Genomic DNA, 58,784 nt, shown 5'->3' on the forward strand with positions numbered 1-58,784 from the left:
TAAATTGGTTTGCTTCTGCAAATGGAAGCAAGGAGGACTTTCTGGTACCCAGGAGATTTTTCTAAAGTGCCTCTTAATACTTCCATGTCCAACTGTAAAGGTTCAATGGAAAACCACAAGAATCAGAAAAGGGCAGGATGATTGAGGATTCAGACCTTTCAAAAAGGAAGGTTTGAAGCACTCTACCAGGCAAAGAACCCAGAGCAGCTGATTCTGACTGGGAAAGGGAAATATAGAGGTAGTTGGAGGTGGAAGCTATAGATATCAACCATAACTTTGTGACCATTACAAAACCAAGAACTGTAATAGCTCTGCATATTTTCTCTTTGCTTGCAAGCATGTGTTTATTTTTATTTTCTACTTTGCCATTCTCCCTATTTTTATTATACAGGTTGCTGAAGGTCAACTTTACAATTCAGTCTTAACAGAAAATTAGGTGGCATGATGACTGAATTGAGGAGTAATTAATACAGCCAGCAATGAATCCAATGACTGTTGAAACTTTGTGTCTTATTTTGGGGAACAGCAAGAGCTTCAGTTATCAGGATAACCGTATCTTGCTAGACCAAAATACAGTTAGTTGCTCTGTTGTGCAGGAGTTCAAACACGTGTAGAAAGGTGCGTATGGAAGCTGAGCAGTCAAAGGGGCTGACTGAACCCCCTTGTCAATTTATCACTTCTCAGCTCCAAACTCATCCTTCAGTATCTACTCTGTGATAACAGATTGAACAATAAGCATTTATCCTTTAAAATGAGAATAAGTAGAGGACATTGGAGGGGCACTGCAGGAGGAAAGGAATTTCTCATCCTAGTGTTGGTGTGCTCATTTTTTTTTCTTTTTTGCTCCCACACAAGGTTAGTGGTGTATGCATCTGGTGGTGTTTTGCTCCGGCTGCACACAGAATGTACAGTCCACCTTGCAGTCCCAGCCTAGGAAGCCTGGTGACCACCTTGCTGCAGCCCTCTTGAGATGCACCCCACATGCTCCTGGCCTTGTACCTGTAGCAGTGCCCTGACTCCCTCTGTATGCCCACCTGTCAATCTCAGCTTTCCTTTCTCCTAAAGGTTGGCTTCTGAGGTCCTTCCAATGTGTATAAGTTCTGCCCCAGTTTCACACCTGCAGAAATGTCCTAACTCTCTCTGCAATCTGCTCACTAGCCTTGGCTTGCCTGTGTCCCAGAGGACCGTTTCCTGTTTATCAGACAATTCTAAACCAGCTCTGGCCCGAGGCACGCCAGCAAACTTCCACATCATCCAGTGTCGTGCAGCCACAACTTCTCCAATAAAGTCTGAACACCAGAGGGGGACTCTCTTCCAACTTTGTCCTGCTTTGGCTACTCACCCTCAGCCCTAGAATAGTTTAGATTCTCTAAACATATTTATATTGTTCTATCACAGCATCATAATCCTTTAAACTTAGCCTATTTAAATTACGGTGTGTTCTGTCTCCTGGTTGGACCTAGATTGACAGATGTAATTGACTTGATTGTTAAGTTTGGGATAGGGAAGTGAGCGTGAGTAGCACTTTCTTTCCCTCCTCTCTCTTTGGAAATAAGCTGCTTACAGAGAAAATGCATTCTGCCCCATTCCTCCTTGCTGTAACTTTAACAAGATCAGGCCATATAATAGTCTTAGTTCAGTGTTGTCTGTGGTTAGATGGGTATATGATTCTGGGGCTTGGTATAAGGGAACCTACTTTTACACCTATATAAGCCTCATTATCTAATTTTAGCTTTATCATTAATAAATGCAATATCCCATGCTCCCTCTTCCACATCTTGTCTATGTCTGGATTGGCTTGGAACCTGGGTGGGAAAGAGATCAATGTGAATCACTTAACAAAAACAGCTTGCAGCTTTTCCTTTTGTTATGTTCAATGTGAACTGGTTTTATAATTTCCTAGCCTTACAGTGGTACAAGTCCAATATCATAATATTGAAATTTAATACTAAACACAATTCTGGAATATTAGATCTCAGAAAATCTACCAGGGAGAACTTACAAATCATCCAACTTTTGTACAGTTGGACCTTCCACCATAAGCATATTTTATTTTTCTATAAATCTTCTACCTTTGTGCCTTTCATGAGCTGAATAATCTCTTTAACTTATATAAATATCAAACAATGTTTTCCTATAAAACTGAACACATTTTAAAGAAATTATGTGACCACACAATGGCCCCAAAGTGCTCAATTTTCATAAAGGTGACTTCGATTTCCACAGAAACAAGAGTCCACCTAGATCAAAACAGCTGATGGGGAAGTGACATACAGAATTCAGGGTATAACAGATTCTGTGTCATCCGCGAAGTTTTCACTTGCAGCAAGTGATAGAAAAACCAAACTGAGACTAGCTTTAAAAATACAGGAAGTCGGCCGGGCACAGTGACTCACACCTGCAATCCTAGCACTTTGGGAGGCTGAGGTGGGCAGATAACTTGAGGTCAGGAGTTCGAGACCAGCCTGGTCAACATGGTGAAACCCTGTTTTTACTAAAAATATAATAACTAGCAAGGTGTGCTGGTACACGCCTGTAGTCCCAGGTACTTGGGAGGCTGAGACAGGAGAATTGCTTGAACCTGGGAGGCTGCGGTTGCAGTGAGCTGAGATCATGCCACTGCACTCCCACCTTGGCGACAGAGCGATACTCCATCTCAAAAACAAACAAGCAAGCAAGCAAACAAACAAACAAACAAACAAAAAACCCCCAGGAAATCTACTGGGTCACCCAGCTGAAAACTCCAGAAGTACATGCTGCTAGGGGTAAGGGTTGATCCAGAATCCCATGCAACACAACAAAGTACCTAGTTCGTTTCTTTCAATTTCTTATTGTTACTTCCTTGGTGCTGACTCCATTTTGGACAAACTAACTCTGCTTAATCTATGATTCTAAATTGGCTTTGAGAAGCTCTAAAAATTAGCTCTAAGTTCTTTCACCTTGAGTATAGTGACATAAATTCTGTCTTTGTTGTTTCATGAATGAGGAGGTTCCTCTGTCACCCCTAATGAGGATTCATGAAACAGTAAAGAGAGAATTTATGTAATCAGGGGGAAAATGTCTTTAAGAGTCACTGATCAGACCAGCTTAAGTAACTATGTCAATTCCAAACCACTCGTTATGAATAGAGATGGCACATTCAGGTCGGCTCTGTTTATTAGGGCCTATCTCTGGCGCAGGTGAGGCTGATCCCATCTAAATCACAAAACTGAAAATGGAGGGAGGGGGTAGGTTCCAAAAAGAAATTCAGGGTCCAGGTGAGGTAGCTCATGCCTGTAGTCTCAGCTATGAGGTGGGAAGATCCCTTGAGTCCAGGAGTTTGAGCCTGCAGTGAGCTATGATCACGTGATCACGTCACTACACTCCAAACTGGGTGACAGAGCGAGACCCCGTCTCAAAAAATAAACAACAACAAAAAAAGAACTTTAGACTACTACTCCAAGAAGGAAGAAGAGACGGATGCTGTGCAGCCAATTAACAGGTATTCATTACAGGTACTTCCAGAGTCTTTCTCCTATTTAGGCCTTTAGAATGAAATTTAAGACTTTAACCCCAAACCTCACATAGTTTCTGCATGTTACCTAACACATCTTTTGAAAACAGGCATAACGGTAACTAAATCATGTCATAGGATTTTCTTCCTATAAGCTATTTTACAATAGCTAAAGAGACCTTGTTATAAAAATGGTAATAATACATACTTTATCTGGAGGATTTTATATTAAGTGTCCACATTCAAAAGAAAATATTAACTCTGATGACTCATAAACTCCAACATACTTTTTAGTTGATATCCCTCTTTTAGTGTGTTTAGAAGACATGACTTTCTAAATATTGTCAGACTACAAAAGCACGTATTGAAATATGATAGTCTTCTTTTCACAAGGCATAGTACCCATCATTGTCCATTGTCTTTGATTACATTCTCTGGTGCACAGCTCCAGCAAGTTGGTTTTTTTTTTTTGTTTGTTTGAAACGGAGTCTCGCTTTGTCGCCAGGTTGTACGGTGGCGTGATCTCAGCTCACTGCAACCTCTGACTCCCTGGTTCAAGCTATTCTCCTGCCTCAGCCTCCAGAGCAGCTGGGATTACAAGCACGCACCACCACGCCCAGCTAATTGTTGTATTTTTAGTAAGTTTCACCATGTTGGCCAGGATGGTCTCGATCTCCTGATCTCGTGACCCGCCCGCCTCAGCCTCCCAAAGTGCTGGGATTATAGGCGTGAGCCACCGTGCCCATCCCCTTAGCCTGTATCTTTATCTTCAAGGGTTCTCCCTACAGCCATGTTCTGGTTTTCCCTTTGCCAACCTCTCCTACCTATACTCCTTCGTAGAACTGCAGTACCTTTACAAGCTAAAGTTCTTTACCTTCCTTTCATCTGCCAAAATCCAGGAAAGAAGAGCCCATAGTGAAATAAATACTTACAGTCACCCCACCCCCTAAGTTGCTTGCAATGTGTCATCAGCCTCTATAATTCAAATCTGCTTTATCAGTGGCATCAATCTTCATCCTACTGAAATATCTATTGGTTGACTAACACCTTCTGTTTTGAATTTGTTCCTCCTGTCTGACCAGTCTTCCTCTGTCACCCCTAAGCAGTAGCCATGTCTCTCTGTTCTAATTACTCTTACTTCTCTTTTACCCAATAAAGCCCACATAGGTTGTCAGGCTCTGAGAGTTCTCATGTCCTGGTCTCAATCTTCCATCTTTCTCTTCCTTTTCCTTTTATTATCACATTAATTGACAACTCACTGTTCAAGGCAGGTCACCTGTGCTTTCCTTTTTCCATGGTTCCCTCTGGAATCTTCATTCAATGCCCAGCTTAAATGTTTCCCCCTCCATGAACCCTGCTCTAGTTCCCCCAAGCTATAAATCACCACTTCAGACTCCATCGACCAGGTCCAAGCTGCCACCTGCTCATGACTCGACATTTGTAAAAGCTTCCCAACTAGTATTCCTGCTTTTTTGCCTTTCTCCTGTTTCCTCTATACAATCACCAGAATGATCTCTCAATCAAAACTCTTCACCATGGCCTACAAGGCCTGGTCTCTGCTAACATTTATTGGCCCAGGCACACTAAGCGCCTTTTAAAAATTCATTAATTTAATCCTCTCAATAATCCTACGGCTATGTACTTTTAATATCCTCATTTGCAGTAGATGCTGTTGGTGACTTACCCAGACCCCTTTCACAGGACTGGTGCACCCATACCCTAGCTGCTGTAGGTGTTGGCTGGTAAGAACTGACACCTCCACCCTTATCTGGAGGATTGCCCTTGGCTGAGGAGAGGTAACAGTCACTCCTCCATCCTTTCTCCCTGTAGCCAGTGGTCCGTGACAGCCTGATGTGGGAACCTAATGGCTCAGCCCCTTCAACTCTGGGCAGGACAACGCTGGGCCCAATTCATTCAGCAGAGTGCCCTATGAGTCAGGGTGAGGCTGCACTACTCCTGAAACTCTTCTTCCCCGGCCTTACCCTGCTTGCTTTACTCCATTACAGATTTCTCCTGAAAGTGCTCCCTCAATCACTTGCCCAAGAATCCCCATCTCCGGCATTGTTACAGAGGAAGTGATCTAAGACACCATTTTACAGATCAGGAAACCTAAGACAAAGAGGGCTGAAGTGATCTGCCTAAGGTCAAACAGAAAATGGGAAAGCTGAATTTTGAAGCCAGAGGGCCTGGCTGTCCCACCTGAGCTCTTTCCCACCATACTGCAGTGGCCACTTCTCCAACCTCCTCTCTCTCCTCACCCATCCCCTCTAGCCAACTTAATTCCTCCCTCAGGCCCTTTTTACTTCCTGTCCTCTCTGCCTAGAATGTGTTTCCTCTCACTGTGGCTCGCTTCCTCACTTCTTTCAAAATGTTCCAAATACTATCTCAGAGACCTTTCCTGACCCCAACCATACTACCTAAGATAGCAACACTATTCCCCCGTTCTGCTGTAGTTTTATTTATAGCATTAAATACCTGAAATTACATTATGCATATATTTCCTTTTCTGTCACTTACACCAAGATGAAAATTCCCTGAGGGCAGGAATATTGTCTGGCTTATTTATTGCTATATCCTCAGTGCTTGGTGACGTACCTGCCAAAGAGCAGGAGTTGAGTGACTATTTGTTGTTGAATGACTGAAATTGAGTTCTCTTCTGTCAGAACTCTTACCAGGCTTTGTGAGATATTCCTTACGAGTTCTTAATCTATAGCTGTAATTATTTAATGCATATTTATCTATCACACAAGCTTGTATGCTCTCAGAGGACAAGAATTATGTTTTATTCATTTGGGAGTACATAGGCGGTATTTAAACAATGGTGCTATCTTAAACACCAAATATCAACTGCAGTTCACTTTTTCCGTGTGGGGACTAATATCAAGATTTCATATGAATTATAGTATAATCCAGAAGTATGAAAAAATACATCATATTTAACTTATAAAGCATTCATCTGCATGTTATAAGATATTACAGTAAATACAATTAGGTACTTACCATTTTATCTTTACTTTAAAAACAATGCCTTTTCCAAAATATAAAAAAAAGACCTATTTTTAAAGAACTATTTAAAGATGGCTTTGAAAACAACACTTTTATTTACAACAAATAGATGGTAGTGCAACAGCACTCGTGGATGTTTACGATAAATAAAAATACTAGTATTCTGGCATCCTTTGGGTACAGGCCCTTTTATATTTATAGATGTCTACAATGACTCATAAAAGTAAAATCAATAAAGGCTATTAATTTGTATTTCAACCTGAATTTGAGAAACCAATGAAGATTAATCATTTATTTGGGATCTAGATCCATATATCTGAAAACTGAAGTATAAAGTTTCTCATTTCCATTTACCTTGTCAACAAACATATCCCAAACATTTCAGCATCTGTAAAAGGTGATCTATTTAGCATCTGTAATAAGTGATTTATAGTTATATATGCTAAATAAAGGTTGACACAGCTGGATCCTAGAAGCTCAGATTTTATAAATTTAAAATAGATTAAGTATTTATGCCAAAAAACAAGAACTGGATCTAGGATTTTATTTTAAATTATGGAAGTCTCTGGGGAAAAAAAATAGCAATGGAATGACAATAGATGTCAGATATTTCTCTGAGAAGTATATAGTTTCTCAATTTTCGCTAGGTAGTGCATCCCAACTGAATTAAAACTAAAGCATATTTACAGTGCATTTTTTCTCACTAAAATTTCCCAATTCTAAAATGGTCTGGCCAGGCGCAGTGGCTCACGCCTGTAATCCCAGCACTTTGGGAGGCCAAGGCAGGCGGATCACAAGGTCAGGAGATTGAGACCATCCTGGCTAACATGGTGAAACCCCATTTCTACTCAAAATATAAAAAAAAGTTAGCCAGGCGTGGTGGCAGGTGCCTGTAGTCCCAGCTACTCAGGAGGCTGAGGCAGGAGAATGGCGTGAACCCGGGAGGTGGAGGTTGCAGTGAGCTGAGATCACGCCACTGCACTCCAGCCTGGGCGACAAAGCAAGACTCCATCTCAAAAAATAAATAAATAAAAAAATAAAATAAAATGGTCTGGATTTGGTCAACACCTTATTCAGTAAATCCTTAATTTACCTTGAGACATACAAAGACATTCTTTTAAAGAGCTATTTTCTTGGTATTGCACAAAGGTTAATTTTAAAGCAATCCAGGCAAGTAAGCTCACAAAAAGAAGTACATTCATCTAATCCATTTAGCAAATGTTGCAAATCAGCTTCCACCAATAAAACGTAGAAATCTGTGAAACTCTATCCTTCGTGTCAGTTTTAACATTGTGTTGATGGCAGCCATTTCAGGCAGAGGTAGCCAAGTTCCATATATATGGGGAAGGCAAAAAGCAAGAAAAACATTGCAGGAGACTTAGCAGTTCTCTGGCTTCTAATGACTATAGAGCAATTTCGAATATGAGCCATGTTTCTATGCAGAATTCTTCTTTTATGCCTTAAACACAAAAGAGCTTGTTGCTGCCTTGGGCAGATATACTGGAATTGTCCTCTTTGAGCTTACTTTCTCTTTTCTCTAAGGTCAAGTAAAAAATGTGAGACGTTTTCATATACCACAAAGGTAATACAGCAGGCTGGAGTCACTCTAATCAAATTAGGAGCAATTCCCTTGTAAAATCCACCGACGCCTTCTTTCCTTTAGAGGGAAAAATAGATAATGCTTAATTTTGTATAGAGCTAGCTTGAAAACACGGAAGTTCTAACTGACACAAGGCATGGAGCAAGCAGCAGTCAAACCTTACTCTGATTTAAGTTCATGTTTTCAATGTCCTAAAGTAATGTAGTTTATAAGCCATCTGTAGGGATTTACATTCCTTTTATGGATGGACTGAGTAAGAGAGGGTAGGGACACCTCAAAACTGAACTAAAAAGTGCTTTCAATTAGCTATCTTTCAAATGCTTTTAAATGTATGTACAAGCAGGAGTTTTAATTGACCTAATGTAGGCATTAAAAAACCTCATAGCTTGGATAAATGCTAGCCAACATTAAATACAGCACATACAAATATAAAACTTTATTTCCTTAATGCCAATAATATGGAATACGGCCTAGAAATTTGTCACTTAGGTGCTCATTAAATATTTCTTGAATTGAATTAAATTTAAACATCCTAAATGTTCTCCTCTGTTCCTTTAGAATTAAAGGGAAATATGGTGATGTCTGCCTATAATAATTTAACTAGTCTCATACTGAAGAACAAACATCTCTTTCATATATGGAAACAAGTATTTGCAAAAGTTATGGTGCCAGTAGCAGGTGTGGAGCCTTCTTGAATGTATTAAGCTAGTCTTATGACTTCTTATATTCAATACCATTCAGATATTTTATAACACCTAAATTTTATTTTCCAAAACATTTTCACACATTTAATTTGATTCTTATAACAACCTATTAGTTAGAAAGTCTTACTTTACAAATGAAGAAATTAAGTCTCAGAGAGATTAAGGCCATGGTCACATACGTAATAACTGGGAAAGCAGGGACCACCAATCATGTTTTCACCACAGCAAACTGGCCTTTGCTATAAAACTAGTATCAACAGGATGGTCTAAGATATGCAAGGTACCTTGTCAAAGCAATTTTTGATATAGCACGTGCTCTCACCTCCATGTCTTTGTGATTACATCTATTACACCACTGTAAAACATGTGTTGATCCTGAAGACGAGCTCTTACGACTTGATATGGGTATGTTGCTGCGACAGCAAATATTTTGGATAGTGCTGCAACAGATATATATTCTACTGTGCTCTAAAATGGCAATACAAAACAGTTTTTTCTTTAGACAGGATTTCTTTAAAAATACAGAAGTAAAAATTATATACAAAAAACATTTAAATGGATCTTTAAGGGATTCTATTTTTGACATTTGTGTGGCTTCAGCCTATAAATATTTAACTATAAATTAAATCAGTGGCAGAGCCAGTACTCATCATCATAGCACTACCACCAAAGTAAGCATGACAAAAATTTCTACCTATTAAATACCCATAAAAGGAAATGATATCATTTTTACAAGAATAATCTTACCAACTGGGCTTCTGGTAATCTATTGATATGCTGGTTGTACTTCAACTTCAGCAATTCATATGCCATAAACTGAAGGGCACCATGCGATGTTCCAAACAGCCCAGGAACAAATCCCTACAAGGGAATGATTTTTAAAAAGCAAAACAACATACGTTTGAAGAACAATATATTTAAGTAAAATACTTTCTCTTCTCTCTCATTACAGCACTTTAAGCAAATTCATTTAATTTTGCACAAATCACATTTTTAAAATATGGGGTTAAAAACTTGTAATATAAAGACATGGGTAGTATTCTCTTCTACTTTATTTTTAAAGGTTTGGATGTTCACATATTAGTTTTTCTTTAAACAGTATACATATAAAGAAGACCCACACTGTCAAGACTTGAGGTGTGAGTGGGAAACTAAATTCTGGAAAGTTAAGAAACTAAAGGTAATGGTAAATCAATGAACTGAGCATAGGTATTCTGAAAGAATAAGGCAGAAAGTGACGAAAAAACATAAAAATAATATATTTATAAAATTCTTGCTTATAGGTCAGTAAAATCATATCAGCCTTAAAATGATTTTAAAAGCTATTACTCAATTCTTGAAAAACAAACTGAAATTCAATGTGTCTAATTTTGATTTTAACCTATGTATGCCTAAAAATTTCTTTATGGGGATAAGCAATAGATGGGAATAGAAGGCAGAAAAGGGGAAAATAAAAAGGAGTTATAAAATCAGAAAACAGATCTGACACTAGGAAAAAAATTTTTAAAATATTACAACAGGCAAAAGGCTGGGTTTGATTTGTTTCGTTATTTTTAAATTTATGTAAGATTTGAGATGAATAAAAAAACTCAATAAAATAAGATCCTGTTAGAACTGCTAATGTCTTCTCCAGACTACATTATCCCAGGTCCCCAAGAGACCACAGCTTCCAAGGAATGGAGTAAGGAATAAGTGACCTGGTTGTATAACTTATCAAATAGAAACTTGACAAAGTTTTAGACAGATCTCATGCCCACCAATGTCATGATGATACATCCTATGTTAATGGGGACAAACAGCTTAAAGTACAATTTCAGTATTATTAACTATATTTCAGTTTTCATTAAATTGTTTTTTGCCTAAGTGTGGCTTCTTTTTAGGACTTACTATAGGTCATTCAGAACTAAGACAACAGAGCCAACGGAAATTCAAATTTTTCAGTTATTTAAAATATATTGATAATTTGTTACCTTATATAATCCACGCACACCTTCATACTTATATATTTTCACAAGTGTATCAAACATTCCTTTATATTGTCGGTGTGGGGAGTTAACAACAGCATCATACTGTAACATAAGGCGAGTTTTTGTTACCCATAATGGGTTTGTAATGCAGAGGGTCATGGCTCCTAAAATGAGATTTCAATAAGATTATTCAGCATACAGATACTTTCGCACTTATGACAACCCAAATTAGAAACAGTACATTTATGTAAAAAAAAAAAAAAAAAAAAAGATAATGCACAGGACCATATCTGAAACTGTGAAATGTAGTTTCTGAGGCACAGTCTTAGGGTCAAAAGGTAGACATTGTTTTTGGTAGTCATAAAAAGTTCCTCATGCAGTTAGCTAGAGGTAAATTAAAAGGGAGATGGAAATGTGAAATGCTTTCTCTTTGAAGTGTAAGGATAGCAAAAATGTCTTGACTCCTAAACAACGTGGCCTGGTGCAGAGAACAGATGGTAAGCAGATACAGACCTTAGGTGTAGCACATGGTATAATCCCAGAGGGGTTGAAGATAGGCGAAAAGAACCAGGAATCTGGCACCCCAATAATCTGTGCATGTGACACATATATCTACCCCAACTTTATCACAATCTTCCTCAAATCCAAAGTAACTACTACCCCTCAAAAATTAAATAATTATGTAATACAGTAAGTCACATTTTACATCCTTTATAGAGTGACAATTTTATTAAAAAATTCATCTGGTTAAGTTTCTCATTTGCCAGGTTTCCTAAGTAGTCCTTTATTCAACAAATATTTGGTCCTGTTATGACTCAGGTTTTTGCTAGTGGCTATGTGTTCAAAAATGATTAAGTTAGGTTTTGACTAATCAACATTAAGAAATCAAGGTATTAAAGTAGGAGTTACAAAGACTTACGGCTCTTACTGTTTTTTCCTTCTGGATAGTATACATAAGTGAGGCGATTAAACAAGGCTACTAAATTGTATAATTTGAAAATTAAAATTATACTTTAAAGAAACACTATACCAAATCATTTTAAACCATTAGGGATTCATAACTTTTCTAAACTTTACCACTTTGTCATGAGTAAAATTCTTGAAATCTGCACAGAGTAATCATAATAATTTCTGCTAAGAAATTCCATATAACAGCCAGGCGTGGTGGCTCATGCCTGTAATCCCAGCACTTTGGGAGGCAGAGGCAGGTGGATCAAGAGGTCAAGAGATCGAGACAATTCTGGCCAACATGGTGAAACCCCATCTCTACTAAAAATACAAAAAATTAGCTGGGCGTGGTGGCACGTGTCTGTAGTCCCAGCTACTCAGGAGGCTGAGGCAGGATTATCGCTTGAAACCCGAAGGCAGAGGTTGCAGTGAGCCGAGATAGCGCCACCGCACTCCAGCCTGGGCGACAAGAGCGAAACTCCGCCTCAAAAAAAAAAACCAAAAACCGAAAAACAAACAAACAAAAAAAACAGAAATTCCATGTAACTGATTTAATACAGTTAGATGGGCATATTTAAACTCAGGTGTTCAAAGAAAAGAAATCAAAAACCAAAACTGAAAATTAAGTTTGGAAGGTGACATTTTTATATTTCACACATTGCCTTACCAGCTTCAGCAGCTGAGACAAGGTATTCTGTTGCCTCTAAACGTTCAGCTCTTCCTTCTGTTTTATATGACTTGATGGCATTGTAACTAAAAGAATTAAATGTGAGCAGTTTAATTTGAATAGGTGTCATTAAGTCTGTTTTAAAGTGTATGTAAGTCAACAGCAGTACCCCAAAAGCACAAGTCAATGCATAATGCAACCACAAAATGAGACCTTTTTCAAGAATGAATTTGCTGGAAGTGGTTTGCTGCAAGATTATACCACCCCTCCCTCTCAAATGAATACGGCTAGCAATACAAATGTAAAATATTTTAATCAGACACTCATCAATTAACTTCAAAAGACAAGGAAACTGGGAGGAGGGGAGAGTACAGTAGTGGTACACAGACTGGCCATAAAAGACAAAAGGGACCAAAGAAGGGGTACCTAACAAATATATACTGAGCACCTACGTTCAGGTACTATAGTTAGCTTTCTAATAGATGATAAAAAGATAAACAAGTGATGAATTTTTCTTAACAAATTAATAAGGACTATTAAGTGGCACACAAATAAATCATAATAAAAGACAACACAGACAATAGAAGAAATTCAGGAATTATGACTGAGATCACAGAAGGCTTTGTGTAGGAGGTAGTATTGAGCTGGGTATTGAGACAGGCACAGTTTCAACAAGGAAAAAGATGAGCATGGTGAAAAGTAATAAGGGTGGGTGGGAAGACAGGGAAAATTGGCCACACTTGAGTGGTAGATTGAGATTTGCATTTTATTTGGTAGAAAATATCCATTAAATGTTTCAGAGTAAGGGAGTCAAATCAGCCTATTTCCTTTAATGCCGATTTCTACTTTTCTCTTGGATGACGATGTCAAGTGAACACATTCTTTCTTTTTTTTTTTATTTCAGAGACAGAGTCTCACTCTATCACCCAGGCTGGAGTGCAGTGACACAATCATAGCTCACTGTAACCTTGAATTTCTAGGCTCAAGCAATCCTCCTGCCTCAGCCTCCTAATTAGCTAAGACTACAGGCATGCAGCATCATGATGCCAGACTAATTCTTTTTTAAATTTTTTGAAGAGATGGAGGTCTCACTATGTTGCCCAGGCTGGTCCTGAACTCCCAGACTCATGTGATCCTCCCACCTTGGCCTCCTAAAGTGCTGGGATTACAGGTGTGAGCCACTGCACCTGGCCCAAGAAATTCTTATCACAAAAATTTTATATGGCTTGTCCTTAGAAGCTGTCTTGAAGAATCTATACAACTCAAATTCATGATGTGTGTGTGTGTGTGTATATATATATATATACACACACACATATACATAAACATATCTATATATACATATATACATACATTCTATACACACATATATATGTCAAGGGGGGTGTGTGTGTATATAGTTTCACACACACCTCTCTAAAGAGAAGAAAAAGAGAAAAAATATTTAAACAATTTTAAGGCTGAATTTTATTTTGCTTTCACTTAAAAGATACTTTAAGATTGGTTTGGATACTGCCATAAACTTATGGGAGATCAAGCAAAATATATGACACAAAGAAGACAAAGGCAAATACACTAGATACTGATGTTTTCCTAAAAATGAAATCTGTTGAAGCAAAGAAAAGCTTCCTTATTCATGGTTTCAGTTTCACAGATCAGAGGCGTGCTCAGAGCAGCACATGCTCCTGCAATACAGTGCGATGATGGTTTGTGTCCATGTTCTTGTTCACTAAATAAGCTGAATGTGCCTGCCACAGGAACTTTCTATGGCTTCTTCAGGAGGCAGGTGAGAGCAGTTATTTTAAATGGTGATGATATCTGACTGGTGAAGGAGTAAGGAAAGCAATGAGCTGGGAAGATGATGGGGCAGGTCAAACAAGAAGAAACAATTTGCCTCAAACCCTTTAGGCCATGCACTGGCTTTTGCTTTCTGTTCCCAACAGCGATTTCCTGTGGTACCTATTCATATGAGGACCCTAAGGTCTATCCTCTCTGTTTTTCCACCTTCATCATAAACAAATGTATTTTTGTAAGCCATCTCAAATATCTTGGGAATCTGGTTGAGGATAAACAAGTAATTAATGATACTTCAGTATTTATAAAATTTTCTATTTGGGACACTCCGGAACTAATCTCTGATAAACGGAAAAAATAACTTAGTTATTTAAACAATCTTTCTTTATCAAAATTGAATACCAAAGAGAGCTGAAATCCACAGGATTCATTTTGGACAACAGCTGCAGGCTCTTCCAGTCTCTACATCACTTTCCAAAATCACTAATAAATAACAAACCGACTGATTCAACTTTTTCTAATCTAGTAATATTTTGACTCTAATTAGAAATGCTCACAAGTATGTATTGATATGGCCAAAACACCTAATAAAACACCGATGGGGCCCTACAATTTCATTGTGAATTATCTGGAGTTGGCTGTTTTTCAAATGGCTTTAACTAAAATAAAAAGCTCTCTTTAATATGTATTTAGCTTACAAAAGTAATCAGTTATACATTTCATCTTCCTGAATTCACCTCACAGAAATGGCTTCTCTAAAAGTATCATTCCACCTCATCTCTTTGCCTTTTTCCTATTAAGAATTTTCTTCCAGACCAAATAATGCCTCTGATAATAGCTAATAAGCCATTAGCTATTAATAGGCATCTGATAATCAAACTAATAAGCCATTTTGAATCAAACTAATCAAATAACTAATCAGCCATTTTGTTCTTCCTGATCCTTCCAATTCAGAGAAACTGATTAAATGACTCAACTTATCATTTTACATTTACATGTAAAAATCACCGAAAACAAAAATTCCTTTTTAATTTAATACTGTAAAATCTCCCAAATCTACTCACAAGAAAAAGTAGAGTCCCCAGGATAAACCTGCACCCCATATATTTGGGGTTACTCCTTGATAAAGTCCCCGTAGTCCATCAAGTTTCCAAATGGTAGTCAAGCAATGTAAAATTCCATTATATTTCGGTCTCAGTTCCAATCCATCACTCACTGCATCAAGGGATACACAAAGTCAGGTAAGAACAAAGTTCTAGCTCTGTATCACATATAAACACAGACACTGTACAATTGGTTATATAAAGGAGATAAACTTAGAAGAAAAACTTTTTTAGGTAGAAAAAATTATTTTCCAGGCTTTTATATATATATTACATATATATATAAATATATATATATATAAATATGTAAAATATACATTTTTGTGTCAGAGTCCCGCTCTATTGCCCCGGCTGGAGTGCAGTGGCACGATCTTGGCTCACTGCAATCTCCGCCTCCCAGGTTCAAGCAATCCTCCTGCCTCAGCTCCCCTAGTAGCTGGGATAACAGGTACACATCACCATGCCCAGCTAATTTTTGTATTTTTTTTTTTTTAAGTACAGACAGGCTTTCACCATGTTGGCCAGCCTGGTCTCAAACCCCTGACCTCAGGTGATCCACCCACCTCGGCCTTCCAAAGTGCTGGGATTACAGGTGTGAGCCACTATGCCCAGCCCAGGCTTTAATATTTTAAAACTACTACATTCATGAATTTATTCAAGTGTTTATTGAGGGCATACTAAGCACTCAAATAATATTTAAGGAAATATTAGATTAGCTCTTAATCCAAAAGTCTCTTAGGTAACTAGGTTTCAACACTTAGGTTTTGTTTTTGCTCCAAGGTTAAGGATTTGAATGTTAAAAAATATTACTCAAAAAATAAACTAGCTAGGAGCCTCAATTTATATCGAATGCTATCAAGACTGAGGAGTGGCAGGAAAGAAAATGCAGAGGATGGGGTAAACTTTTTTTCCTGGAAATTCTTTCTATCCTCCCCACCAACATATGTCAAAATCCAAGTAGAAAGTAGAAAAGCATTTCACTTGAACATATCCAAAATTGAACTAGTTTTCCCCATCCCTTCTGAAGCTGCTCTTACTAGAGTGTTCCATATAACTCAACAAACGCCATCATCATCTGCATTGATGCCCACACCAGATACCTGGGGACTATCCATGAACCCTCCTCCTTCCCATCCCTTTTTATCAAATAACAAGTCCTTTTGATTCCACATCACAAATTTCTCTTGCACCTGTCTATGTCTCAGTTCACACTGCCATCATCCTACTTTGAGATACCATCAGTTTTCAACTAGTATCATCAGCATTTAAAGTAGTCTTCTTGCTAATTTTGTAAAAAATATAATCTAGATTATAAATCTGGCACTTTTCATTTCATCTCTCTGTAGGAAACAGAAAGCACATTCAAAATAGGGTAACTCTAGGGCATGAGGGGTAGTTAAAAGGACTAATTACAAAGGTGTGAGCAGGTTATAGAAAACCACAAGGAATAATACAGTATCAATTATTTACTGCTTTGAAAAATCACTTAATTCTATAAGTAGAGTATTAAGTATCTCAGTAATCGGCAACGGCATTCTACATTATGCATACCATTCTACATTATACTACAGGATATCCAAACTTGTAATTTTACTATATATAATTTTGTATACAGCTTTGTTTTCCACTCAAGATTATTTGTGAGCACTCCCCCTTGTTATTCAACAGATTCCCCCAAATAAGATTTTAACATATGACATTATGGTTTTCCATCTTATAGATATCCCATGATTTACACAGTCATTTCTCCACCTGACCTATGAATTCTTTTTTTTTTTGGCTATTATAAAAAGTCCTCTAAACAACATTCCGTACAACAATCTGCATGAATGCTTATTACTGCCTTAGAATTAGTTATTAGAAAGGGAACTGATATGGGTCAATGGGTATAAACTTAAGTTACAAATACGTATTGAACCTGCCTTCCAGAAAGTTTATACAAATTACACTCCACTAGCCATACCAGCATCCCTGGTTCACTGTCCCCTTGCCACTACCTCACTGTGTATAATCCAGCCTGGCAAAGAAGGATCACTATTTACCATTGCCAGGAAAAGGGGGAAAAGTCAATTTCTTTCATCATTAACCTGCCAACGTTACAGCATGAAGGGAGATTAAAGTACATCAGGTTTTGTCAGAAGACCTGGGTTTGATACGTAACCTCCCTAATTCGCTACATGGTCTTACCCTTTCTGAGCTTCAGCATCCTCACTTATAAAATGGGGATAAATCATGTACCTCACCGGGTTTTTTGAGGTTTATATAAGACAACAAGTTTAAAGGCAGGCAGCAGAATGACAGGCTCTTGAGAAAGGTTTTCCTGCATAGTTTATAAACTTTCTGATGCTTCCCCTGGATTCTGTGTGTCTCATTCTTCTGTATAGATCCCTTTTTCTAAGAACTTTCCATTTTCCTCTCAATAATAAACTCACAATACCATTTCTCTCTTGAGGTAAAAAGCAAAACCAACCATAAAAACACTACCTGTTCTTTTCATAGGTATAAACCAATGCTGAACTATAATCTCCCTAACATAAAATTAAAATTGTTATATCGATAAAATACAGTAAATTTTTTTGGTCTAAATCAGGGGTCCCCAACTCCGGGTACCAATCCATGGCCTGTTAGGAATTGGGTCACACAGCAGCAGGTGACCTAGGTGGGCGGAGTACGAGCGAAGCTTCATCTGTACTTACAGCTGCTCCCCATTGCTTGCATTACTGCCTGAACTCTGCCTCCTGTCCGATCAGTGGTGGCATTGGGTTCTTACAGAATCTCGAACCCTATTGTGAACTGCACATGCAAGGGATCTAGGCTGCACACTCCTTATGAGAATTTATTGCCTGATGATCTGAGGTGAAACAGTTTCATCCTGAAATCATCCATACCTCCTCCACCCCCGTTCATGGAAAAATTGTCTTCCATGAAATCAGTCCCTGGTGCCAAAAAGGTTAGGGACCACTGGCTTAAATGACCTCATGATCATTTTAAAAACATTTGCCACTAATGAATTAGTATGTAGATCTAAGTACCTATCAAATAACTTACAATGGCCTATCACAGCACTAAAAAAATGCCAATGGACACAAGCTGAAGATAAAAAGTTTGGTGTACAGAAAGGAGCCAAGACAGGACACTAATTTTAAATTCATTTTCAAAGAAAGACAATATAATGACTTTAAAAAAATTATCATCTAGCACTATCACCCTTACACAACCTGTTTCATTTGCTGGATGTTAGTTTTACCCCTCCTTTCCTCTGTGACAAGTTTGTCTCTCTTAATAAAATTAATCTCCCCCCTACCTGTGCTCTATATTGGTGTTTTTAAAATTGCAGATGAATCAAGAAACCAATTGAACAGATTGCCAGTATCTTTTCTTTAAAACCAGACTGGAATTGAAAACAAATATAAATGACATTACAAGTAGTTAAGGATAAGTAATGTTTCATGAAACTTGTGTTTCAGTAATGTTTGTGTGTGGATAGCAAAGGTAAAATTTATTTCCTACTAAGCGTTCTGGTCAAAAATGCTTGTTCTAGATCCTGCTTCTTCAGATAACCCACCTTAGTTAGATACGTTACTCTTTATCCTCCTGCCTCCATTTCCCAATTTCTTCCTTGATTTCAGTTCTTTCCCATTAGTATTTAAATAGACTTAAGTCTCTCCTAAGTATTTCCTCTTTGATCTCAGTGCCCCCTTATCAGGTAAGTGTCTGCAATGAGAAAACCAGCCCCTCCCTGGCCCCCGAGACAATCTCAGCAGGGACTCTCTCACCCCTGCTGCAATCTGGTTTGAGCTTTACCAATTACTGCAAGCGCTCTAATTAAGAACCTTCAAAGGCACTTTGGAGTTCTCTCTTTCTTAGGAACCCCTTAATACACCTGATATTGTGTAAATCCCTCTCTTCTGGCTCATTTAACACCACATTTTCTTGAATGTCCTCTTGCTTCTTTGCCAATAAATTTCCTTGGCCCCCTTTTCTCTGCCCATCCTTAAATGCTGATTTATAGGCACAATTTCCACCAAATAGGGGTGGTGTCTCAACCATTAAGTGGCTTCAACTGCCATCCCTGTGCTTCTAGTCCTGGTCTCTTATTCCTAACATCCTGCCCTACTAAGGGTTGTGGTTCTACTGCCAGTTTCCATTTTCACATGGCATAAAAGATAATGTCAATCTGGCAGCTTAACTTTCTGGAATCATTCTTTATTTCCATCTCTAGCATTTTAATTTACCCTTTAGCTATACCAAACTACCCACTCATGGTTTCAAACTAACAGCATATGTTACGGAAACAGACTTTCTGAGCTTGAATCCCAGTTCTAGCAATTACTTTGCAACCCTGAGTAAGTCACTTGATTGCTCTGTGCCTGAGTTTTTCTGTAAGATAGGAAAAAATAATAGAACCTAACTCTAAAAATTATAAAGGATTAAATCAGTTAGTACATATAAAGCTCTTAGAATTATGCCTGACATATTGCAAGCACTCTGTAAGTACTAGTTTATTTATGCTACTGGGTCTTGCGATACCACATACTTACACAACTTTACTCGGCACTACTGTTACTGAATTTTACGTTTTGGTTCCTTAATATTTTGGATGTAGTCATAGTCTCTACATTCTTCACAAAAGCTCACACACAACTTTAACTTGCAGATTAGGCTTTTGGGTATTTGAGAAAATTACTATTTTTACATCTCATTCTTTGTTGGGGCTCTCTCATCATTCTTGAGGGTTTAAAATTACAGAGTAAAGTTAGAAGGGGCCTGAATAATCATCCAATCCAATCTTTCCACCTAATACAAGAATATCTTCTAACTTCTGTCATCCAACTACTATCTGAACCACTTCTGATCATCATCAATTTCATTTCTGAGCACTGCCACATTGCCAAACCAAAATCTGCTTCCTTGTAATTTCCACTCAACCTGTGTCTGACCTTAGGATCAACCCACAATAAGGCAGCCCCCTTTCCCACATGTAAGTTCTCTAAATATCTTGAGGTTTTTTTCTCTCCCGAGCTAAACTAGTTCCTCCAGTCATTTTTCATATGAAGTAATTTCTAATCTTTCTACCACTCTGGACACCTCTGAGTTCCAATTTATACTTGAACTCACAGAAAAATTCCAGGTTTGGTTTAATAGCACATGCATTCAGAATTAACCCCCACACCCTGTCATCATTAGATTTTAACTTTATTAAATGAGTTTAATTACATGGAAGCATAAAAATTATAGTATGTTACTCAGCACTGATGTTGATAATCAATAAATTTTTATTTCGTTATTCATCTTCTTAAGTTTTCCTCCTATCACCATTTCACAGCTACACTGTGAGCTTTATTATTACAAAGTCCTGCTTCCACTCCTGGATCTTTAATTTAGGCCTCCAATCCAAACTCAATCCTTTTATCTGTCACCTCAGCCCCACTAGTCTCCTAATACTCTTCCCAATTCATCAAGACTATTAATCTTCTCAGGTACCAAGAATTCCCTTTCCTCAGGAATGATATGCTTCAAAGCACTGTCTAAACTCATCAGGCCAACCACACTATTCTTCAATGATCACCTCGACTATCACCTCTTCTGCTCCTAGATAAAATGCTACTGAAGACAGACAGCAAGTCATACAGGCCTGCACCTGCAGGCAAGTCTAAAATTCTTCCAATGTTCAAACCATTGTATAACAGGTACTTATAGAGGTAATACGGTGAGGGGTTAAGTGCCAGAGGGTTCCAGAGTTAGATTACCTGGGTTTAAATCCCAGATCCATCTTTACAAACTTGTGACTTGGGCAAGTTAGTCAACTTCTGTTATCCTCATCTGTATAGCAGATATCATAAACTCACAGGATTGTTCCTGTGAATAGATTTACAGGATAATAAATGAGATAATGCATCTAAAGCATAGTTCACTGCCTTGCTCCTAGTAAATACTCGATAAAGATTACTTGTCAATAACATAATTATTTGTGCATGCATCATAAAACTTCATGACATTATATGTCTTTGTGGTGTTTTTTCTAGAGATAATACTCCATAATTTTCGATGATTTTCCTTCATAGAACGGGTTCTTGCTTCCTCTCCAGCTGTCAAAATATTAGCCCTTCTATGGGAAACCCCAAGCCCCAATCTTCCACTGAACCTTAAAGATACACATGGCCATCAGTAATGTAGAATTTTCTTAACGGTTTACCTGTATTTATATTTTGTTTTTGTATTTCTTGATTTTATGTTGTCTAGAATTACCTTTTATATGACTAAGTCTAACGCCTACAATTAAATTCTAAGTTCCCTGAAGGCAAGAACTTTATTAGATACTTCTGTAGCCCATACAGCAGTCTACAAATATTAAGAGAATATAAATCAAGTGAACTGAATTGCCTAATGCTAAAATAAACAACTTCTGTAGATTTAATTCTCAAGGCTGAACTTAACTTGTAATAACTTTATTTGGAAACTATTTTCTGCAATTTCAGTTATCAAAGATCATCTTTGAAACTCTTTCCAGACTTTAGTGTTGAGTTTAACTTCTAAAATGCTTTGTTAATTTCAACATACTCAATTCATCTAATACACTTAAAATAGTATTTCGATTCTAGCTATTTTTTCACAGAAACTTGTACCATTCTACAAATGCCAAAAAACAAACATTCAAGAGAATTCTATTCTAAATCTACTCCCAACCATTCGCTGAAGATTACGCCCTATCCCAATACTAGTCGAGCTGCCAAACCACGTGGGTATGCTAAGATTTCAAAGTTCCTCCAAGAGTGAATGATTTGCACGTGTGAGGACTAAACCTTAAAATGTGACAATCCCTTCTTTATTTTACAAATCAGGCTTTGAATCCCATCTTCTCTGCCAATGAGGATGTTTTTTCTCAGACTTCTCTACATACATGCCCCCTCTCTTAGTCTTGAGGAGCGGGGAAGATCGCAGGCCGACCCCTCCACCAAGCACCATTTCCTCAAATCTAGTTCAGGTTAGCCAACGCGGACAGCAACGCTCCCTTCAACGCTCCTCCTCCCCCTAGAACGGAAAAGACGGAGGAGATCCAGTTCGGGCTGACAGTGAGAGGATGCAGCCCGGTGTCTGGGCGGGCTCTTACCGGCGAAGCGGATCTTCACGAGGTCGAGCGGATGCAGCGCAAGGTTGGATAAGACGCCGCCGCTCACGCCCGCTATCAGGTTCTCATACCGGACGTGGCGGAATACCGTGCTCCACGCCGACGACCCGGACGCCGACTGGCCCTGGCCCGTCATAGGCTCGGGGCCCGTCGACACCACGGCGCCCAGGGCCGCGGAGGTGGGACGCGATGCAGTGGCCGCCACCGTGGCGACGGTCGCCCCTTGTGAGCGCAACCCCACCTCCGGGACCAACGAGAGGACTCTTATGCCCAAGGCGCGTGAGCGAAGCCGGAGACTCTAGTACTGAGGGGGCAAGAACGGGGCACAGACACTACGTCACGCCGGCGGAAAGCGCGATGGAGGGGAGGTCCCAGCCTCTCCCGAGTCTCCGCCCTGCCTCGCCCACAAATGCTCCAGCCCACGGACGCGGAAGCGACTGCACAGCTAAAGAACCGCCCCTTGCTAACGTTTGCCGGCAAAACTACGGAGCGGCGCAGGATCCAGTTGAGCCAGCAGGCCGCCGCTCCGCGAGTCACGTGACTGGAAGTAGTCTGGGAAAAGCGGAAGTCGCCTGTGGGAGGAGGTGGCGGTGGGCGGAACTCCTAGCGGACACCTCGTGGAGTCCGGCCGGAAGAGCAACCGAGATGAAGGTGAAGATGCTGAGCCGGAATCCGGACAATTATGTCCGCGAAACCAAGTTGGACTTACAGAGAGGTAAGATAAGTTGGTAGGGAGAAAGGGACGGTTTCCGCAAGTCGTTGGGTCTAGCCTCGGCTTTCGCGGAGTAAAGCCGGGGGAGGCTGGCACTCTGGTCTGGTTCTTTCTCAGTTACCTTTCGCTAAGGCAAACTTTGTGCTTACGGAGTCGCTGCGGAACTGGATGGATAGCAAGTAAAGTCTGTTCAAGTCCTTTTTCTAAGAATTTCCTCTAGTGGTGAGTGGGAAACAGTTGTCTATAGTGGAGAAAAATTCCAGCTGCTGCTCTGGGATTGTCTTCAGGTTCCTATTACTGAAAAGTGGACTTGAATGAGCCAAACTCGTGGGTTGAAGGGCTGAGAGTTAAACAGGCTTTTAAAACCTTCCTACTGCTCTTCTTGCCGCTTTACTACTTCACATTAGTTGTGGATGTTGGAAGAGACAAAGATGAATTTAAAAGCATCAGTTTTCTCTTACCATCCCTTAAGAAGTTTGATGAAAGAATGGTTAAATGAAATTAATTTATCCTTCCTGGTCTGTTCCCCCGTTAACATGCTAACCACTTATAAATTGTACTTTGTGATACCTAAATGACAAGGGACCAACCATGCGTAAGCAGATTGTTCTAAATAAAGAGAATAACAGGAGCAAAGGTCTTCAGGCAGGAATGAACCTAAGGCATAGAAAGAAGGGCTGTGTCATTAGTTTGAATGAGGAGTAAGCGAGATGAGATGAGGCGAAAACAGTATTTCACTATTTTGGTTGAGTAGGAGATATTATCAACATGTGTGTGAGCATTGCTAATAAGTCTCTGCTCAAAAGATGTTTACAGTTTGTCACAAGGCAGTAATGTTTCTAAAATATAAATTAGATTTGTCACTTGGATTTGGCATCGTTCCCAGTCCTTGAATCTCTGGTCCCACCTTCCTTGCCACTTTAGTCAGTCACTACGTTTCCCACAAGTGGTTTAGTATTCACCCTTGCAAATCTCAGTGCGTTTCAGTCATCTTTTTTAAGGCCTCCTGTGGCACACACCCTTACCCAGTTTAGCCGCTTTCTCTGGAAGACTTTCACCGAACAGTAATCTGTTCCTGCTTACCTCCTGCATGAGCCCCGCCCCCTTCAGCACCCGTCTTCTGTGATTCTATCACTTCTTCACAGTGTTTATCACATTGTCTCATGATTATTATTTTGGTTAATAGTCTTTCCCATCAGACTTAGCCTCCAAAAAGGGGAAGAATCATGTTCGTGTATGCACTGTTAAGACAGCACCTAGCACATAGTTGCTTTAATAAATGTCAGTTTCTCCATCTATAAAGATTCATTTTTGCCTACATGAAGAGATTTAGAAACAAAATGATCTATCTTGTTGGGGTTTTTAAACTTCTGTTGAAATTATTAAAATGCTAATTTTAGTTGTAGGAACAGCTGCTGACATCAGAGTAGATAGAAATTTTCTAGACTTCAAAAATAATCTTTGCAAAACTGATGGATGAGACTGAAAATTAAATATATTAAATAAACGTGGCCAATTATGGACATTATCATTTTGGGTATGCTTTCTTTGTGAAGTACAGGCATTCTGCACTTTGCACAGTACCATATTAACTGAACCAGTCCCACTCTTTAAGAGGTTTACAGTGATTGAAATCACATCTGTTAACCACGAAACTTTGCAAAGTGGGGAATTGATTCCAGTATGCAACCCGTCCCGTTAATACAGTACAGTGCGAAAGTGAGTACTGCTTGAATTTTTTTTATAATAGTAGCCATTAAAACCAAACATTGAATTAAGCTGAAATTAGAACCTTTAAATCTATCACAGTGTTGAATCAAGATTTTTCTTAAAAAAAAAGATCTTTGGCTGGGCGTGGTGGCTTATGCCTGTAATCCCAGCACTTTGGGAGGCCGAGACGGGCGGATCACGAGGTCAGGAGATTGAGACCATCCTGGCTAACACAGTGAAATCCCGTCTCTACTAAAAATACAAAAAAATTAGCCCAGCGTGGTGCTGGGTGCCTGTAGTCACAGCTACTCAGGAGGCTGAGGCGGGAGAATGGTGTGAACCCAGGAGGCAGAGCTTGCAGTGAGCCGAGATTGCGTCACTGCACTCCAGCCTGGGTGACAGAGGGAGACTCCGTCTCAAAAAAAAAAAAAAAAAAAGAACATCTTTAATTACATGCTCTCATTAACATACACATATGTTGAGAAGGGATCTGCTCAAAAACTCTGTTATTAATGGGGCACACAGAAAGTTTGAAGACTACTATATAGGGAGCCTTTGGAAGTTTTAAGCATGGGAGTGACATGTAAAAAGCTGTTTTAAGATGACATCTGATAGGCTGGGCGCAGTGGCTCACGCCTGTAATCCCAGCACTTTGGGAGGCCGAGGCGGGAAGATCACGAGGTCAGGAGATCGAGACTATCCTGGCTAACATGGTGAAACCCCATCTCTACTAAAAATACAAAAAAATAAATAAATTAGCCGGGCATGGTGGCGGGTGCCTGTAGTCCCAGCTACTCGGGAGGCTGAGGCAGGAGAATGGTGTGAACCCGGGAGGTGGAGCTTGCAGTGAGCCGAGATTGCGCCACTGCACTCCAGCCTGGGCAACAGAGCAAGACTCCGTCTCAAAAAAAAAAGAAAAAAAAAGACATCTGATAATAGTGTAAATTGCCGCCAAATCAAGTAGGGATGATATTAAAGTAGCCCAAGTATAAGATAATGAAGACCCAAACTGCCTGGGAATGCAGTGGCTCACATTCATAAACCCAACACTTTGGGCGGCAAAGGTGGGAGGATCTCTTGAGCCCAGGAGTTCGAGAGTAGCCTGGGCATCATAAGGAGACCCCCGTCTCTACAAAAAATTTAAAGATTAATGGGGCATGGTGGTGCATGCCTCAGGTCCAAGCTACTTGGGAGGCTGAGGTGAGAGGCTAAGGTGGGAGGATCACTTAAGCCCTGGAGGTTGAGGCTGCAGTAGGCTATAGTCATATCACTGCATTCCAGCTTGGGTGACAGAATGATACCGCATCTCAAAACAAAAACAAAAACAAAACACAAAAAACTAGAAATAGAGAGTTGAAAGATGAGTAAGTGTTGCAAAGAGATGATGAGTAGGACTTTGAGTTTTGGTAGTAGGGAATATGGAAGATGGAATACATAAGAATGACCTAGGCTAGAGCTTTGTTGAATGTTAGATATAACACCATTACCAGGGAGTCAGAAAGAAACAGCAGGATGAAGTCATGGGGTAAGAAGATGCATTTACTTTTTACTCACTGAGTTTTTTTAGACATACGAGCTTAAAATTACTTTCTAAGCATAATTATATATATATATATATATATATATATATATATATATATATATTTTTTTTTTTTTTTTTTTTTTTTTTTTTTTTTTTGAGATGAAGTCACACTCTGTCAGCCAGGCTGGAGTGCAGTGGCGCGATCTCGGCTCACTGCAACCTCCACCTCCCAGGTTCAAGTGATTCTTTTGCCTCAGCCTCCTGAGTAGCTGGGACTGCAGGCACATACCACCCCCACCGCTGGCTAACTTTTTGTATTTTTAGTAGATGGGATTTCACTGTGGTAGCCAGGATGGTCTCGATCTCCTGACCTCGTGATCCGTCCGTCCCGGCCCCCCAAAGTGCTGGGATTACAGGCGTGAGCCACCACGCCCGGCCCTAAGCGTGATTATTAACCAAGACAATGTGTTTAGCAGCGTATCAGGACAGTTAAAACATAGATTCTGGAGCCATACTGCCTTGGTTTGAATCCTGGCTCCACCGTGTCGTATTCGAGTTACTTAACCTCTTTATGCCTCAGTTTTCCCATCAATAAAGTGTGAGATAGTAATAGAACTTAACACATAGGATGCTGTGGAGATTAAACGGTTAAGGTTTTTGGAACAGCGCCTGGCACTTGAACTCTTATGTGAGTCTTTTTTAAGTAAGTAAACAAACATAGAAAGTGCTCAGTAAATGATAGCTATATAATATCATCATAATCACAACTTCGTGTGTCTATCAGCACAGTATTTAGCACCAGAGATTAATAATGTTCCCTGCCCTACAGGAAGCTTAGAGTTCTGTTGAGCAAACATCTTGCACATATTTTGTCCCAGAAACTGTGCTAGGCATAAGGAAGTACAAATGAAAAGTGTATTGGAAGCCCTGACAGTGAACACTTACAACCCAGTTGAAGAGGGTACTAGGACATATAAAAGGGAGGCCGGGCACGGTGGCTCATGCCTGTAATCCCAGCACTTTGGGAGGCTGAGGCGTGTGGATCACGAGGTCACGAGATCGAGACCAGCCTGACCAATATGGTGAAACCCCATCTCTACTAAAAATAGAAAAATTAGCTGGGCGTGGTGGCATGCGCCTGTAATCCCAGCTACTCGGGTGGCTGAGGCAGGAGAATTGCTTGAACCTGAGAAGCGGAGGTTGCAGTGAGCCGAGATTGCGCCACTGCACTCCAGCCTGGTGACGGAGCAAGACTCCGTCTCAAAAAAAAAAAAAAAAGGAAATGCTGCATGTATATATACCTAGGGTCTAATTGTTTTGCAAGATGTATGCATCCCATGATTTTCCAGTAATTTCAGAAAGATTTCTGAACAACAGGTCTTCTACTTTTGTATTCTTAGTGTTAGGCATAGAACAATGTCACTAACTAAATGCTTATTGAATAACAGAGTGATTAGCTGAGGAAGACTGCAGGAAATATTAAGTGTGAATTATTAAGAAGGATCATTCTTATTTCAGTTCCAAGAAACTATGATCCTGCTTTACATCCTTTTGAGGTCCCACGAGAATATATAAGAGCTTTAAATGCTACCAAACTGGAACGAGTATTTGCAAAACCATTCCTTGCTTCGCTGGATGGTCACCGTGATGGAGTCAATTGCTTGGCAAAGCATCCAGAGAAGCTGGCTACTGTCCTTTCTGGGGCGTGTGATGGAGAGGCAAGTGTCAATCTAGATGATATTTTCAACTAAAAGTAGTTATATTACAAATGTTTTCCCTTTAGTTTTTAGTTACTGTAGGTTTTACTTTATTGGATTTCAATTTACTTCTCAAGACTAAATTTCGTTAGGAATACTGTTTAGTATTTTCTTCTTTAAACCTAAGAAATTATAAATGCAGTAGTTTAAGGATCAATTTGACAGTAAATTAAATAATCATGTTTATAATTAAAGTATTTAAGTATGAGTTTTTTCACAGATGTTGTCAACACCTAATTTCCTACTATGGCAAGTGAAAAAGTTTTGTAACACTTTAGAATCAACAGAGTATTTGTCAGGTTGTATTTTTTGCTCATCAGTATACTTATCCATATGCATTGCATTGTTTTAATCCAAAGGATTTTGGTTTTAGCTGCCCAGTAGAGTGATTCGTAGCCTTGTCAGTGTTGAATTTATCCTGAACATTTTACATTTATAGTTCACTGAAATTTCCTGGTATGCCTTATCATAGGTTAGAATTTGGAATCTAACTCAGCGGAATTGTATCCGTACAATACAAGCACATGAAGGCTTTGTACGAGGAATATGTACTCGCTTTTGTGGGACTTCTTTTTTCACTGTAAGTATAATACCATTAAGTCATTAAATTTGATCAACATAGGTAAGAATAATCTAATTGAATACATTTTTTTTCAAGTTCATTTATTTGTTCCTAGGCCCTTTTGGAGTTTCACAATGCAAAATAGCTTATTAAACCTTGAAAATTACTAGTTTTCTTTATATAATTCAGCCTTCCCCATAACTTAACATGATTAAACTAATATTCAATTTACCACAAAAGTGGAATTAATGAGAGGTAAGTCTAGAAAGAGTTTGGCTTACTCTGGAGGATTTTTGATGCTAAGATGAGTAATTTGTACTTTTGTTAGTCAGATAATAAGGAATCATCGAAGTTTTGTGCCTGTGTGTGGCAAGATATCCGGAACGTAAAATTTACTCTCTGTTTTTAAATATACAGTTTGGTGGCATCCAGTACATTCACATCACTGTGCAACCATCACCACCATCTGTCTTCAGAACTTTTTCATCATCCCCAGCTGAAACTATAGTCATTAAACAATAACTCCTCTGTCCCCTCAGTCCCCAACCCCTGGTAACTACTATTTTACTTTTTGCCTCTGTGATTTTGACTATTCTGGGTACCTCATATAAATAGAAGCATATTTTAAAGAATTATACCATTTTGTGTATGTGGAATAAGGCTTTTGGGTCTGGCTTATTTTACTTAACATAATTGTCTTCAAGGTTTATCCATGTTGTAGTACATGTCAGAATTTCCTTTCTTTTTATGGCTAAATAACATTCCATTGTATGTGTCACATTTTGTTTATCCGTTCATTCATCAATGAGCATTTGATTTGTTTCCACCTTTTGGCTATTGTGAATAGTGTTGCCGTGACCATTGGTGTACAAATACCAATTCAAGTTCATTGAAAGTCTTTTTAAACAAGGGGAACGACAAAATCTGAGCTGTGCTTTGAGTTAAGTAATTTGACAGCAGTTAGTGATCAGTTTGAAGGCCATTTTAATAGTTTGGCAGGCAATAATAAGAGGCTACCTTATTATGGAGACTGAAAACTAGAAATCAGTGGTTGATACTTTGGAGGATTGACAGGTTTGACAACTGAGAGGTGCCTGGGAAGAGGTTGGTTCCTGTTGCTGAGGAGTACCAGCAAGTTTTGAAGGGTGGCAATGGGAAGGATATGATGTGACAAACTGGACTGCTAATGGGCTGTTCGAGTGAAGATGTCTGTCATACCTTTACAGATGCAGGTCTGGAGCTCAGGAGGGAGGTCAGAGCTGAACTTGACATCATCAATATAGAACTAATCATTGAAGCCATAGTATGGCATCATTGGGAGGAAATGAGGAGGAAAATATAGAAATACAAAGATGTCAAGGAAGTAGCCTTGGGGAATGCCCACCTCTGGGAAGTGGGAAAACTCTAGGAGTAGCCAGAGCTCAAAGAATCTGTGAATGAGCATAGTGTCCTAGGAGGAAGGAATAGTCAGTTTTGTGAACTACTACAAAGAATAATGAAAAATGAAGACTGAGGAAAACATTTTAGAAATGTAGAGATGTAAAAAATAGAAAATTAAAGATTGCATAATTCTAGTCTTTCACTTCTAACACTATTAGTTTGGTGTATGTCTTTTCAAGTGTTTTGACCTACCTATACAACAGTTTTTGTATACACATGCGCTAATCAGTCAAATAGATCTTCCTTATTCTTTATTTACTGGTGACTTTTTAAAAAACAGGTTGAGCTGAGTTATAAAATGTAGGTTGCAATCCAGGTTGGCTGGGTGCAGAAGCTAGATTGCAAGAGAATAATAAAGGGAAAAGATGACTTCTGGGAAACCTGATAGCTACAATTTGAAAGATTGTCATGTGAAAAAGAAAATAGACTAATTTGTTGCTCCATAGAGAGGCACTGGAAATAGGTGTTAGTGTTAAAAGATTCGGTTTTGGTGTAAAAAAAAAAAACTTATTTGCTGTCAAAAAGCAGAATAGGCTACCTTGCAAAGCATTCAGTTACTTTTCACTAGAGGGGTGCAGATAAGCTGCCTGACCCTGCAAGCCCAGTGTTGTGCAAGGAATTGATTGGCAAGTGGGAATGGATGGCACCTAAGGCTTCTTACACTTGGTTATTCTCTTGGATATATTGATTAATAGCTCAGCCAGAGGACTTAGTGTATTTTTTTTTAATGCTTAAAATGAATAAAGGCTCATTTGCAGCATTATTCACAATACCCAGGATATGGAATCAACCTAAAGTGTCCAGCAATGGATGAATGAATTTTAAAAAAAAAAGTACACACACACACGCACACAGGAATACTATTCAGCCTTCAGAAAGAAGGAAATCCTGTCACTTGCAGCATACATGAATGAACCTGGAGGACATGATGCTAAGTTAAATAAGACAGATACCACATGATCTCAGTTGTGTGGAATCTAAAAAAGCCAAACTCTTAGAAATGGAGTAAAATGGTCATTACTAGGGGCTTTGAGGGAGGGAGATTGGGGAGATGTTGGTCAAAAGAGACAAAATTTCAAATAGATGGGATGGATGTTGTACAACACTGTGATTATAGTTAATAACAACATGCTCTCTTGACAATTGCTATGAAAGTGAATTAAATGTTCTCACCACAAAATAATAAGTATGTGAGGTAACAGATATGTTAATTAGCTTGGTTTATCCATTCCACAGTGTCTACGTGTATCAAAACACAATGTTGTACATCATAAATATATATCTTTTATTTGTAAATTAAATAAAAAACATTTTAAGAAATGAATAAAGACTGAAAATGTTTCATATTCACCACTTATTTCCCCCCACTTTATTTTTTTAAAGAGACAGAGTCTTGCTACGTTGCCCAGGCCGATGTTGAACTCCTGGGCTCAAGCCTGTCTCAGCCTCCCAAAAAGTGTTGGGATTACAGGCATGAGTCACCATGCCCACCTTATTGTTTCTCGGTTTTTCAAAAAGATTTTTTTTTTTTTGAGATGAAGTCTCCCTCTGTCGCCCAGGTTGGAGTGCAGTGGCATGATCTCTGCTCACTGCAAGCTCTGCCTCCCGGGTTCACGCCATTCTCTTGCCTCAGTCTCCCCAGTAGCTGGGACTACAGGTGCCCACCACCACTCCCGGCTAATTTTTTTATTTATTTTTATTTTTAGTAGAGACAGGGTTTCACCGTGTTAGCCATGATGGTCTCGATCTCCTGACCTAGTGATCCACCCGCCTCAGCCTCTGAAAGTGCTGGGATTACAGGCGCGAGCCGCCATGCCCAACCAAAAAGATATTTTTGAGTAATGTGTGCTTTGTCAGAGATAAGACACATGTGAAGACTACTTGCTGGTACAACTTTAAGAATGTTTTTAAAAATTTTAGTACACAGTGTTGCAAAACATAAACTTTTATTACCTAAAACTTCACTAAGATATACCAGTTTGTAATACCAACAATTCCTTCTTCAGCATAACCAGCCTGGAGATGAGATGTTCTAGCCAGGCACATATTCTTGTTCGGCTACTCATTTCTATAAAATGAGAAAACCCTTCCCAGAATTGGTGGTCCGCTGAGGTTTGTACTCAGTAGACGGCAGAACAGCTTGGTCATTTACAAGCAAATTCAGTCTTGAGCTTGCAGACACTATCAGAAACTTGATGGAGGGATAGCGTCTTCAGGAACGGGGTGCTCAGGGACACAGTTTATCCTGTATTCTGTAAGTGCTAAAATGTCTCTTTGGGTCAAGCCAGATCAGTCAAGACCTGGTACCTAGATTACATCTTAGTCTCCCAGTAGAATCAGGTTTCTAGAATTGAGTTTTAGTATAGTGCCAGTGGCTCAGATTCATAGTTGTTAATAAGATGTAGCCCTATTAAATACTTTTTGTCTATAACAAGGATGTAGTTAAGGATTCTGTTCATCGACATCCTCAACAAAAGACATCGCTGTGTAATCTTAGTACCAAAACCTTTCCTGATCACTTATCTGTTTTCATCTCATGGGCACTGTAAACTGTTTTGCAAGAAGCGTTTTCCTTTTTGAATTTGCTGTAAGAAAAGAGCTACATTCATACTCTTCCCTTAGATAAAGATATCTTTGTTAATGATTTTATCAAAAAGTGGATATAGATTGCATCTAATATATAAATGTAAGATTTTAAGTTAAAACTAGCAGTTTTGTATGTATGCAGTTATACAGTACCACATTTATGATTTTGTTTTCAACCTCAAACTACATTATATGTTCTGTTTTGTAGTCTGTTTCACCTGATAGCTTAAACATGTCTGCCAAATACCCATGTCTAAATTACCATAGTTTGTTGCTTTGCCTTGATTTGGGCTAACGTGCCAACAGTTTTGCTCACTGTTGCTTTTTTACTATTTGTGCAGCTGTCAGCACAGTGAAAAGACAAACTATGTCTTTACTAACATTATGAAAATAGTTTTGACTGTGTGGACCCTGAAAAGTTCTCAGGGTCCTCCAGAGGCCCAAAGTTCACAGTTTGAAAACCACTGACTTAGTAGTTTCTGCAGTTCATGCAGAAAAGGACTTTATCTATTTCAATATTATAACAATGCCTTCTCTCCAGTATTTTCATGTTTTTCATTTTATTTTTTACATTTAAAATTACCTGGAATTTTATTTTCACATAAGGCATCAAATTGGCTCAATTTTTTTGAATGACTAACCAGATATTATAATACCATTTTTTATAATCCATTTTTTCTCCAAGTTGAAATGCCATGTTTATCACAATATGCATGACCTAACTTTGCCCCTGTTCTTGTTTTTCTTTTGCTCTACTCATTATATTTTTAGTTTTATGTACTTTATGTATTTGTCACAAATCTTTACTAAAACAAGGTGGGATATAAATGGATCAATAAGTGTAATACTGGAATGATATGGTATGTTACCTGTTTTAAACAAGATACTTATTTGATATGTGTTGGCAAGTTTTAATTTATAACTGTTGTTCCTTACCATCATCATAATAAAACAAATATTTCTAGGTTGGTGATGACAAAACTGTGAAGCAGTGGAAAATGGATGGGCCAGGCTATGGAGACGAGGAAGAGCCATTACATACAATATTAGGAAAGGTACAAAAGTAAATTGACTAATAGCTTGCCTATTAACATTCTTTTATTTAAAATTATTTTATAGTTATAATTTCCTAAGATGGGGAAGAAGATGCAGATAAGAAACGAAAGACTTTAGGCTGTAATTGTTGACCCATTTACGCAATATTTAATGCAGCTAAAGTCCTTTGATGCTAAAGAATTTTAACAGTTTTTTTTTTTTTTGGTATTCATTGTAGTAGAGTTTGATTTCTGTTTTTAGCCAGAGGATACAATGAAACATTTCCCATGGGAAGACCACGGAGAAAAAGATAGAAGTTCAGAAAATGCTTCAGCTTGTCTAGTTGATGTCATCATAGATCTTACACAAAACTCAGAATTTCTTAGTTGAAAGACTCCTTTAAGAAATGAAGAAATTTAATAGTATTATGCATCATGTATAAATCTTATTAATGTTTCTACCAAATTATTCTGCAAATCAGGTGATGGGTGGTTTAGTTTTAGCATAAGAATAATTTAGAACATTTGGTCTATCCATGTTTTATAATGTTTACATTTTTATATTAAGCAAACAATTCCAAAATTAGATTTAATCTTTAAATTAAATCTACCTTTTAAAAATCACTTTGTCGTTTCAATATTATGGTTAGTATATAATATTTAGGTTCTGCTTTAGGTTTCAAGAAGACTAAATGTTCTTAAAGGGATAGGGGAATGGGGTATGAGTATGAGGTAGAGATAATTTGTAGTTGGAAACACGTTAGTAATTTCTAAAACAAAATTGGTTTCATTCTTAAAATGTCTTGTCTCATTATGGTATTGTTTCCCCCTTTAAGTAAGGACTTCAAAGAAGTTTCTTTGTGAACAGGGCTTTTCTCTAAAAAGATAGTATAGATAAATATATTTAAAATATTATTCTGCAGATTTGAATTAGTAATGAAAAAAATCCTCTTAACCTTTTTGCTTTTAAAGACAGTGTATACTGGGATTGATCATCACTGGAAAGAAGCTGTTTTTGCCACATGTGGACAGCAAGTAGACATTTGGGATGAACAAAGAACTAATCCTATATGTTCAATGACCTGGGGATTTGACAGTATAAGTAGTGTTAAATTTAACCCAATTGAGGTAATGTTTTTTTTTAAGTATGTTTTACTTATTATGGCTTAATAATTTCAGTTCTGTTTAGAAAACTTTTGAATGTATGATAGAAACTTCTGAATTTTAATGGTGTTTTGGCATTTTGTCAGTTTTCCCGATTGTAAATGAGTTCTGATACCTTTGCTCAAATCCCAACATGTTTCCCAGCAGTTTAGTCCCAGATACTAGAGTTAAGCATTGTTAGAGGAGTGGTGTGTGCATTTGCCCATTGGGGTAAAATCCAAGTAAATATAGTCTTGTTTTAACTTTAGTTTTACTCATGCCTTCAACTTCATGTTCCATAGATTATGTCATTGTACATTTAGGAAAATGTTAATTTTTCTACCTGCCTTGGAGGTCAGAAGAAGGAGCATTGGACATCATTTTGTCTATTTGTAATTGGTAAGGTACCAATGCTTCATAAAAACATTTGTGATTATTGTTGAACTGCATGGTAATTAGTTATAGTTATATTTTTCTTTGCTCAGAAGTCTGAATTGTGATTCCCAGTTCCTCCAGGCCTAAGGGAAGAGTTGGAGATTGGCCACTACATGTCGTCTGTTTAGGTCTGAATTTAGGAATGGAGGCTGTCCTGAAGGCTAAGCTAGCCCTTGGACTCCAGATCTTTCTCTGAACTTTTTCTTAATGCATAACAATAGATGAACTGATTGTCCAGAAGACTCAGTAGGGATATGTTTTTCCTGTTGAAAGAAAAGGCAATCATAGCATATATAAGCCAATTTTAGCAGTTATTGCGAGGCTACCATTTTAGGTAGTATGAGAGAAAAATCCTAATATGCAAGTGTTATGCTCTTAAAGACCCAACCTGATAAAAGATAGGAAGTAAGGTTGAGTCAAAATAGTAAGGTATAAAAATAGTTTGTATGATATACTGGAAAATGAGATGCTGCAGTGCGATGTGAGCTTGGCCTTGAGGAATTACTGAGAAGTCAGAGGACACTCTTCCTGCAACTACCACATGCTCACACACACACTTTCTAGAGACGCTACAGGTCTAGAATAGGTTGGCAAACTAGTCTGTGAGCCACATGTGGCCCACTGCCTGTTTTTGTAAATAGAGCTCTGCTAGAAGACAGCCATGTTCTCTTGCGTACATATTGTCTGTAGCTGCTTTCGTGCTATGATGGCAGAGTTAAGTAATTGCCACAGAGACCATATGGCCCACAAAACCTAAAATACTTACTCTCTGGCCCTTTACAGAAAAAGTTTTCTGATTCCTGGTCTGGAGTGTCTGTCTCTATTATATCTTTCTCACTCCATCCTCCATCTTCCTTCCTTATGTTTCCCTTGGTTGTAGAAGAGAGAAGTGGCATGGAAAGGCAGCTACCTTTGCAGAGCAGGACCAAGTGTAAAAGTTGATAACATATGTGAACATTTTTTAAAAGTGCTATCCAAATTCAAGATGGTGACGGTATTACGTACTAAAAAAAAAACACAAAAAAACCTAAACAGACACTGGTTCTTACTATTTAGAGGAACAAAAAAATCTTTTGCTTCTCTGCTTTGGTGAACATCTGTGTCAGAAGAGCCGATCACCAATTCTAAAATCGTAATTATTAGGGATGACCTAGTGACCATGTTTTTCAAACTTGCCTGTATAGCAGCTGTATTTGTTCAGCTGTTTTTTTTTTTAATTGCTATTAACCTTATGAACTTAGTGGTAAAAGTAAATGGTGTGTGTGTCTCTTATCCTGTTTTAAACTTAATGGAAAGGGCATGTTGCTGTGAACAAATGGAGTGTATTTGTATTTGTCTCCTCTAATCATTAATAATTAATTTTCTCTTAAAATATTGAAGCCTAGAATTCTGGTAAAGCCAAAAGTTTATGCTGATCATTGGGACGTTTTACAGTGTGAAAGGTGGCATTTGGTCTAGGTAGATTGTTTTGCTTTGTTCAGATCAAAGTCTTTCTTTTTAGAAATGGAACCTGGTCAGACCCTGAGGCGACATAATGAGAAGCCAAGAAAGGTTGAGGGACCTCACTAGGGAAGTCTCAGAAAAGCAGCCATTAAGATAGCAGGCTTTCAGAAAGAACTGAGAGGAAATCATGATCATAACATTAGCTTTATGATGTGTTATTTGAATTGCGTACAGACAGTAGGAGGAGTTAGCTGGCCATGCAACTATTTAGTAAATAGCTCTTCTTGCTGCCCACATACTTGCAATAGGAAGTAATTGTAGGCAGAAGCCAATAGTTGTGAGTGTCAGGAACCATGAGTGAGGAGGAATGATGCTACAGAGAGAGGGTTTCAGGGATCCACTGGATGATAGAGGGCTTATTTTTACTTAATGCCAAGGGGTTATGTGAGTACCATGCACATTTATAATTGACTTACAAATAAAATAATTAGAAAAATCTTCAAACAGTTGGACAAAAGACAGGCCTAATTTATAGAGAGTTAACAACACGAAGAAACATTTACTAATAAAACAATAAATTTATATAGCTAGGAAATACTGTCATACAGATATTTTAAATGACACTTTTAAATGACACTACCCAGTGCTGCCCAGTTGCATTAAAATGGACATATCCCACATTGTAGTGTATACTGGTACAGCTCTTTGGAAAAATAATTAGCCCTAAATATCAAAAGCCATAAAATTGTTCATACCTTTTGATTCAGTAATGTCATTTGTGAAATTTTATCCTAAGGAAATAATTCAAAAGAAGAACTACGTGGGGGGGAAATGTTTATTGAAGTATTACTTATAATAGTAAAAAACAGGAAACAAGTCTTAAGTTGAAGAGTAGGTAAGTAAAATATGTTTTATTACAAATTAGAACACAGTAATATCTGTACATTAAAATACATGCATGGGGGCCAGGTGCGGTGGCTCATGCCTGTAATCCCAGCACTTTGGGAGGCTGAGGCAGGTGGCTCACCTGAGGTCAGGAGTTTGATACCAGCCTGGGCAACATGGTGAAACCCTGTCTCTTCTAAAAATACAAAATATTAGCCCGGTGTGGTGGCGCACCCCTGTAATCCCAGCTCCTCCACAGGCTGAGGCATGAGAATTGCTTGAACCTGGGAGGTAGAGGTTGCAGTGAGCCAAGATTGCACCACTGCACTCCAGCCTGGGTGACAGAGCAAGACTCTGTCTCTAAATAAATAAATAAATAAATAAAATACAAGCATGAGGATTTTACAGTGAAAATACTTGGTTTAAGTTGCTGAGATTATGGATGATTTATTGTACCCTCTTAAAATGGACTTTGTTTTTTAACATAAATATTAAGGGCAATTAAATCATTTGTTTACTGAATGGATGTGGTTTGCTGCCAGGTCTGGCTTTGAACTGGTGATTGTTATACTTGTTTTTAGACATTTCTCTTGGGAAGTTGTGCATCTGACAGGAATATAGTACTGTACGATATGAGGCAAGCTACTCCTTTGAAAAAGGTGAGTTTCAGTTTTGACTTTTGCTTTATACAGTTGGCATTATATATTTCTCTGTAAATAGAGTGACTAACAATATGGAGCAAATATTTTCTCAGAATTAAAAAAATCTTTTATACAGGTGTTCTTAGAACTCTACATGATGATAGTCATGTTCTTTCAGCTCCCTATTGCTTTTTAGAGACTCTTAAATTTCTGCTAGGTATTGTATCCTAGTCACCAACCTTGTGTCTTCCATGATGCCAGTACATTTTAGGCCTCTAATTAATACTTACTGAATTGAAAGTTCTTAAAGGTATTGCATCCTGTTACTTAACAGTGTAATAATATTCAAATAATATTCAATAAATTCAAGCCCCATGATTATCGTATGACATGTACACTATTTTATTCCAGAAGGTTTTAGAACTCATTCACGTAACCAGCTTTATTTGTTCAGTTACATGCTGATCAATACTAGTTTGACATTTAGGCAACCACTATCCTGTTCAAAGTAACAGATTTCCTAACAATTCTAAAGTAGTAATTTCAGGACTTACATATCAGAGCTAATAATACAACTTAAGCTAACTCTCAAGAGGGAGACAGATACTGTCTGTAAGTAAGGAAAGGAGTGCCATTGTAAGTAAAAGGGTATAAAGTTTATTTCAGGTACTAGAATTTTGAGTGACAGAAAGGGCTGGACATCATTGAGATGCCACAAGTCTGTTGTCGTAGTCCACATACAAAAGAAATGCTTTTAATACTTGCTTTTGTTATTCCTAAATCATTTTTATAACGTAACAACTAGATATTAGGAGAGTACATTCATTGAAGTTTGAAGTAGATAAATATGATAATCTTTCCAAAGTACCACTTATATGATTTCACTCATTCATGTGATTTAATGGGAAGATCCTATATGAACTTTGGTCTTAGACTTTTAAGCACGTTAACCTAAAATGTGTTTCTCCTGTAAGGTGGTGGTATTAATAACTATCTCGCAGCACTTCGCTGAGAATAAAACATGATACTTTAAGCATTTAGCAGAATGCTGACATGAGGTACTAGTTTAATGAATAGTCATTTCTGCCCCCTCCCACCTACCTAACACTCATTCTGTTTTTTTTTTAATTTAGTTTATTTTTCATTGTTATTGCCTCCTGCTTTGCACATTCTCAGTTTTTAATGGAGCTCCATTAATTTTAGGTTGAAGAAAATGTAGCCTGGCTTTCAAGGTGCTCTGAAATCTGGTTCTAATTTGCAACTCATTTATTTCTTTTAGTCAGTTAGGTAACATTGAATTGGAGTTTGTCACATGCAGGTCACTTTGATAGATGTAGGGATTGTTAGACACTGCTACTTTCTGTTGCTTCTTTGCTCCATCTACTAGTCTATCAATGTTTCTTTTATCCTTTCTCTCATAAATGTAGTAGTTCTTAGTCAGGGATTGTAGTCCCCTACCAGGTACAGTTCTGGGAATGCAAGAGGGACATGTAGTGGGAGGTCCCTGAGTGGCAAAACATCCTACAGTGGATAGTCATACACAACAAAAGATAATCCTGCTCAAAATGCCAACAGTGTTCCCATTGAGAAACACTGAATTACTGATCCTTCACAGGTCAGTTCAAATCATACTTGTCTTTAGAAACAGTTCTTTATGTTAACCCTAAGCTCACCATTAATTTTGCCCCTAATTTGATACTTAGTCATTTGTTACTTTATTGTTTATATTTTAACTTTTATTATGTGTCACATTTTTCTGACTAAACTGTAAGTTGTTTGAGATTAGGAGACTGGGAGTTAAGCATTTCTATTTTTATATTTACTATTCTGCCTGTGTATTTAAGAAGCAATTACTGATTGATTTCTCTTCCCATTGCACTGAGCTGAGTACTTTACACATAATAGGTGTTTATGAAATATTTGCTTAAATCAGTGGGGAAAAGAAAAGGAAAGGAAGTGGGAAATTCATCCATTCTTCCTTTCTCAGGTTATCTTAGATATGAGAACAAATACAATCTGTTGGAACCCTATGGAAGCTTTCATTTTTACAGCAGCAAATGAAGATTATAAGTAAGTTTCCCTCTTTTAAAAACTTGTGTATTTCTATCATGAATGGCTTAATTGTATAAGTCGTACTAATAAAATATATACCACTAGGTAGGTATACCTATAAAGTTTGAAAACTGTCATCTGTTTAGCTTTAAAAAGTTTTCCAAATTGGAGAAGAACTTCTTAGAAAAGTATTTATTTCGTCAGTATTTAGAATGATGTAGACCAGGGACAGTAAACAACTCGTGGACCAAATCCTTTCTGTTGCCTGTTTTTTATAAAGTTTTATTGGAATATGGCCACACCCACTTACTTATTTAGATATTGGATATGGCTGCTTTTGTGCTATAATGCCTGAGTTGAATAGTTGCAGCGGAGACCTTATGGCCCACTTGCCTGAAAATGTTTAACATTTGGCCCTTTACAGAAGAAGTTGGCTGATGTTTGATGTAGGTCTTATAAATAATGACTGAACCATACATGTTTTAATGGAAATGAAAATATCTGCCTGCAATGTTTGTATTGCGGTGAGTATCAGGTAGCTGATGCTCATGTGGTCATGTTATCAGCTATCACTGTTCAGTCAGATGGAAGAAAAATTATAGTTATCTTTTCAGTATCCATATGAGGTAGGTGGGACATGCATGTTATCCCCTTTTTAAGATATTAAAGCGGGGAGATTAGTCTCCCAGGGAGGAAAGAGTATCTTATCTTTTTTTTTCCCAAAGCATTTATTATAGCGCTATGCCTTTGATAGATTCTTAATACATGTTTTTTTTAAGAAGGCAGAAGTTTGTTGGTGGATTGAACTTTAGATCTTTGTATTGTTTTATGTTCCACTATGTAGATTTGGAAGCAAAAAAGTAGTAGTGTTAGCTCATAAAAGGATTTATTATATGATGTTTTAGTGGTACCAACTAAAAGCATCTTTTATGACTTTCTGCTAAAAAGAGGTTTAGTCCAGGAGTTTGAGGTTACAGTGAGTTGTAATTGGGCCACTGCACTCCAGCCTGGCCAACAGAACAAGACCCTGGTGTCTTAAAAAAATAAAAGAAGCTCAGTTAGACTCTCATTAACTAGCAATACCAAACCACAGTAATTGAAGCTTTTTTTTTTAACCTTTATTGATGTTTTGAAATTAAGTGGCATTGTTCCAGTTAAAGGCAATAAAAGACAAGAGTAATACAGCATTATTGTGACCAACCTCATTAAGATTTCTAAAGAATGTTCTAATAAGCTATTTTAGCAAGGTACCGTTTTTCAGAGTGTCCTCGGAATTTCTCATTCCTTGCCTTGAAAAGAATTGCATATGCCACCTGAAACAAAGAGCATATCCCTTATAATAAGTGACTGTTGGAGTATCATAATTGCTCTTTGAAAATGATCTTGCTTTTGTATCCCTTTTCTATATTTGTAAGTATTTTTTTCTTTTATTGCCCTTTAGATATTCTAGTCATTCTGAATTAGAAACCTAAGTTCAAGTCTAGGCCGACCAGTAATTACTGTATAAACTTGGGCAAGTCATTTAAACTAACTCTATATCATAGTTTCAGCATCTGTAAGGTGAGGGTTAGAATAGATGATCCCTAATGAATCCTATAATGTGGAACTTTGTTTATTTAAAGGTTTTCCATGTACACAAATTGATATGCTTAGAATTGGAATTCTTATCATTTTTCCCATGTAGAAATAAAGCATCTTACTAAAAAGCAGTTTGCTGGAACCAAGCAAACCTAGCTGAAAACCACTGTTCTTAGGCAGGAACTGTAAAGCAGTTGTCAATGTCTTACTACTAGTAATGTTAACCTTGATCATTTGGTTAGGGTGGTGTCTGCCAGGTTTCTCCACTAAAGAGTTACTTTTTTTTCCTTTTGTAATTATTATATATCTTTGGGGAGATACTTTGAAACTATGTAGATATCCTCTTCTCAGACTTCTACTCACTAATCTTAGCATCTTCAAGTATTTTTATATTAGGAACTTGGTCACAATATTGCTGTATTACTTTTGTCCATTGTTCATGTTGGTTCATTTGAAGCACTATTCTTTTAGCCATTAGATTAAGAATTTTTGAATCTTGAAACTCATGAAGTCATTGTTTTTACCAATTGTGCATAAAGTATAGTTTCTCATTTTGATTCACCCTTTGAAAGGCCATGTTCACTCTTACATATCACCAGTAGGAGTATAAATTAGTGCAACTTTGTTGGCAGTGATTTGGCAACTCAAATCAAGCCTAAAAATGCTCATGCCTTTAAGCTTAACAATGCTACTTGTAGGAATCTGTCCAGATTTAATTGAACCTGTCCCATTCAGTTAAAGATTGAATGTTAAAAATCCAAACGTTGGGAATTTAATAAGCATTATATATAATAAAATGTTGGAAACTATTAAAATATAGGGAAATAAATTATTTGAACTTATATATACAGCCATTAAAATATTTTCAAAGATTGTTTAATAACATGGGTAATGCTCATTAATATGCTACGTGAAATATCAGAATATAAAGCTTTACATAACATTTCAATTTTATTAAAAGTATGTATTTAAATAGTATGGTGAAAAAGGTTTTTTAAAAAATTATGCTGTACTAAATAACTGGCCTCTGGGTAGTAGAATTCAAGGTAATTTTTGTACTCTACTTTTTTTGAAATTTCCACATTTTCTACAATGAGATTTATAGGGTGGAAAATGTGTTGGTATATATATAAGTGGAGTCTTAAGGAATCATAAAAACTGTTGAAATTTTTCCTTATCCCTCACCTGCTTGTGTACAGCATTGAGCTTTTTGTTTAGATGTGCATTGTTTTGCAAATGGTTCTTGTTTTCAGTGGTATCTTTTAGTACTGCATATGGCATCTTTCTAGAAATATGTGTCAAATATTTAAAAATTCTTTTACAGCTTATATACTTTTGATATGCGTGCACTGGACACTCCTGTAATGGTCCATATGGATCATGTATCTGCAGTGCTTGATGTGGATTACTCTCCCACTGGGAAGGAGTTTGTGTCTGCTAGTTTCGATAAATCTATTCGAATCTTTCCTGTAGACAAAAGTCGAAGCAGGTATGTGCCTACCAGTAAGCCATTTATATTCATATGTCACTTAACAATGGGGATGCATTCTGAGAAATGAGTCATTGGGCGATTTCATCATTGTGTGAACATCATCAGAGTGCACTTAAACAAAACTAGATGGTATAACGTGTTGCACACCTAGGCTGTGTGGTCATATGATATGGCCTGTTGCTTCTAGACTACGAATCTGTTCAGCATGTTACTGTGCTGAATACTGTGGGCAATTGTAACACAGTGGTATTTGTTTATGTAAACATATATAAACACAGGAAAAGTACAGTAAAAATCCAGTATTATCTTAATGGACCACTGTCGTATATGCAGTCTCTCATTGACCAAAATGTCATATGACTATTTTTGTTTCATTTTTCTTTGTCCTGATTATTATTTATCTTTTCTGAGAGGGTACCTGAGTTTAATAAAGTTTTTTGCTCCAATACAGTTTAAGAAAAATTAGTAATAATACTTTACATTTGTTATTTTTTACTTAGTCAAATCCAACTCTGTATGCCAAACCAAAAATTAAAAAAGAAATAAAAGTAAGTTTAAATTGTCAAGACCGTTCTCCCTCTATTTCACTTTAGTAGGTATATGGCTTGGTTGATGAGAGGTTGAGAGGTGGGAGATTTGAATACTCAGCTGTCCCATAGTCTCGTGTGTGTCTCATTTTGTAAGCACATAGAGTGTGATTCTAATATTTAAGATTTTTATTGTGTTTTGTATAGTTTGGCCCTTTACTACATATTATATGTTATTAAATACAGTATCTATTTATACATCTATTATATCTTATTTTTGTAAAGAGGTAGTTTACAGAAAGTGATGGCATTTTAAGGAGTTTGCAAGGGGAATTTTGTTCTCGAGTTTTCACTTTACAGACTGACTTTAAAAACTAAGTCCTGTATAGATACAGCCCCCTGTATAGTGAATTATGGTTTACAAAGAGCTGTTATACACATTCCCATTGTTCCTTAGTAATGCTTTAGATGTGTTCCTGGAAGCATCCATAAAATAAATCCAAATAAATGGAAATAATTTTTCTCAAAAAATTATGATAATTGGATGATCATGGTCATAGTCAATCTGCTTATCTAACTCTTTGCTCTTTTACTTGTGATATTTAAGTCTTTTTCCACTGTAATTTGAGGAAGCCATATGGATTTCTACACCATGTATCGTCATTGTCAGCAGATAATTATCTTCATCACTGTTTATCTGATTATGAAGGTGCTTCAGTTAGAAGCATACTGACAGGAGTGTTCTGATGACTTTGATCTTCATTTCATCATTTCTGTTGTAGAGCTTCTGCTGTGTGTTCCTATGTGACTATTGCTTCCTTTGTTGCTGCCTTGATATTCTCCAAATTGTCATGAGTGTTTTTTTGGCATTATTCACTTAGGCCCAAGGCAAGACTAATAGCTTCCATATTTCTCTCACCTCTGGAAAATGTTGAGAATCAAGAGAATATGGTCCTCCATCATTTCTTGGCACCACAACTTCCAAAGGTAGTAGGATAGTATTTTTCCAACATGGTACATAAGTAGACAAAAGAATGAAACGAGAACAAAGAAAAAAACAGGACTGTGTAGTTACCTATGATCCCAAGGGGCCAGCAGCTGAGTTCAGGCTGAATTATTCCAAAGCTAGTGTGGACAGCTAAATGTAGGTCTAGCTAGAAAACTCACATTATTCCAAAATTGTATAAAAGGGTTCTTATATTTCATTTCTAAGAAATTGTCTCCTGATGTCATTTGGAGGTTTTGTAATCACAGTCTTAATATGTGTTAACGTCCTGTTGTGTTTAGATATAAATGGTGTTCCCTCTGACCTTTGCCTTTATCTGCTTGAAAGCTAGTTCTAATTTGTTTCTGTGGTTTGTTTCCTATCATTATAAACATCAAATAACTCATGCTTGGGTGAATAATCTGTATTTAAAAAATATTTTCCTTTAAAAGACCTTAAAATGGCTAAAGCATATTATTTTTAAAATAAATTTTGAGTAAATTTTTTAAAACTACAGTTAAGTCAGTATTTGAAAGTAGGCTTCTGTTGGAAGTTCATTCAGTATTTACTGAGCAAACAAGTAAATTAATAGTGTTCACATGGAAAAATTAGTGTGACTGTGTATATAAAGAATTTAAGCCTTTAAAAATGTATTTATCTCCTAATAGTAGAACTTTTGGTGAGCTTAATAAACTTAGCATATATGCAGACATAAACATATCTAGAAGTTAAGAACTCAGCATAGTTTACCATTGGGGAGGATTCTCAGTTACTTAAGTGACTAACCGTTGGATCTGACTGGTCTACTGCATGAACAGATTATGTTTAATGGTTACGGAAACCTGATTGAATTTCCCTACTTCAAATGCATTATACTGCTTTGGAAAAAAGGGCTTCTTAGGTATGTGGAGATTATAAGAAATGAGTCTTCAAAAGCAGAGCACTGAGCGGGAGAAGAAAAAGCAGTCTATCTCATCTAGTTTTCATTTTAATAGGACGTTCTTTTTAATCATCCCCTCTCTTTTAAAAATGAATTTCTAATGGTTTATCAAAGTGCTTAAAACATACCTATCAGAAACAGTGTAAAAGACCAGTTTTGTGAGTATAGTCGAGAGATTTTTTTTTTTTTTTTTGAGACAGAGTCTGGCTCTGTCAGCCAGGCTAGAGTGCAGTGATGCCACACGGCTCACTACAGCCCCTGTCTTCTGGGCTCTAGTGATCCTCCTACCTCAGACTCCTGAGCAGCACCACACCTAGCTAATTTTTAAAATTTATCTTTAGTAGCTATGGGGTCTCCCTGTGTTACTCAGGCTGGTCTCAAACTCCTGGGCTCAAGTAATCCTCTCACCAAAGTACTGGGATTATAGGCATGAGCCACTGCACCTTGCCTACTTTAGAGATATTTTTTATAGATATGAATATTTGATTTAGTCATTCTGTTTGAGTTTTATTTTACTGTGCATAGTTTATTGAGCCTGTTTCCTTCCTCTTTATATACTCTGCATTTTGAATAATTTAATCCAGATGCAGAAAATTTATTTCTCCAGAAGTTTCATCTTACTTTTTCTGACCTTGTATTTTACTTGCTTTTTAATGCCTTTCTTAACACTTACTAATATAGTATCACCTGTGAATTCTTCTAGCATATTTCACAGCCTTTCCAAATAGGTATGATATTTGACATCTCCATTTATTAAATGATTCTTTTTTTTCTTTTTTTGAGATGGAGTCTTGCTCTGTTGCCCAGGCTGGAGTGCAGTAGCACGATCTCGGCTCACTGCAAGCTCCGCCTCCTGGGTTCACGCCATTCTGCCTCAGCCTCCCAAGTAGCTGGGACTACAGGCGCCTGCCACCATGCCTGGCTAATTTTTTGCATTTTTAGTAGAGATGGGGTTTCACCTGGTCTCGATCTCCTGACCTCGTGATCCACCTACTGCAGCCTCCCAAAGTGCTGGGATTACAGGTGTGAGCCACCGCACCTGGCTCTATTAAATTATTCTTACCTCAACTTATCAGACACTTCTGTAGTCCTCCCTTCCTTTTCACACATGTAAATCATCAACTCACTTTAATTAAGCTTTTTTTTTTTTTTTTTTTTTTTGAGGCAGAGTCTCACTCTGTCACCCACGCTGGAGTACAGTGGCACAATCTTGGCTCACTACAATCTCTGCCTCCCAGGTTCAAGTGATTCTCCTGCCTCAGCCTCCCTAGTAACTGGGATTACAGGTGTGTGCCACCACGCCCAACTAACTTTTGTAATTTTAGTAGAGACAAGGTTTCACCATGTTGGGCAGGCTGGTCTAATTAATTAAGCTTTTTAAACAATTTAACCAAAACAAAATTCTGGCATTAGATTCAGCATATCAGGAGGTACTCTTTGAAGACCATTGCATTTCTTTCTTTTTCAGTAAAATGAAGGGGAAAAAAAGTGTGTTGACCTGAATTGATTTGATATGGGGAAGAGGCCTTTTAAGATCAAGTCCTTTCTTTTTGTTACAAAGTTACCTTGGTTGAACATCATATTTTATTTGCATTTTATGCTTTTAGTTATTCTGTGAACTTTTCTGTACATCTGGTTTTGCTTAGTTTGTTCATATTTATTTCTCTTACTAGATAGTAAGTTCTCTGAGAGCAGAAATTTGTTTACTACCCCAGCACTTAACACGGAACCTTATTAGTTGGGTTCAATAAAAATACATTGACAAGAATTTGAGTTTTTATTTTATACTCCTATAGGACTCAGAAATAGTATCCTGATACTTAATAGGCAGTGGTTACTCAAAATCTGTACCAAAATCCAAAGGGTTTTAACTTAATTCGTTTTCTATAGGGAGGTATATCATACAAAGAGAATGCAACATGTTATCTGTGTAAAATGGACTTCTGACAGCAAGTATATTATGTGTGGATCTGATGAAATGAACATTCGCCTGTGGAAAGCTAATGCTTCTGAAAAATTGGGTGTGGTAAGAGAATTCATTTTCTTTCATTGTCATAAAGCTGATTTCTAATTTTATTAGATATTACATTATGAAAATTTACTTTTAGGTATTTTTGGGTATTTTGATTAAATTGACATAGCTGTGATAAAAAAAGCAATAAATGGACAAGGTTGTATTGATAATTATTTGCTTCATTCTGATCTATTATTGTAGACACTGTACATTCAAATTGACATTTAAGACCTTCAGAATGCCTTTGTTAATTCAGATGTTTGATAATATTGAGTCTTACTGGTTTTTTGTGTTTTCCTTGAGGTAGGGACAGAAGATGCAGGAACTAGAGGCTCAGAACTTAGAGCTCGTATCTCTTGTTAGAGAAATAGTCATCCAGCAACTCAAAGGCTGCAAGTCCCTGGGAGATCTTGTAATATCAAAGACACAATGGAACATTTAATAAATACAGAAAGCTTCATACTTTAAAAAAGATTCCATGAAAAAATAGCAGGTGTTATCATTGGCTGGTTACCTCCAGGATAGGGGATTATGGTTGATTTTGTTTTGTTCTTGATGTTTTTCTAAATGTCCCATATTTTCTATAAGAAACAGAGTGTTTATATTAGAAATAAATATTAAGTTTAAGAAGGAAAGGGTAAGTGTGAATTATTTTCTACTTAGTCCTGATAGGAAAATCAAAGGCAATTCTGTTTTAGGTTTAATGATTGATAAGTATTGCATTGTGCCTAGGTCCATCATTAAATGTTCCTCTAAATCGTATCATCCTTAACATTCGTTAAACAAAGGGTAGTTCTTATGGAATTGGATACTTATTTTTTCTTTGCTGTTTCACTATGTTTAACTCACCTCTTTACCCACCCCCAAAATTTGAGTGAGTGATTTAGGTGCTTTTCTATGTTATTGATGCCTAGGGAAGGTCCAACTCAGTGATCCACGTGGCCCTACTCCTTCAGCACTGCTGCTTTCTACTGGGTGGCATCTATCTACATGGCGAGTGTGTTGCCTAAAAGGAAATTCAGTGCTTGCAGAGCTAGTGTTACTAATATAACCTTGTAAAGTGCAGAATTACATTGGCAATTTTGGTTGCATATCATAAAAGATTAGGTTAGGGGGAAAAGGGTGCTTTCTAGCTTTTTTATACTGAAGCAAAACAACACACTATTCATTAAGATACCAAAATGTGTATTTTCAGCTTACATCACGAGAAAAAGCAGCCAAGGATTATAACCAGAAATTGAAGGAGAAATTTCAGCATTATCCTCATATAAAACGTATAGCTCGTCATCGACATCTACCAAAATCTATCTATAGCCAGATTCAGGAACAGCGCATCATGAAAGAAGCTCGTCGACGAAAGTATGTTTTGAGGCATTTGACTCTATTACCCTTTTCTGACTTCTGCTCTCATCTCACCAAAAACAAAGTTAACTGCCATTCAAGGGAGTAGTTTATGTGCTATTATTTAATAGTATGTTAGTGATGTGTTTGAAGACTTCTACAGAAGGCCTTTTCTTTTTTCTTTTTTTTTTTTTTGAGACGGAGTCTCGCTCTGGAGTGCAGTGGCACAATCTTGGTTCACTGCAAGCTCCGCCTCCCGGGTTCATGCCATTCTCCTGTCTCAGCCTCCTGAGTAGCTAGGACTACAGGCACGCGCCACCATGCGCGGCTAATTTTTTGTATTTTTAGTAGAGACAGGGTTTCACCATGTTAGCCAAGATGGTCTCAATCTCCTGACCTCGTGATCGCCTGCCTCGGCCTCCCAAAGTGCTGGGATTACAGGTGTGAGCCACCATGCCCCGCCCAGAAGGCCATTTCTTTTTCTTTTTCCCAAAAAAGGGAAGCAGTGACTATCTGAGAATGGGAGAACTTCCATTACCTGTTTTTGAGAATATGTTTAAAGGACAAACGATGAAAATGAGTTACCAAAATAAGAAAACACTTGCTCATATTAAAAAATTATTGTAAAAAATGTTTTAAAAAATAATTTCTGATGTAGCTGGAATTAAGAGATTTTGTGTATTTTCCAAGTTAAAGAATTAATCTATAGTAGAGCTCTTTTCTTAAGTAAAAAGTGTTCTGATATACTTTATTATAACATGACATCTATCATTTTGGATATAGAGCAGAGCTACTACCACCACCACCATTTCCCGTGAAATATTCTTCTCTTTGAAATACTTGAAGTCATGCATGAAATTCTAAGAGCTCTTTATTTTTCAATTAGAATATACAAATGGCTCTTTTTTTCTGTCTTTGGGTAGATGTTGCAGTAGAATCACTTTTAGAAATTTTATTAACTGTGGAAGGTTTTTAAACTTAGTAAAGGACCCTATTAGGTAAATATGATAAGAAGCAATTAAATAAGTAAAGTTGATTTCTTGGTACTAGCTTCCTTTTACCTATTGTCATCGTGAAAATATTTTTTTAAATAGGTGTTTTTCTAGTGAAAGAAAATGCTTTGATTTTTCTGAGAAAGTTTTCTTTAAGATGAGTTCCCATAACTTGCTTATATTTTGTATATTTTATTTCTAGGGAAGTGAATCGTATTAAACACAGCAAGCCTGGATCTGTGCCACTTGTGTCAGAGAAGAAGAAACACGTAGTGGCAGTTGTAAAATAATTGGTATTCCTAACAATCCTGATGTATAATTATTTGTTACTTTTGATTTGAGAACTCTACAAATAAAAGTGCTGGGACTAGATTAATTGCAAACATTTTAGTTATATGTGTAGAGCTTTATTGTTACTCCTTTTAGCTACCCTGAAAAATGATCCTTAAAGGTGGCCTAGTTGGTAAGACTGTTTTATCCTTAATCTGCATTCTTCTTTCATTGTAGAATACAGTATTTGCAACTCATTTTTTCTTGTTTTTATTACAGATATACTTACTTTCTCTTTGATCTATTATTGTAGACACTATACATTCAAATTGACATTTAAGACCAAACATCTCTTATGTTATCTTTAATATTACTTTGAATAATGATTGCAATGATGTTTCTTCCTGTGATTCCACATAACATTTAGAATAATGATGTCAATTTTTTACAACTGAATTTATTTCTAGTGCTTTACTTATATTTGGCTTTTTGACTCTTTTAAAACAATCAGCCTGCATTTATATAACTTTTATAAATAATAATATAATTTGGGTCAAGTTAAGATATTAAAAGTTCCTTTCAGCATTGAAACTTTGGCCTATTTTTGGTAAATAATTTTCAATCTCACTAAATCCTAAATAGCTCTGTGTAACATAGGTTTTTCTTTTTTTAATCATCAACTTAATAAACTTTATTATAAATATGTATAAATCCAAATTTTAGGAGATGTTAAGTAAAGAAGAGATTTTAAAATCCAAAGAAAAGAATGTGTTAAGAATACAGTCATCACTCTGTATCTGTGGGAGATTGATTTCAAGATGTACCATTGATGCCAAAATCCAAGGATGCCCAAGTCCTTGATATTAAATGGCATAGTATATGGATATAACCTCTGCATATCCTCCCAAATACTTAAAATCATCTCTAGATTACTTATAATACCTAATACAATGTAAATGCTAAATAAATAGTTGTTATACTGTATTGTTTAGGGAATAATGATGAGAAAAAAAGAGTCTGTACATGTTCAGTACAGATGCAATTTCTTTTTTCCAAATGCTTTTGAGCCACAGTTGGTTGAGTCTATGGGCGAGGAACCCACAGATATGGAGGGCCGACTGTACACATCATTTATAGCAAAAATGTGCAGTGTGCACGGGAATGATAAAGATCAAAATCTGAAGAGTGGGAGGAGGATGCAGTCAGGGTGCAGTACACAGGAGATTTCAACTCTTTTGGTAACATTTTATTTCTTAAGCTGCATTTTTTTTTCTTTTTTTATGCTTTCTTGGATATCGGAAATATATTTTTCTTAAGGCTGGTAAGGGATTAACCATAGTTTTTAATTCTGATGATTTGTTTTTTGTTTTGTTTTGTTTTGAAACTGAGTTTTGCTCTTGTCACCCAGGCTGGAGTGCAGTGGCACAATCTCGACTCACTACAGCCTCTGCCTCCCAGGTTCAAGCAATTCTCCTGCTTCAGCCTCCTGAGTAGCTGGGATTACAGGCACCCGCCACCATGCCCAGCTAATTTTTGTGTTTTTAGTAGAGACGGGGTTTTACCATGTTGGCCAGGCTGGTCTCAAACTCCTGGCCTCAGGTGATCCACCCACTTCGGCCTCCCAAAGTGCTGAGATTAGAGGTGTAAGCCACCATGCCCAGCCTGATGATCTATTGTAGAACTCAAATTACTTGATTTTTAGGGTGAACCAAGTTCACTTGTGCACCTATATTGCTGTTAGTTTGGGTGTGGTTTCAAAGAATATGCAAATACTGATCCATAAATGTGAGCTCCTCTGTCAGTTTGAGTCCTTCAAGAAACAGATGACTAGATGGTATTAGACATGCAAGAAATTTATTGGAGGAACTCACTTGTGTAGGACAAAGCGGAGGGAGTAGGAGTAGGCAGGAAGAGCCTTCAGACTTCCATAAACCTAACACCTGTGGTAAGAGATGGAAGGAAGGAGGATTGGGTAAGAGGAATCTCAGACTGTTGGTGCAGTCCTACAGAAGGTTGGGCCAGGCTGATGGGGAGTCCTTAGGCCAAAGTTGCCAGCCAGAGGAGTTTGTGTTGTGCTTGCACTCATATCATCACTGTGCTGTCCAAGGCAGGGAGCAGCCCTGGGGCCTTGCAGCTAATGTAGTGGTGAATCCAGAGGGGTGGCATCTAGGACTGCCAGTCAACTGGGCTTCCTGTAGTGAGTTCTTTTGAAGAAATTCTAAGCAGCACATTTCTAGATCTGCCACCGTCCACCTTTTTGCACCACATAGATCTGTCTCTCGCAGGTTTTGGGAGCAACTCCTCCATGGTTCCATGTACATCTCTTAGAAGGTAGAGGTTGGTCATGTGATCAGTAGCCCTTTTCCCTGAAGGACCACAACAGATACTCATCCTCTTTGTCTTCCACTGCAAATTTTGAGCAGCTTATAATTAATTAAGGGGAAATAATTCCAGGTAGGAAAGCTGTTTCATCATGTAGCAATATGTCAACCTTTACAGGCACTGAAAAGAAGCCTAACAGAAAGGAGCATCCTTCTCTTAAAGCCTTCCCTTGAGTAATCAATTCCAGTTACTTGGGCCAGTTTTCAAGTGATTTACAAAGTTGGTAAAATAGAAGTTTACCTTACTTTTTTTACCTTTCCCTTTCACCACTTCACTCTGATCTTCTCTTTTTCTGCTTTTCCTGCTCATGTTTTGGCTCATCTAAAATCTGAGTGTACCTTAGCCCAGTTTATATACCACCTAAAAAATGAATGGACTGTAGTAAGATGTTTGCCTGGCATCTTGTCAGGGCATTTGGTAGTACTGCCTTGAAGTTGTTCCACCTGCTGAGTCACTGGCACTACTTCCTGCTACAAGCTGTGGTTTCCATAGTGATGTTTCAGTGACTTTCACACAATAGAACCTGACTGGTTAAAGACCTGAGCTGTTTTCTATAATCAAGTCTTTTACTCATCTAGAAATGGGAGCATGGTTTTGATCATTTTGAAATGCAACTTTATGAGTAAAAATCTTACAGAATAAAATGCACAGGTATGTTTTAAGGACTGAGGTTGTTAGGGTAGAATCCTGAGGAAGAAAATAAGGATGGTGGCAACAGGAAAGGGTTACTTACAGAGATAAAGAAACATAAGTAAATATAAAGGATTTACAGTAGCCCTTCAGGTAAGAAAAGTTATATCAAATGCCTTGTTATTAAGTCTTGCCACTTGGTCACTGTTTTGACTCTTCTCTTTGATGGACCCAGAGAAAGCAGGTTGCTATGCAATCTGTTCTTTTATATTCCCCATTCATCATCATATTTTTAGAGAAAAGGAGGGGGAAAGACTTAAGGGTTATCATGGGCAAGAAGAGTTAATCAGGAAATCAAGACATCTTGTTCTTAGGGAACATTCGTGGTCAGCTTGAATGTTTGAGCAATAAATTCAAAATTGATTGCTACCCAGTGAACATCGGTAATTCATACAGGGCCTTAAAGTCCCATATTAGAAAATACCAAATCAGTAGTTAATTCGAGGATTTTGAAACATGGATCAGTGTTTTCCAGTTTTGGGGTATTGTGACACTCCTAGTAGTGCTAATGGTGCATACATTTTAAAGTAAACATTGTTTGCTTTGATTCCCTTCCCTTAAAATTATTTAAATAGATTAAGTCAGGGCCAAGAACCTGGATGAATTAATGATTTATTGAATGAGCATTTTTTCATTTAGTCAACATGTATTGAGTCCCAGCTAGGTGTGTATGTTTTTTTAAGTCAAAGGCAATACCAGCTTCGTGGCCAGATGTCTTCACAAGCACTGAAGCCAGTATCCAGAAATGAGCTCATTATTTTGCTCCAGCCCCTAAATTTCATCTCCTATGTTCCCTGTCTCTGCATGACATACCATCCACAGGGATAGCCAAGACAGAAACCTGGGTGTAAGGGCACAAGTTTTATTAAATTAATACTATTAACAATAGCAGCTGATGTTTATTGGACATCTACAACACTGCAGATGCTTTACATGCACTTAATTTAATTCTAAGAACCACAAAAGGAAGGTCCTATTATAATCCATATTTAGTCTCAGTACTGTGCACTGAATCTATAAAAGATTCTAAAAGAGCTCAGTCTCAAAGGAAATAAACATGAAAACAAGTAATTGCAGCACATTATGATGTCTTAGCAGGATACTATAGTAGTGCCCAAGAGGAAAGCCTGACTTCCTGCTGGGGAAAGAAGCCCTTCAGAGGTAAATGGCATTTATCAAACACCGTTTGATTCTGGGATATTGCATGAGTGAGTAGAAATACAGTAGGGCTGTTTTCAAAATCTGTGATCCATCATTCAGATATGGCACTGTTAATGAAAGAAAATTCCAGCAATCTGTATCAGAAAGTCATTATCTTAGGTCAAATAATTCACATTTGTCCCTTGTATACATGGGGGATGGGTTCCAGGACCCTACAACCCTGTCCTGCACATACCAAAATCCATACATTTTTAAGTCCCCAAAGTCAGTTCTGTGGAACCCCTGGGTATGAGAAAGTTGGGCCTTTGTATATGCATGTTTCGCATCCCATGAATACTGTGTTTTTTATCTGTTTGAAAAAAATTTCTGCATGAGTAGAGCTGTGCAGTTCAAATCCATGTCATTTAAGGGTCAACTATAAGATTTGGGCTAATATTCTCCAGAGAGATAAGCGACTTATGGGATAGAAGCTTCATTAGGGTACTTAAGATTAATGGATCAGAAAGCACAAAATATAGATCTAGGGGGTCTTAGGGAAGAGGAAAAAAAGGGCAAGTATTAGGTAAAAATGAAGGTGGGTGTGAGAAATGGAGGCACGGAGCCAGAGCTGAGTGTGTTGCAAATCCTGTGGATGGATGGGCCCATGGCAAGATCAGCCAGCAGCGACAGAAGTAGGCTTACAGCAGGTGCACACACATGCCCGTGCATACTTAAAGGAACAGAGGGAAAGCCAGCAGCAAAATATATACAATACACACACACACACACACACACACACACACACACACACACACACACACACACACACACACACAATCTTCTGCTCTTTACCCTCCATAATTCATCCACCCAAGGAGAAAATCAGTTTTATCTGTAGGGCCAGCTTTAAAAATAGGCCTGGATGATTTTATGATTCTGTCTTCTGCCTTCAGTGAATAAAACATCTTTGCTGCAACTGAACACAAAGATTAAAAATACAATGGTTAGTTGAGTAAATAGTTTTCTTGTAGACTGGGGATCATTTTGTTACAGGGAATGATATTTTCCTCAAGGCATTTCAAGCAGTTTGTGAGCAGGAATCTCACACAGAAACCCAAGTACAGGAACCCCAATACAGCTGGGCCAGACATCCAGGACTCTGGGGCTGGACAGTAGATAGCCACAAAAATGAGACTTTCTGTGCCGCTATTCTGTACGTTTTCTACTAATTATCTTGTCCTTGCTCCCAATTTCTACTCTTCCATAGCTTCAGCTCTTCATGTCCCAAAATGGCTGCCCCAGACTGACTTGACATGACTTTGCAGTTCCAGTGCCCCATCAATTATCCACTTACGTCTGTCTTTCAGTTTCAGTTCCTAAGAGAAGAAAACTTAGCTAGAAACGTGTATTTAGGGGCAGGGTCTTTTGTAGCAGTGTTCCATCAGAGGTCCTGGTTAGCGGCTTTCAGATGTCTACCTTTGACAGCTGTCTTAGCTTGGGCTAGAAGTAGGGGGTCTTCAAAATGAGCTGTGGGTAGGCAAGCCTATAAAATGCTCAGTACATATCAGTTAATCATCAAAATAAATAGCAATACCAAATCAGTATTTTCACATGGGGAGGGAGGTGAAGAAACTAAGAAGAAAGTAGCACAGGTGGCCCCGAGTCAATAAAGGGCACTGGAAGAGGGGCAAATCTTAACTTTATTTCCACTGCCTGTTTTCCTAGATCCATAATCCTAGGCTTTCTGACATACACCCCAAAAAACAGCTCTTAGGCTCAGTCTTGCCTCTGGTGCTACTGAATGAAATAAGAAGTATAATGAGGGCTTGGAATCCAGTTAAGCTCCCTAGACCCTCAGTGTCTCCCAGGTCTGGGTGTAGACCCCAATTGCCATCTTTTCTCCAAGTGGCTCCACCCTGAGCCCCTGTGTTGAGTAGTGTCATGGAACCCTGACTAGCTCCTACCAAATCTGCTTCCTCATGGCTGCCAGCCATGCCTGGCTTATTACTAGCATAATGGACACTTTGGTATATGTCTTTCCTGGTTCCTAAATTGAACTACCACACAGAAACCCTCCCTCTGTGCTCTGGCCAACCACCAATGAACCCCTGAATTCTGCCCAAACTTGCAAAACCACACTGCTGAGAGTACTGCAGGCATTCCCAGTAAATGCAACCCTTAATTGGCCAAGCAAGAGCTGAGGTCTTAGCATGCATTGCATCTGAGAAGAACACAAATTTTGCAGACTTCATAATTATCTCAAAGGGAATTTTATCTTCACTTTAGCAGGGATGAAATAGAAGCTTTATATAGAAGTGTTGCTCTCCAGCTAACACATTCAGGAAGCCTTGCTTTGCATCATTTATGAAGGTTTTTGTTGGTTTTAACACCTTGAACTTCCTTATGAAGATACTTGTTTCCCTCAAGGACTTCTTAATCAAAACATCACACAAAAGTTCCCTTAAACAATTAGAATTGGGAGGAAGATAAGCCCAAATATTGCGTTTGGCATGATAATACATGTTCCTCAAAGCTACTCTCAGTATTTCTAATTTTAATTGTAAAATTCACTTGGTTTTACGTGTGTTATCACGGCTTATAGAATCCCAAATATAAGAGTTTCAAGCTCGAATATAAGTATTAAGTAATTAGAACAAATATATTTGAGTTTAGTTTCAACTCTATAAGAAAATAGGTCAGGAAATTAATTTGTAAAAAGCAATCTTGTTAATTAGATTTCTTTCCAGGTGAAATATGAAGCTTTGAATAGCATTATCCAATCTGATTTATAATGAATGAATTCAATTTCAGCTGTAACAAGTTTCCTATTTATCCATCTGGGACTTTCAAATCACTATGATTCATTTTATGAGAAAAAAATGTGAAATATTTTCTAGAGGAAATACATATCTTAAAATACTTTTACTAATCATGTTTTGCTTAAGTTAGAGTAAATAAGGTAGAAGAAATTAATTGCTCCAAATCTGTTGGTATTCTATAATAATCAATTATGTCTCTAGTAAGTGCTTGTAGGGCAAAACACCTCTGAAATTCAGTCATGTCTTATGTCAAATGGGTGTATGAAGGTGGGCACACCCACGTCTTTAGAGCTGAGGATTTCTAATGAGACAATGCTGTGCCCTAGGCAAGTAGCAATCTTGACAAAGATATCTGCTTCAAGATCTAAGAAAGTCAAGGGTAGGCCTGAGTGGTGTTTGTTATTTGAGTTGATCAGTGGAGGTAACTCATGGGCAGAGCTCTTTTGCTGCCCTTAAAAACATTTCTGAAATCCTTGGCTGAAATTCTACCCCTTTATTACCATAATACTTTTATAAATTATCATAAGCAGTGTGAATGAACATTTGTCCTTTCCCTGGCTGCACAGCATCTATTTTGATGGAATCCGTACTATGTAATTCTTGGAAATGATGGAGCCAGAGACTTCCTTTCCCCACTCCCTTAGGGGCAAAGCCAATTGGATGTTCCTGCCCAGGACTTTGCATCTGGGGTTAGTGAAGCCAGTGTGCAGAGACAGCTTTGAAGTGACAGGGAGGTTCATCTAGTTACAGCAGTGGCAGTCATGTTCATTGAGACATCCCAAACAGACCATTCCTGCAGTAGGACCTTGGCCTGGTTCCTTCTCCCTAACCTTCCCTGGCCCCTATCACATTTCTAGCCTTCAAATCCAGCCTTCCTGTCCAATCTGTGAGCCATCCTATACCTTTGCAACAAATTCCTTTTCTACTGAAGTTAGCAAAAGTCAGTTTCTGATGCTGTAACCTAGATGTGTATAGTCCTTGGCCAATTAACTAGAAACCTACCTTTTAGAAGTTACATTAGAGAGGGTTCTAACTAATTAGCTTTTCTTAAGTAAATCTTGCCTTCCTAAGAATTATTTTTCTTAAAAAAAAAAATTGGTGGGGAATGCTGCAAAGAAGGTAAGCCCTGTACTATCTTGATCTGAGTATTTTGCATTTGAGCTGCTGCTTCTGGTTTGGATAGGAATTTTTTTCCTCCTATTGGGGCTGTACATTTCCTTCTCTCTCTCTCTCTCTCTTTTTTTTTTTTTTTTTTTTTTTTGGTAACTGTGTCTTGTTCTT

At 37.8% G+C, this 58,784-nt stretch overlaps 2 protein-coding genes across 5 annotated transcripts, besides 4 other annotated features; one reads left to right on the plus strand and one right to left on the minus strand.

The window, feature by feature from the left end:
• Positions 6,248–22,717, minus strand: SLC25A32 (solute carrier family 25 member 32). 3 transcript variants are annotated; one of them, NR_102338.2, is made up of 8 exons: positions 22,394–22,717; positions 21,033–21,141; positions 15,244–15,394; positions 12,386–12,471; positions 10,774–10,934; positions 9,551–9,664; positions 9,126–9,271; positions 6,248–8,156 (listed from the first exon to the last, which is right to left on the minus strand). NR_102338.2 is itself a non-coding variant. In NM_030780.5 (7 exons), exons 1-7 carry the CDS (start codon positions 22,545–22,547, stop codon positions 8,021–8,023), a joined length of 948 nt encoding a protein of 315 aa, NP_110407.2. In that variant the 5' UTR covers positions 22,548–22,717; the 3' UTR covers positions 6,248–8,020. The 3 variants fall into 3 exon arrangements, 1 of the variants encoding a protein (NP_110407.2); NM_030780.5 differs by lacking the exon at positions 21,033–21,141; NR_102337.2 differs by lacking the exons at positions 12,386–12,471; positions 21,033–21,141.
• Positions 22,383–23,004: an enhancer, noted in NCBI's record as "H3K27ac hESC enhancer chr8:104427001-104427622 (GRCh37/hg19 assembly coordinates)". NCBI's record gives its function as "activates a minimal SCP1, AML or CMV promoter by ChIP-STARR-seq in primed H9 embryonic stem cells {active_cell/tissue: H9 hESC(primed)}" and the evidence as "EXISTENCE:reporter gene assay evidence [ECO:0000049][PMID:30033119]".
• Positions 22,383–23,077: a biological region, named in NCBI's record as "H3K27ac hESC enhancer GRCh37_chr8:104427001-104427622".
• Positions 22,738–23,077: an enhancer, noted in NCBI's record as "active region_27791". NCBI's record gives its function as "activates an Ori minimal core promoter by ATAC-STARR-seq in GM12878 lymphoblastoid cells {active_cell/tissue: GM12878}" and the evidence as "EXISTENCE:reporter gene assay evidence [ECO:0000049][PMID:35858748]".
• On the plus strand, positions 22,996–51,063 carry DCAF13 (DDB1 and CUL4 associated factor 13). 2 transcript variants are annotated; one of them, NM_015420.7, is made up of 11 exons: positions 22,996–23,126; positions 27,874–28,073; positions 28,585–28,692; positions 33,666–33,755; positions 34,707–34,862; positions 38,222–38,299; positions 40,269–40,351; positions 43,236–43,400; positions 47,746–47,881; positions 49,065–49,228; positions 50,405–51,063. In NM_015420.7, exons 1-11 carry the CDS (start codon positions 23,057–23,059, stop codon positions 50,490–50,492), a joined length of 1,338 nt encoding a protein of 445 aa, NP_056235.5. In that variant the 5' UTR covers positions 22,996–23,056; the 3' UTR covers positions 50,493–51,063. The 2 variants fall into 2 exon arrangements, with proteins under 2 accessions (NP_056235.5, NP_001402994.1); NM_001416065.1 differs by lacking the exons at positions 27,874–28,073; positions 28,585–28,692.
• Positions 26,218–27,109: an enhancer, noted in NCBI's record as "H3K4me1 hESC enhancer chr8:104430836-104431727 (GRCh37/hg19 assembly coordinates)". NCBI's record gives its function as "activates a minimal SCP1, AML or CMV promoter by ChIP-STARR-seq in primed H9 embryonic stem cells {active_cell/tissue: H9 hESC(primed)}" and the evidence as "EXISTENCE:reporter gene assay evidence [ECO:0000049][PMID:30033119]".
• Positions 51,064–58,784: the final 7,721 nt, after the last annotated feature.

This window comes from Homo sapiens, chromosome 8 (genome assembly GCF_000001405.40).
Source record: "Homo sapiens chromosome 8, GRCh38.p14 Primary Assembly".
NCBI lineage: Eukaryota > Metazoa > Chordata > Mammalia > Primates > Hominidae > Homo > Homo sapiens.

Excerpts from the sequence above, each read along its gene's own strand:
- SLC25A32 (NM_030780.5), bottom strand. The coding sequence starts at position 22,547 with ATGACGGGCCAGGGCCAGTCGGCGTCCGGGTCGTCGGCGTGGAGCACG. Across the intron at positions 9,665-10,773 it reads GTGTGCGTGGATTATATAAG|GGATTTGTTCCTGGGCTGTT; the intron begins GTAACAAATTAT and ends ATTCCCTTGTAG. Across the intron at positions 9,272-9,550 it reads GATTACCAGAAGCCCAGTTG|AGCACAGTAGAATATATATC; the intron begins GTAAGATTATTC and ends TTGCCATTTTAG.
- DCAF13 (NM_015420.7), top strand. The coding sequence starts at position 23,057 with ATGAAGGTGAAGATGCTGAGCCGGAATCCGGACAATTATGTCCGCGAA. Across the intron at positions 28,074-28,584 it reads CTGGGGCGTGTGATGGAGAG|GTTAGAATTTGGAATCTAAC; the intron begins GCAAGTGTCAAT and ends GCCTTATCATAG. Across the intron at positions 28,693-33,665 it reads GTGGGACTTCTTTTTTCACT|GTTGGTGATGACAAAACTGT; the intron begins GTAAGTATAATA and ends AAATATTTCTAG.